This window comes from Lampris incognitus, chromosome 6, assembly GCF_029633865.1.
Source record: "Lampris incognitus isolate fLamInc1 chromosome 6, fLamInc1.hap2, whole genome shotgun sequence".
NCBI classification, from domain to species: Eukaryota; Metazoa; Chordata; class Actinopteri; order Lampriformes; family Lampridae; genus Lampris; species Lampris incognitus.
Window position 1 is genome coordinate 43508022 of NC_079216.1, and position 72089 is coordinate 43580110.

Below are 72089 nucleotides of genomic sequence, written 5' to 3' on the forward strand. Positions count from 1 at the left end.
TATGTAACATAGCTGAAATCCAGTCTTTTCTCTCCATGGCTGATGCAGAGACTCTTATACATGCATTTGTTTCATCTAGACTTGATTGCTGTAATGTTCTGTTTTCAGGTCTGCCACATTCTAGTACTAAAAGTCTTCAGATGGTTAAGAATGCTGCTGCTAGAATTCTAACTAAATCTAGGAAATTTGACCATATTACACCAATTCTTGCCCCCCTTCATTGGCTTCCTATCCATGTTAGATCAGACTTCAAGGTGCTTCTGCTGACGCATAAAATCCTAAATGGGCTTGCCCCATCTTACCTATCTGATCTCCTTAAACCGTACACTCCATCTCGAGCTCTTTGCTCTCAAAATACAGGGCTCCAGTGTGTACCCAAAGTTAAAAAGAAGTCAGCTGGTGGCAGGGCCTTTTCCTATCTGGCTCCGTTCTTGTGGAATAACCTGCCTGCTGCCGTCAGACAATCAGAGTCTGTTGAGTTCTTTAAATCCAAACTTAAAACTCATCTTTTTGCCTTTGCTTACAATTAGTTGCCTTTAAGTTTAATGCTTCACAACCTGTACTGCATGCCGGGTCGGTTTTCTGTCTCAATGAATTTACCAACCACTGTTCTGCCGACGAGATTATAGAGTATAGATTATGTCTAATTGATGACTTAATTGATTATGACTAATGACTATTGCAAACTGTTCTCTTCTCTCACATGTTTTTTCTCTCTGTCTGAACGATGTCTTCTCCTTTCTCTTTTTCTGTGTGTGAATGGTGTCATTTGAGTCTCCCTTGTGTGCACGTGCAGTCGGTTCTCCTCCCAGGTCTCCGTGGTGATGGTGGTCGCCACTTGTACGCTGCCTGCCATTCCCCTCATCACATTTTTTTTTTAATCCATATAATTTTTTTTTTTTTTTTACATGATGATGCTGGCTTGGGTCCTGGACTGTTCCGATGGTGTCTGGACACTGCTTGGCACCCTGCACATCATATTCTTCATAAGTTTTATAAGTCCATTACAATTGTGTTATACTCTTTCAATGTTGTAATGTGTACATTGTGTAAACACAGCATCCATTGCACGTTATCCATCTTGGGAGAGAGATTCCTCCCCTGTTGCTCTCCCTGAGGTTTCTTCCTATTTTTTCTCCCTGTTAAAGGTTTTTTTTAGGGAGTTGTTCCTTATCTGATGAGAGTGTCTAAGGACAGGATGTTGTGTTGCTGTTAAGCCCACCGAGGCAAATTTGTAATTTGTGATATTGGGCTATACAAATAAAATTGATTTTGATTTGAATGATTAAAGAGGGTCCGGTTCTAACTGGGTGTTGATCATTTTAAACAGTATCTCATATTTCTATCCAGTAGGTCTGTATCTTTGGGCAAAGAGCAAAGCTGTGTAGCAGAGTACCTTCGGCTGAGACTGACATTTTTCACATAAGAGTGACACTTTGGGATAAATCTGGTGTAGCCTAACTCTGGAATAATGGAGTCAGTACAAAATTTTAAATAGGATAAGGCAGTGTCTAGCATTGTTTGAGCATGTATGTATGTGCTCCAGGCTTCCCTCCCAAATTTCATCAGATATCTGCAGACCCAACTCTTCCTCCCATTTTTTCTTAATACCTTCTGATGAGGATAAATCGGCCTGCTGTAAGGTGTCAAAGATAAAGGATACAAGTTTATCTGAGCTTGATGGTCTTTTAAGGCATACATCTATCATTGAACATTGCTTGAAGAAAGGGGACATTGTTTGATTGGTAAGAATTTTTGCAGAGGGTTTTTTTATAGAGAAGTTTGATTCATGATATAAAATCTTAGCCAAAATTAAATCTTTTGAGAACTTCGAATAAGTATGGCCATTTGACCTTGTCAAATGCTTTCCCCCCGTCTAATGGAAGATCCCCATTTGGCACTAGTGTTGCATGGTATACCGAAATATAGGTACTTTTTCAATAGTTCTGTTCATTCATTCTTAACGTGTATTTGATATAAGGAGAATTAAGTTGTCCTTCTGACATGGTCCATTGGCCGCCATATTGAGGTGCTGATGTTTGAAGCGTTGTACATGTTGGGCAGGGAGGTGGCCGAATTACTGTAGCTACTCCTGATGGTTTGAAGGACTGCGTTATGACGGTAACCCTCCAGCTCCTCCAGCTCAGTTTACAGGGTGTGACTAACACAAACCAATATGTTTCTTGTTTTGTTTTTTCTTCACTTAGATTTGAAAATCACTGCTGAGCTATTTGATGATTAGTAAGTTACAGGAGTTAACAGAGGTTAACAGTAGCTATTCAGGGAGGTTTTTATTTATTATTTTTGTGATGGCCTGGTGGCCTGTCCAGGGTGTCTCCCTGCCTGCCGCCCAATGAGTGCTGGAATAGGCTCCGGCATCCCCACGACCGTGAGAGCAGGATAAGCGGTTCAGCTAATGCATGGATGGATGGATTGCTTTTGCTTGTTTACCATTTATTATTTGATACTTCCCATAGTGAGGTCGCACCGTACCTTGTGGTATCGGTTAGACATGTGGCTTCTTGATAAATTAGGCTTTGGGGGGGGTCATAATGGGGGGAGGAATAAGCAGGGATAATGGAGAGAAGGGAAACTACTACTCTTGGGTCGTTTGAATTAAAGTATATATGTCACTAAATGCAAGATAATGTAATTATGATATTGAGAGGGAGGGATAATCTCACTTTTACTAGTTGGAATGTCAAGGGTTTAAACCTCCCTGTTAAGAGGGGGAAGGTTCTTACACATCTAAAATCTTTATCGTGAGACATAATATTCTTACAAGAAACTCATCTTAAAAAAAAGACTCTCATTGCAGACTTAGAGCTAGATGGATAGGCAATATTTACCATTCTAAGTTCTCAGCTAAGGCAAGAGGCACCGCCATTCTGATAAGGGGCATTCCCTTCGTACACAAGAAAACTATAGCTGATAAAGAGCGGCGCTATATATTTGTAATTGGAGAGTTATATTCTGTACCCATGGCACTGCTTAACATTCTAACTTGAGTGCAGAGAAACGTGGGGAAAAAAGGCAATGACATGACCCAGATATGAAAATGACATATACCACTCTCTCTGTAATATAACTACTACTACTACTTTCGGCTGCTTCTGTTAGGGGTCGCCACAGCGGATCATCCGTTTCCATTTCCTCCTGTCTTCTGCGTCTTCCTCTGTCACACCAGCCACCTGCATGTCTTCCCTCACCACATCCATAAACCTCCTCTTTGGCCTTCCTCTTTTCCTCTTTCCTGGCAGCTCTATATTCAGTATCCTTCTCCCAATATAACCAGCATCTCTCCTCCACACATGTTCAAGCCATCTCAATCTTGCCTCTCTTGCTTTGTCTCCAAACCGTCCAACCTGAGCGGTCCCTCTAGTATGATCTTTCCTAATCCTGTCCTTCTTTGTCACTCCCAGTGAAAATCTTAGCATCTTCAACTCTGCCCCCTCCAGCTCCGCCTCCTGTCTTTTCGTCAGTGCCACTGTCTCCAAACGATATAACATAGCTGGTCTCACAACCATCTTGTAAACCTTCCCTTTAACTCTTGCTGGTACCCTTCTGTCGCAAATCACTCCTGACATTCTTCTCCACCCACTCCACCCTGCCTGCACTCTCTTCTTCACCTCTCTACTGCACTCCCCGTTACTTTGGACAGTTAACCCCAAGTATTTAAACTCAAATGCCTTTGTCACCTCCACTCCTTGCATCCTGACCATTCCGCTGTCCTCCCTCTCATTCACACATAGGTATTCTGTCTTGCTCCTACTGACTTTCATTCCTCTTCTCTCCAGTGCATACCTCCACCTCTCCAGGCTCTCCTCAACCTGCACCCTACTCTTGCTACAGATCACAATGTCATCCCCGAACATCATTGTCCGTGGAGACTCCTGCCTGATTTTGTCCGTCAACCTGTCCATCACCATTGCCAACAAGAAAGGGCTCAGAGCCGATCCTTAATGTAATCCCACCTCCACCTTGAACCCATCTGTCATTCCAATCACACACCTCACCATTGTCACACTTCCTCATACATATCCCGCACCACTCCTACATACTTCTCTGCAAATCCCAACTTCCTCATACAATACCACACCTCCTCTCTCGGCACCCTGTCGTATGCTTTCTCTAAATCTACAAAGACACAATGTAACTCCTGGCCTTCTCTATACTTCTCAATCAACATTCTCAAAGCAAACATCGCATCTGTGGTGCTCTTTCGTGGCATGAAACCATACTGCTGCTCGCTGATCATCACCTCTCCTCTTAACCTAGCTTCTATTACTCTATAAATCTTCATGCTGTGGCTGATTGACTTTATACCTCTGTAGTTGCTACAGTTCTGCACATTGCCCTTGTTCTTGAAAATTGGTACCAGTATGCTTCTTCTCCACTTCTCAGGCATCCTCTAACTTTCCAAGATTGTGTTAAACAATCTAGTTAAAAACGCCACTGCCATCTCTCCTAAACATCTCCATGCCTCCACAGGTATGTCATCAGGACCAACTGCCTTTCCACTCTTCATCCTCTTCATAGCTGCCCTCACTTCCTCCTTGTTAATCCACTGAACTTCCTGATTCACTATCCCCACATCATCCACCCTTCTCTCTCTCATTTTCTTCATTCATCAGCCCCTCAAAGTACTCCTTCCACCTTCTTAGCACACTCTCCTCGCTTGTCAGGACATTTCCATCTCTATCCTATATCGCCCTAACTTGCTGCACATCCTTTGCAGCTTGGTCCCTCTGTCTAGCCAATCGGTACAAGTCCTTTTCTCCTTCCTTAGTGTGTAACCTGTCGTACAACTCACCATACGCCTTTTCCTTTGTCTTTGCCACCTCTCTTTGCTTAACGTTGCATCTCCTTGTACTCCTGCTTACTTTCTTCATCTCTTTGACTATCCCACTTCTTTTTTGCCAACCTTTTCCTCCGTATACTTTGCTGTACTTCCTCATTCCACCACCAAGTCTCCTTGTCTTCCTTCCTCTGTCCTGATGACACACCAAGTACCTTCCTAGCTGTCTCCCTCACTATTTCTGCAGTGGTTGCCCAGCCATCTGGCAAGTCTTCACTACCACCCAGTGCCTGTCTTAACTCCTGCCTGAATTCCACACAGCAGTCTTCCTTCTTCAACTTCCACGATTTGATCTTTGGCTGTGTCTTCACTCGCATCGTCATCTTGGTCTCCAAAGTCATCCTACAGACCACCATCCGATGCTGCTTAGCTACGTTCTCCCGTCACCACCTTGCAGTCTCCAATCTCTTTTAGATCACGCCTTATACATAAGGTATAGTCCACCTGTGTACACTTTCCTCCACTTTTGTACGTCACCCTGTGTTCCTCTCTCTTCTTGAAATATGTATTCACAACAGCCATTTCCATCCTTTTCGCAAAATTGACCACCATCTGTCCTTCCACATTTCTCTCCTTGACTCCATACCTTGCCATCACCTCCTCATCACCTCTGTTCCCTTCACCAACATGTCCATTGAAGTCCGCTCCAATCACCACTCTCTCCTCCTTGGGTACCCTCTCCACCACGTCATCCAACTCACTCCAGAATTCTTCTTTTTCGTCCATCTCACACCCAACTTGCAGGGCATATGCGCTGATAACACTCAGCAATACACCTTCGATTTCCAGCTTCATACTCATCACTCTGCCTGACACTCTCTTCACTTCCAGCACGCTCTTGACATACTCTTCCTTCAGAATTACTCCTACCCCATTTCTCCTCCCATTCGCACCATGGTAGAAGAGTTTGAACCCACCTCCGATACTCCTGGCCTTACTCCCCTTCCACCTGGTCTCTTGTACACACAGTATGCCTACCTTTCTTCTTTCCATCATGTCACCCAGCTCTCTCCCTTTACTAGTCATAGTGCCAACATTCAAAGTTCCGACTCTCACCTCCACACGCCTACCCTTCCTCCTCTCTAGCTGCCTCTGGACATGCCTTCCCCCTCTCCTTCTCCTTCGACCAACAGTAGCATAGTTTCCACCGGCACCCTGCTGGTTAACAGTACCGGTGGTGGTCGTTGGTAAACCGGACCTCGACCAATCCGGTATGGAAATCTTATTTATGATCCGCAAATTTGATTTGGCAAAGATTTTACGCCGGATGCCCTTCCTGACGCAACCCTCCCCATTTGTCCGGGCTTGGGACCGGCACTAAGAATGCATTGGCTTGTGCATCCTCAGTGGCTGGGTTCTCTCTCTGTAATATAACTAAGAATATTTAAACAGTACCATTCCCAGCCTTAATTTTGGTTATGTCCCAATGTAAAGTAAACAATAAGCATGGCGCGGCAGTTCAAAGAATGGAGAGCATACCAAAGCTGGAGGTAGTGAACTTGTGCGGCTGGTGATGTTAGCTGGTATAGAAGTTACCTAGCAACTTAGCATAGCCATCTGTAACACAAACATTGTTTCTCTGCAATTGGTTGTAAATGCGATCATGGCGTGGATCAGCCGAAGTGTTGTTCCGCGTAGGCATGGGCTTCTTTTGCGTTTGTGAAGGAAATGTGTGTGCCTGTGCTGTTGTGTGTGATCAGCAGCTTATCCGGGTAGAGTAGGCCGTATCTGACGCCGGGCTTGCCTCGGGAGTAACTCTCTGGTCTTAGTGAACGCGGCCCTTCGCTTTGCCACCGCTGGTGGGTAGTCAGGGAAGATTTGTATTTTGACACCCTGGTGTTGTAAATTCTTTAACGCAGCAGTTTTACGTAGAATGTTTTCCAGTGTGTAGTAGTAATGTAGTCTTAGAATTACCGGGCGGGATGGGTCTCCTTTTCGGGGGTTAACCGCAGGATATTGTGTGCGCACCGTCAATAAGAGGCTTCTCTTTGGAGGGAGGGAGGGAGAGAGAGAGAGAGAGAGAGATTGCTTGGACATGTGTGGAGGAGAGATGCTGGGTATATTGGGAGAAGGATGCTGAATATGGAGGTGCCAGGGAAGAGGAAAAGAAGAAGGCCAAAGAGGGGGTTTATGGAAGTGGTGAGGGAAGACATGCAGGTGGCTGGTGTGACAGAAGAAGATGCAGAAGACAGGGAGAAATGGAAACGGATGATCCGCTGTGGCGGCCCCTAACGGGAGCAGCCGAAAGTAGTAGTAGTAGTCTTCGAGAAAGAGTATATCATTTAGCAATTGAGCTATATATTCCCTTGGCCGCGGTCCTTTACCCTCGGGTATCCCAACGATGCGAATATTGTTCCGTCTTGAACGCCCCGCCAAGTCCTCACATGGTCGTTTTAGGTAGGAGTGAAACCCTGGTCGTTTCAATAACACACGATCTCGCGAAATGGGAAGCGCCACGAACCGTGAAGACCGTATCGATTTGGAATTTGATCCAGTTTCGTCCCATCGCTAGAGCGTAAGGCAGCTCGTCCTGCCTGTCAGTGAGCAACGTATTCTCATGAAACGGTTCGTGTGATATCGTAAGAAAAGTTATGCACAATTTTTCGTGGATAATCCTACGAATGTCCCACGACATGAGCGATTCAGAGCGCCTGCGCAATCCCCTGCAGCGCAGAACAGCCTCCCTCCGCTACAGGTAAGGCTGCGTGTTGAAATTGCGAATTCAAATAGCTAGTTTGCCATGAAACCAGTCGATTTTGTCAACAACAAAAACAATGTTTGACAAATGTGCCTGATCAACGATTTGCAGAGTAGCTTGTTACCAACTTCACTTGTTAAGATTCTATAAGATTTGATGATTTGTAACATAGCTAGGATAGCTAGGCTAATGATAATGCTTTTCTGTTTTACAGATAACGTTCACCAGTTCATACGGAAGGGTTAGGGTTATCAAACTGCATTTTAATGGCCAAACTATCTTAAAATGTTGCATTTTCCACTAAGAATAAAAGAAACGTCCGCCATTTTTTTGTTTTCACGACAGCCAGTGCCTAAATCACGTGGTCAAAGCGAGCACAATGGCACCGCTATCGCAGAAGCTAACGCCGAGACCGGTGCAGCCATGGACCGTGATACAGCTAAGCCCTCGAGGAGCGTCTCTCGGCAGCACCCAGAGGTAAACAACAGATCAATAGCCGCTAAAGCTAATGTCACATCATCAAAAAAGGCAGCATCACAGTAGAAAATGCACCAGACATTTGAAGAAGGAGTTAACCAAGCTAGACAAGACATCAAACCAAAGACAGCTCTGCTGGTAGGTGACCATAATAAGAGATGTCAAAAGCAAAGTTTTGAAAACTATCTGTCTACCCAACGCTATGGTTAGTGACATGGTCCAAATACTGCCACAAGTGTTATTCGACCAGCCAGGCACAGACACATTTATTGTAAATGTTGGAACAAGTGACATCTGTCCGGGAATGACACATGGCTCAGAATTGTTAAAAAGAGACTTCATACACCTAATGGACATTCTACAACAAGTCCCAACTCAGATATTTGTGTCAGCTGCAATCCTGACTATAGGGAAAGGAATTGAATGTTTCAGCCACTTTCTGGCATTAAATACCTGGCTTTCCTTCACATGCATTGCTCAAAAACGGAACTTCATTGACATCTTCAACCTATTTTGGCAGCAACGAAACCATTTCAGAATGGACGGGGTTAATCTAAATAGAGTGGGGGGTTCACATGCTTACTGCCAACCTAACCTACAGCCTCCCAACACCTCACTGCTAGTATTTGGAAAGGGTCAGGAAAATCTGGCAAAATTAAAGCAATTGCAAATTAAAAATCAAAAGCGGAACAAAAATGCAGTAAAAAGTCAGTTTAAAAGTGTTTCATAATCAGCAGGAGAAAATGAAAATAAGAAAAAATTAAGAACATATACACTGATAAAAGCATTGAGAATATGTTTACCGCACATCAAATTGAATTGTTGATGCCTGCTGCAGCCTGCAAGTGTCCACAAGAGGGCATCATACAACCATACAGACAAACTATTCATCAGTGTAAATAATGGACAGCATGGGGAGATATGTCTGCACCAGATAATATGTTTAACAGCCTTCACTGGTTGTTTGATTGCACTTACTAAAATGAAAAACAAAGTATTCACAAGGGTTAAATATTGTAGATGTGAAGCTAGGCTGACAATTCACTCAAAGTAAAACCTATATGTGGCAGCATGGCAAGCTGTTCAACAGTTAATCACTGGAGGGAACTAATTAAAAATGTTATTTCAACTCAAAATTATGTCTTACCGGTAAAAATGTACTGTAATTGAGACTATTCGGGATGATAAATTAAGATATTTATTTAAAAAAAGCTAGTCATGGCGGTAGCCCAAAAACATAAGAAGTATGTTCCTGAGTGGGAGGTTGCTGGTTTGAATCCCTGGATTCATTTTTGCAAACTATAGGTTGGGAACGCAAACAAAAATGCTTTCCACTCCCTATAACAGCTACTGCTGAGGTGCCCAATAGCCAGAAACTCAGCCCGACTCTTAAAGTTGTTACTGAATGAACATGATGCAGGTGACACTTAAAAAGTAGATATTCCCTGAGCGAACTGAGATTAAAAATAAAATAGCATACAATTATGAACTAAAGCAGGTGTTCGAAATAGTCTGATCTATTCCCTTTTTCACTTCCATATTTTCCATCAACAAAGCATTTCATGGTTGTTGTAATGATGATACTGTGCTTGTGTTTTGGTATCTCCAAAAAAAAATAATTAAAGGGTGTGTTTATGCTAGAGAATGATAAATCATCATCAGCCTGAAAGCCATGTTTCTATACAGCGTCTATTATAGAGGCAGTTCCAGCAGCATGACGTGATGGGAGTGAGCTGTAACAGGGCTGAGGCAGAAAGACAAGAGCTATCATTTACCTGCTCTGTCAGATGATGTTACTGGACCCAAGAGATGGCAAGAGAAAGAGATTTTCAGTATTTGTGACAGAGTGCTCTGGAATTGGGAAGTAGTAATGGCTTTAAGTCATTTCCTGTCAGCATCCTCAAATCGGGTGGATTTCCCTGCTGGTCCATGTCATGTCAGATGTAATTTTCATGACATTTTTCGGGAGATCCATTCCAGACAGCCTTTTACACATCTCAACTATTAAGAAATAAGGTGTTTCAATAACTTGACCAGTGTTTGCCAAAGGGGCAGAAAGACTTCAAAATAACTAAAGCGAGGCATTTGATCTTCATCATCTATGGTTAAATGGGATAATAATCTACATTTGGATCCAAATGGCATGAACATTTTTCTCCAAATCCAAATGTGATTAAGATGATAACAAGTTCAAGGGGTAATAAATATGTTTGTATTCAATTTTGAAGTGAAAACAGGTTGATGAGGGCCGAGAACGGAAGAACTGATGAATTCAGCAAAATAAAAAAATAAAAAAATAAAAAATGCATCATGCGGTCACTTTAAGGGAGAAAATCTATGCTTTTTATTACTTACACGAAAAACACACATTATGACCAACCCCCACTATATAGCCTTATAAGAAGATAATTGTCATAATCTAACTATTCATGCGAATGAATGGTTGAAAGTGAAGAGATAGCCATCTTGGAAGGTTAGTTTTTAAGCATCATGGACGATTAACTACTTAGAGGTTGCTTGTGTAAATGCTTTGACGTCATGTTGAATCCATACACATTGGGTAAGACTTAAAAACACTGGGGTCTCAAGCTATTAGGTCCGCCATTTTTTATTTTTTTGCACCATTGTCTTGCATTTAAGATTACCATTAGTCTAGTTCCTACTCGCCTCTTTCCGAGTTACTTTACACCATCTTGTCTGCGGGTGTTAATTTCAGTTTATACATTTTGCCCCATCTGTAGAGGTTCTCAGCATTTAGCCCATGTGACAGCACACCTCAACAGACTACATGGCAGCCTCCTAATGGCAGATGAACAGCGATAGAAAAATGCTCACAACCATCTATTAAAAGTCAAACATGCCTGAAAATTCTTACAGGTTCTAATCATTACAAGCTACTAATCCATGCATGCATTTACGTAACATATTCTGTCCCTTTAAAGAGTAACTAAACACCAGACCATTTTAGTGAGTTTGCTGACATCTACAGGTTAAAAAACATGCGAAGGCCCGGCTGGTCTTTGTACTCTGACGTAAGCAGAGCGGGATAAACATAACATTAATAATGGCTCTGTGTGATGTAGGTGTGCCGAAGAACCAGCATTGACAGTATTAGTAATAATTGTTAGGTGCTGGCACTGTCTGTATGTCAATACTGATAGGTGTGCCGGTACACGTAAATCCAGCCAGCCATTCCTAATTAATGCCAGCAAATATAACACAAAACTTGTTTTTATAATGTTACTTATTCAGAAACAGTCTTCTATCAGCTGCTTCCCATTTATAGCTCAGGACTTGATAGATTTTTTGCTAGACTGCAATTGAGTTCATTAAAAATGAAATTAGTAAACTCTCAACCAAAACCCTTCAATGGCAATGCAATGCAAAGGCAGTTTCTCTCGGAGGCCAAAGGAAGCCTGGCCTCCCCATAAATATATTCTCATAAACAAAACTACTACTACTACTATTGGCTGCTCCCGTTAGGGGTCGCCACAGCGGATCATCTGTTTCCATTTCTTCCTGTCTTTGCGTCTTCCTCTGTCACACCAGCCACCTGCATGTCCTCCCTCACCATATCCATAAACCTCCTCTTTGGCCTCCCTCTTTTCCTCTTTCCTGGCAGCTCCATATTCAGCATCCTTCTCCCAATATACCCAGCATCTCTCCTCCACACATGTCCAGACCATCTCAGTCTTGCCTCTCTTGCTTTGTCTCCAAACTGTCCAACTTGAGCAGTCGCTCTAATATAATAATTCCTAATCCTGTCCTTCTTCGTCACTCCCAGTGAAAATCTTAGCATCTTCAACTCTGCCACCTCCAGCTCCGCCTCCTGTCTTTTCGTCATTCTCATAAACAAAACAAAATGTATTATTCCCATGACTGTGTCTTTATTGAGTTTTGCCATTTCCCTTGTTTTCTTCTTTAGCTGGTGTAATGAGTGAAACAGTGCATTACAACTGCTACATTTTCATGGAGCCTAATATTCAGATTATAATCAGTTTAAAAGCGCAAACATAATAAAAATGCTCCATATAAACACCTCATGCAGAATAAACAGGCCCAAACCGATTAAAATTTCAGTTGGTTGCAGAGGGGTAGTTTAAACCTTTTCATAAACTGATCGAAAGAAAAATTGTATACCACTTAAACCGATTACTTTCTGGCTATGTTCATTCTGTGCATGCGTAAACCCTGCTGTGTCATTTCCAGTTGTCAGCTGACGGTTTGTTTGCTTCTTTGCTTTTCAACTTTCAATTGATTTTATGGTTGGCCTGTACTATTTTATGGATTTTATCCGATCATCGATTGTTGCATAGACTTGATTGCATGGAAGAGTTCATAACGCTGGCACTGGAAGTGGCAAGAACAGTGTGGACTCAACCCTTGGCCATAATTGACGATTTTGTTTATACGTCCTCGCTGAGCTTTTTGTCCAATTTCTGGAAACACAGCCTATTACTGTTTAATTCATGAACAGATTCTGCTGTTGCTCAATTGTGGCAACCCAACACTCTAGCGCTGGCTTTTTTTCCCCCTTTTTCTTTTTCTTTTTTAGCCAAAGTAGCTAGTTAGAGGTCCAAGACAGAGACTTTCGCCGGGTCGTACTTCTCCAAATTCTCTTGCCTGTGTCAGTCTTGGTCTGCCACATCCTTTTCCTTCACCAAAGTTGGATTGTATCTTGACTAGATACAATGCCCTGTGAAGACTGCCAGCTGCTCCAGAAGGACAACAGAAAGACTTAAAGAACTGAACGTTATTGGATGTCTAGATGGTCGGAAGATAAGAAATAACGACCTGTTCAAACAAGTCCATGAAAAAATGTCACGCAGTGCATGTCACACAGCTGTTCCGATTAAATGTGTCAGTGCATATAAACACCAGACCAAATTAGCTCACATGCCATCTTCATTCGGTGTGATTTCCACCAGAATGAATAAAAGTGCGTGTAACCGCAGCTACTGTGTAGTTGATATCCTTTGTACTGTCTGTCCATCCGTCCATCCATTATCCAAGCCACTTATCCCAATCGGGGTCGCGGGATGCTAGAGCCTATCCCAGCAGTCATTGAGTGGCAGGCGGGGAGAAACCCTGGACAGGCTGTCAGGCCATCACATGCTGACACATTCACATCTAGGGACAATTTAGTAAGGTCGATTCACCTGACATACATGTATTTGGACTGTGGGAGGAAACCGGAGCACCCGGAGGAAACCCACGCAGACTGTCTAGTGCTGGGGTCGGCAACCTATGGCACGCTTGTCACCATTGGCACGTGGCAGCGTAATCATTGGCACGTGGGCAAGAGAATTTTTTTTTTTTAAGAAATGTTTAAGTGCCCTCACAGCTGCATTGGCTGCGCAGCCTGTCAGTTTGATTGACGTCACGGCCTTTCGCTCACGGCCTGATGTCTCCCGCTTGAACATCAGCGTGACCACGTTTCAGCGGCCAATCAGGTAGCACTTCTCTCATGAATATTAATGAACCTTCCCCTGCCATCCTACACTTCGAAAATTCGCCTCTCGCTCATAGTGCAGTGCAGCGGTCCAAGATCGGTAATGGCACTATGGTAGCCCCGCTAGCTAAGAAAGCTAAAGGAGACGTTCGGCCTTTCCATCCCTCATGGACAGAGGAGTATGGTTATGTTCCTCAGGAGGACTGTGCTGTGTGTGCTTTTTGTTTTGAAAACATTGTTTGCTGAATGTCAAGTGTTAAACGCCATTTCGAGACAAACCATGAGAAAACTTTCAAAGATCAGACAGACAAGGCAGAATCCATCAGACATGCAGTGTCCGGTTACGGAAAGCAAGCTAACCACCTCAAACTCTTTGCCGCTAGAACAGCTAAAAACCACGAGACCGAAGCGAGCTATCGCATTGCTCACTGTATCGCTAAACGCGGAAAGCCGTTCACTGCTGATGATTATATCAAGGAGGCTTTTCTGTGTACCTCAGATGTTCTGTTTGACTGCCTACCAAACAAAGAAGCAATCAAGGCAAGAATACAGGACATTCCCATGTCAGCTAGAACCGCAGAGTGGTGCATCGAGGAGATGGCATGTAATGTCAACGAGCAGCAACAGCTGGGCTGAAAGATGCGGTGGTGTTTAGCATAGCCCTTGACGAGAGCACCGACGTAAATGACATGCCGCGTTTGGCAGTCATGGCAAGATATTGTGATGATTCAGCTGTAAGAGAGGAGTTCTGCTGCTTAAAGCCAACGTGTGACACAACAAAAGGTGAGGACATAGCCAATGTGTTAATGGAACATTTTGAGGAGCGAGGAATTGACACCAGGAAGATCTTTGCAGTGACAACAGATGGTGCTCCTGCCATGGTCAGAAAACAGAGGGGAGCTGTCAGATTAATCGAGGAAGAGTTGGTCACCCCATCATGGAACTCCACTGCATAATTCACCAAGGAAACCTCTGTGCAAAGATGTCAAAATCAGATCTTCCTGAGGTTATGTTTATGGTGGTAAAGGTTGTTAACTTCATAGTTAAGAGATCTGCGCTAACACACCGACAGTTCCAGTCCCTGCTCGAGGAAATGGACTGCGCTTACAAAGATATCCCTCTCCACGCAGCGGTTAGGTGGCTAGACTGCGGAAAGGTTTTGGTGCGGGCTGTCGGCTGCTTTGATGCCATCAAGGCCTTCCTGGCCGAAAAGGCCAAGACTACCCCGAACTAGAGGACGGGAAGTGGGTTGTGAAACTCATGTTTCTCACGGATATTACGGGACACATCAACAAGCTCTGCAAGGTGCAGGGCAAACTGTTTTGGACATGTTCGAAACATGGACGGCTTTTGTCTGCAAGCTAGCACTCTTTTCAAGCAGTGTTGCTACCTCCACTTTCCACTACCTCAGACACGTAAGGGAGCTGTCCTCACAGCGCAACATCAGCAGCAGTACCACTGAACTAGGCGAATACATGCGCAAGCTTGAGTCGGAGTTCACAACACGATTTCAGGACTTTCAGGAGTATGGACCCATGTTCTCTTTCTTGATCAAGCCCGGCAGCTTTGATGGACATGAGTGGGACGTATCTCTGATATACTGGTTGGATACACAGGAAATGGAAATGCAGCTGATTGAGCTGAAGAGTTCAACACTGTGGGTGACCAAGTTTGCAGAGCTATGGAAACAACTAGAAACCATAACAGTGTGACATCACGGAACCTGCATCCTCACATGCTGGGCATCTGTACCAGAGAAGTTCGTCTGTCTCTGGAACGCTGCAGTGGCTTTGCTGACAGTCTTCGGATCAACGTACCTCTGTGAGCAGATATTCTCACACATGAAGTACACGCTCAGCTCCTCCAGCAGTCGTCTGAAAACCGACCACTCCGAAGCATGTGTGCATCTTAAAGTGACCAACTACAATCCCGAGATAAAGGACCTCAGCAAAGCAAAGCAGGGCCAGGGATCACACTGACTGGTAGGCATGTTTATTTGTAGTAGCCTACACTTGGGTTTGCATGTAGGCTAGCTGATCATCTCTTTTTTTCCCCAACTTAGATATGGATGTTCTCATGAGGATGACAGCATTCTTGTATAGTAGCCTACTGGTATTTCTGTTTGATACACATGAATCTCCCTTTTTGCTCTCAATGCACTTGGTAAATTAGTGAATGGAAAGCAGCGTTTTGAAACGCTAGGTTGCCGTGATAATAGCTGCTGTTTTTTGGGGGGGATGTGCGCATGCATTGTGAGTGAGTGGCAGACTTAAGTAAACAGTGAAACTTGCTCCTGTGTCAAACCTCTTCCTTACTTTCTGAAATGTATACGTTTTTTGCTGATGAACAAGATTAGTACAAATGGTCATTACAATGTCCTGACTGAGATCTTTAAAAAAAAATGTTGATATGGCACACTAATTCACTGAACATTTCAAATTGGCACTTCATGTCAAAAAGGTTGCTGACCCCTGGTCTAGTGATTAGTGAAATGCTACCATCGCTCAGAGGCCAGCTTTTTTTTCCCTCCTTTTTCTTTTTTGTTCTTCATCTTCGTTATTGGCCGTTGCATCCGAAATGTTGCATTATCGCCACCCACGGAAATGTAAAAACTTGACAGTATTAATTATTTACACTGTCCACCCTGGAACCGAAGTTCGACAATCGGTCGGAGCCTCCTTTCCAGCACCCTAGAGTAGACTTTGATATCTACGATAAGAAGATACTCCTCTTTCCTTACGCCAACTACCATCTTACAGGTTATACAAACCTTGGTTTTGTCACACCTTGACTACTGCCCAGCAATCTGGTCAAGTGCAGCAAAGCAGAAGCTAAAAAAGCTTCAGATAGTGCAGAATAGAGCAGCACGTCTTGCACTCAGGTGTTCAATGAGAAAAGGTATAGACCAAATGCACCATGATCTTGCCAGGTTGAAAGTAGCAGACAGATTAACATGCAGTCTTCTAATGTTATTCAGGAATATAGTTGTGTCAAAACAACCCTACTGCCTGTACTCAAGAATAACTTTGTCCCAGGACAGACATGAACATGGAACAAGACAAGATAGCAGAGGTCATGTTACAATTCCTCAGCCCAGAACAAATGCAATTAAAAGAACTGCTATGTATAGGGCCATTTCACAGTGGAATAGGTTGCCATACGTTATTACTCAAGCAACTAGTAAAGAAAGTTTTAAAAGCAACTTAAGAGGTTGTTTTTTGGTACAGGCATACACAATGTCTAATACATAACTTTTTATATTTTTATTCTGAAATATGTAGCTCAAAGCTTTTGGTAGGAGTCATCTGTGATAGATGCTACTGTAAGTGTGTGTGTGTGGGGGGGGTGTATGAGTTTGGGTTCTCTGATAATGCTGGTTTAATTGAGGTGGATGGGATGGGGTGGGGGATGAATTGAATTTAATTATGTAGTTGTGTTTATTTATGTATGCATGCATGTGAAAGTATGTATATACATCGATGTTTTTAATGTAGACCCCAGGAAGAGTAGCTGTTGCCTTGGGTAATAGTTAATGGGGATCTAAATAAACTTAAACATAAACTTTACCAGGGAGGCTGAGCAATGTGATGCCCTGATAATTGGAGTACACCCTCCGGTCCCCCTTTTTAAATATGGGAACCCCGTCTGCCACTCCACAGGTAGTCTCTGACCTTCACGTGACACTGAAGAGGCGTGTCAACCAAGACAGCCCCTTCAGCATCTCAGGGCGAATCTCATCCACACCCGGCGCCTTGCCACCGAGGAGCTTTTTAACTACCTCAGAGACCTCTGCCAGAGATATGGGTGGGGCTTCCCCTGAGTCTTCAGACTCTACGTCCTCCACTGAGGATGTGTTAGCCGGGTTCAGGAGCTCCTCAAAGTGTTCTTTCCACGGCTCGACAACATCCCCAGTCCGGGTCAACAGTTCCCCTCCCCGGCTGAAGACAGCCTGAGTCAAGCCCTGCTTCCCCTTCCTGAGTCACCAGATGGTTTGCCAGAACTTCCTTGAGGCCAACTGAAAGTCCTCCTCCATAGCCTGCCGGTCTCCTCCCACACCCGAGTTTTTGCATCCGTGACCACCAAAGCAGCAGCCCTTCTGGTACCTGTCTGCTGCTTCAGGAGACCCCTGGGCCAACCAAGTCCAAAAGGCCTCCTTCTTCAGCCTGACGGCTTCCCTCACCGCCGGTGTCCCCCAGTGGGTTCTTAGGTTGCCGCCTCAACAGGCACCAATGATCTTATGACCACAGCTCCTGCCTGCCACATCTGCAATAGAGGCTTTGAACATGGCCCACTCAGACTCCGTGTCCCCAGCCTCCCTCGGGATACATGAGAACTTCTTCCGGAGGTGGGAGTTGAAGACCTCACGGACAGGAGCCTCTGCCAGATGTTCCCAGTTCACCCTCACTACACGTTTGGGTTTGCCAGGTCTGTCAGGGCTCTACACTAACTTTTTGCATTGGTTGCACTGGTGCGCCTAACTTTTTTTTTTATTTGCACCAGCACAAAATGTAGGTGCACCCACATTTTTCATTGCGTCGCCTTTAACACCAAAAGGTCTCCTTTTTATCGCTCTTCTGTCATATAATGTGAATGATTTTTTAAAACAATAAGCTGTAGAAAAAGCCTGTCTTTATTTTAAACACAATATATAAAGAATATATATATGAAGAATATATAAAAACAAAGTGTTTAAAGTGCTACGCTGAGCTTAAATTGAACATTTAAAACATTTAAACATTTCCAAATAAAAGTGTTGGTGCTTTTAATGAAAAAATTTTCAATGGCTCTACCTCTCTTCATTTTCACTCGTTTTGTCGTGTAGACCTATAGGCTATTATTTTCCCGTTCAAGTTCTCTGGCGCTCAGCCTGCTCAGGTCGCTCGCATTTTTTGAACTGACACTACTTAGAGCAGTGAAAAGGACCACAGCCAATCAGAGGCAAGGACCCGCCCGAGCTCTGTCTCTTATTGGTTTAGACCACGATACCATCAGGAGAACACAGAGATGCTGCGCTTGCGAAAGAGATTTCAGTGTTCACCCGAGCAGCATCGGGTGCACCAGTGCGACCTATAATTTTTTTCACTCGCACTCTTAAAAATTTTGGTCGCACTCTTGAGCCCATAATATGGGCTGTACGGTGTATACTGGGTGTAATAATGAACAGTACCCATCAGTTGGTTCAGAAAATAAGCCATGAAATGACACATGCTGCCATTTTTAAATTCTGGGTGTAGCTTAAGGAAAGTCTTACACCTGTTTAAATGATGATGTGAACTTCATGATTCTTCTCCAAATTGTGATGGGTTGTGTTTTAGAACAGGGCTCTTCATATTTGGTTGGCTCCCACTGGGATGTTTAGTGTTTTCAGGGGGTACATTGCCCCTCCTGAGTCAACCGTGCACGTGCGCAACTCACATCTATGTTTGAGTCAGATCGGGCAGCGATAGTGTCAAAACCAAAACATTAGGTCCAGGTCAAGCATATCTTCATCATCCCTGAGGGACAGTTTGTTGCACAGCCAGCAGTAACGCAGAACCATTTAATTTCATTTGCTTTATTTTGAACATGTAAAAAAACAACACAAAAAACACAAAAAGGATATAAACAAAATAATATTAAAGTGAAATGAATAAACCTATGCAACAAAATCAATAAATAAATTATCATAAACAACACAAATTAAATATAACATGTTCACAAAGGAGTAGGAGGAAGTATAAACTTATTTAAGCCTACCCTTTCTGCACTACTCATCAATTAATTCATCATATTTATCTTATATACAGTTTATAAAAAATTGTCCATCAGACAAATAACAGTAAATAAAAGGCTAATTCTAGCTGGGACAAATGAGTTCTTGAGTCTATTGGTCCTGCGTGTTGGCAGGTTGTATCTGTGGCCAGACGGAAGCAACTTGAAGTCCTTGGACGTGGTGGCCAGGATGAGCCAGGACTGACTGGACATTCTTACATACAGCTTCCTGCGTCCAGCTGTCTCAGTGCAGGTATGTCAGAGGATGTCCTCACAGGAAGAAGACTCAGGAGCTCTGATGAGAGTGCTGACACCGAGCACATCTAGCTTCAACATTCACATGACTATTTAACATTTATATGTAGGCTCAATATTTACATTTAACATTTATACATTTATGTTACATGTCTATTGGGTTAGAGGAGTGTGCAGCATAGAGGACAGGCCAAGGGGCGAAGGAGGGGATGAAAGTGAGGAGGGGGAAGGAGGAGTAAGAATATTAGTTTTTGTTGGTGGGGATATCAATGTGCTCTGTTTCATCTTGTCCTCTTTGTTTTGCTCCTTCCCCTTTTCCTCATCTTTTCCTTTCCTCTTCCTACTTCTCCAACTCTTTCTCCATCTTCCTCTCCCTCCTCTTCCTCCTTTTCTTTTACTTTCTCTTTTCAACCCTTCATCTTTTTCCCCACCAATTTTGTCTCTACATTCTGCTCCTTCACCTCTCTTCTGCTCACCTCCACCATTTTCTCTTCTGTCTCCCTTCTTTTCAACTTATTCTCTTTGGATGAGCCCCTCTTTGTCACTGTCCCCAGTGTATCCCTTATCTTCATAATTTTCTCTTTCGATGTTCCCTTCCTCTACACCATCTTCTCTTTTGATGTCACCCTCCTCTTTATCATCTCCTCCTTCGATGTCACCCTCTTTAACATCTCCTCCTTCAATGTCACCCTCCAAGTTATCATCAACTCCTTCGATGTCACCCTCCTCTTTATCATCTCCTCCTTCAATGTCACCCTCCTCTTTATCATCTCCTCCTTTGATGTCACCGCCCTCTTTATCATCTCCTCCTTCGATATCACCCGCCTCTTTATCATCTCCTTTGATGTCACCCTCCTCTTTATCATCTCCTCCTTCGATATCACCCTCCTCTTTATTATCTCCTCCTTCGATGTCACCCTCCAATTTATCATCTCCTCCTTCGATGTCACCCTCCAATTTATCATCAACTCCTTCGATGTCACCCTCCTCTTTATCATCTCCTCCTTCGATGTCACTCTCCTCTTTATCATCTCCTCCTTCGATGTCACCCTCCTCTTTATCATCTCCTCCTTTGATGTCACCCTCCAATTTATCATCAACTCTTTTGATGTCACCGTCCTCTTTATCATCTCCTCCTTCGATATCACCCGCCTCTTTATCATCTCCTTTGATGTCACCCTCCTCTTTATTATCTCCTCCTTCGATATCATCCTCCTCTTTATTATCTCCTCCTTCGATGTCACCCTCCAATTTATCATCAGTTCCTTCGATGTCACCCTCCTCTTTATCATCTCCTCCTCCATTAGCATCTGTGAGGGAGGTCATGGGGTTCTGGTCTTGCTGGCTGCAGGTTTCATTGATCTCAGACCCCCAAGACAACTCCGAGAGTGGGCAGATGGACATGATGTCAAAGGAGTCCATCACGCTGGATACAAAACAAATAATGTATCAATCAATGAATGAATCAACTGGTGAATAAATCAGTGAATGAATCAATGAATCCACATCAATATGTCTTTATGAATTAAACACCTTAAAGGATCAATCCTTTCTGGTCTTACTTTTATAGTTTTTGCCATTGTGCATATCAGTTATGATATTTTAATCACCGGCTTCATTTTTGTGATTTTGGACACGGGACCACAGCGAGACGCAGCTTTAAAACAGCCACTTATGATACAACTGAACACAAGCTTGAACCCGTCCTTTAAGCTAAAAAACAAAAAACAAAAGAAAACCTTTGCACTGGCAGCGTAGTTAGTTGATGGTTACTGCTACCTAGGGTATTTAAATAGGCTGGTCATTCCTGAAAGCCCAGAGACTGGCGACACTCAAGGAACACGTCGTAGGAGATGTCGGATGAGGCAGGAACATAAAATTAATTCTGACATGCTAGACTTTATGTCGGGGTGTCGTGGAGTGTCCAGATGCCACATCGCTGTTCTCCCATCATGTCACACTACACGGGGTCAAGACCCCCGTTCGTCGTTCCCAATGTTCATAATCAGGCCTGATGCTGAAAACTTGCTGGCAACGACAGAGTCGTGTCAAAATCGGGCTGAATTCGTGTAGTCTGATCCCGGCATCAGATGAGTGGTGACACGTTTCTCCTACTAACTTTGTGTCCAGAATAACTGACACAACTTTCTGGGATCTCGTGGTAGTTTTAACTTCTGAATATGTGGTGAGATAACTGGGTTCAACTGGACTTATTAAAACATGTCTGGCGCTCATATTCACTTGCCCCATAAGACGCTGTTGTAAAGCTGAGGCCAGTGGTGGCTCCGTGTTCAAAACCTTGACAATGTGACAATGAAGTTGGTGAGAAAAATATCACAACTGATATGCACGATGGAAAACTAGAGAAATAAGACCCATGTTATAAAAGAAATAGAATTAGCATTTAAAATGGACATGTATTCACACACACACACACACACACACACACACACACACACACACACACACACACACACACACACACACAGTCACTCACTAGGAGCTGTGGTGGTAGCCCATAGCGAGGTGGGTCATGCTGAGGAAGCGATGTCTCAGAGCTTGGCTGGGGGTGATTCTCTGGGCAGCATCCAGGTTGAGTATTCTTTTGAGCAGATCAACAAATGCCTGGATGTCTTCCTCCTTGTGCTCGTCTGCCCCCTCAGGTTTGCACTGGATTTAGAGACCACACAAACCACAAGTCAGTCAAGTCAAAAGAAAATGCCTGGCTCATGTTAAAGGAGCAAAGTGACGGTTCTCAACTGAGTCATCACTTGTAGAATAAACCGGTACCAGCGGTACCACTTGCCTTCAACAGGACATCAAGGGAGCCCAACCTAAACCTGCTGGGGCACCTGGGCGATTTTCCTGTGTCCCGGAAGGACTCCCATGGCAGCTAAAAGAAATAACAAACATGCGACAAGTCTTTGAAACCTTTTCAACAATTTCACTTGTTACTTATCTAATGTGTTTTTTGACCGGCTGAAGCAGGAAGTTGTTATGATACACTACCTTGAGCCTCCAGGTTTGATGTTTTGAGTCCCTGGTGAATAAACACCTCGTCCTCAAACCAGCATCCAACAAGTGATCTGCTGGCATGCCTTGTGTCGCCACAATGGCTCTCATCTGGAGAGACAACACAACATCACATTAACCCACCTTCAGCTTCAACAATGGGTTGTGAGATTCTGTCTGTGTGATGAAGCAGCTGGTGAGGGACATCAGGTGACTTACCATGTCAAATTCTTTCCAAGAAGGGTAGAGGTTTCTTCCCAAGAACATCGCTGCCATTACACAGCCAAGGGACCACATGTCTATTGCCTCTGAGATGGGGAGGCCCAAGACAACTTCTGGTGCCCTAAAGGTGGGGAGACAAGGACCAAAGACAGCAAACATTACCAAGGACCCACAAAACAAATTCACACATTTGTAGATGAATTCACCCATCACTCACACCAGTAATAAAAGACGGTGTAGGGAAGAGTGAAATTGCTTTTCCTAAGCTTGATATAGTTCTATTTTCTCCATTTGTGTATCCGCTGTATGTTTTAACATGATTTTGTGATTGTGGTGTGCTGTCTTGGCCAGGTATCCCTCAAAAAAATAGATTTTCAGTCTCGAGAGACCTTCCTGGTCAAATAAGGTTAAATAAATAAATGAACAAAAATCAGTACTAAATGTCCTCACCAGCTGAGAATGCTCAGATCTAACATTTATCCTCATCAGTATGGAAGAATAGCACAACTGTAGCTTCTGGTTTCCAGCAGAACTGCAGACACACTGCTGGACACTTCAGGTCTCAGTACTACTCACCTGTAACCAAGAGGCTGAAGGATGCTGCCACGCTGAACCTCAGAGGAGGGAACAGCCAGACCAAAATCAACACACATGCACCCGGAGTGGTAGTTCAGATCATACTGAAAGTGACTGCTTCTACAAAGATCAGATCTGCCACCGCCCTGATAAGAAAGGCCACGTTTCACGCACATGCAAAGAGAGAAGCAGGGAAATAAAGCAGCAAACACAGTGAGGGAGAAAAAGGAAAAGGAAGGAAAATTCAAACACAGGTTAATAAGCTGGACACTAGTGCTGAGCCAAGTGACACTGATACGACACTCAGACGCTGAATTAGCCCTGAACATGGTAGATGTAGCTAATGATGGGATGTGGAGAAGAAATATCATACAGCGGGACAATCCAGCCTCTTCTGCAATCTGGGTCAGACCAGAAATAGAGGGGCAAACAGCAGAGATGGATCTAGACACTGGGGCAGCAGTCTCCCTTATTTCAGAGAAGCTGAAAGTGCCTACAACAACTCTTGGTGATTTCCCCAGTTTAGTGAATGGGCCACCCCCATTGTACCAATCACAAAGAAAAAGGGGGTGTGTGCATCTGCAGGGATTTTAAAGTAGCCATCAACCCCGTCCTCTGTGCTGAACATTATCCCATCCCCCAGATGGGGGCCTTGTTTGCTTCTTTAGCGGGGCACTAGGATTTCAGCAAACTTGATCTCTCAGGTGCCAGTCCAGGAGAGCTCCCACAAATACCTCACCATCACAACATACAAGGGAATGTTCCGTTACAACCGGCTGCCTTTGGGAATAACGTCAGCGCCCTCTGTCTTCCAGCGAGTCATGACCAAGTTGTTCAGGGGATCCTCAATGTGCACTCTTTTCTGGATCACGCCCTAGTAACTGAATGTGATGACACTGATCACCTGAAAAACAGTGCTGAGTCGCTTGCAGAAACTTGACCTCTGGGTGCAGCATGAAAAGTGTGAGTTTTTAAAAAGCTCACTGGAATACCTGGGACATATCGATGCCACAGGCCTCCACAAATCCCCAGAGGCCCCTGCCCCAATGAATGTAAGCCAGTGCCGCTCTTTTCTGGGATTAATAAACTATTATGGCAGATTTGTTCCAAACATGGCAACAAAACTCAGCCCCTTGCAAGCAATGCTACACAAGGGAGCACAATGGAAATGGTCTCTGGAATGCGAAAAAGTGTTCTGTATGGCAAAAGAACAGCTCCTCTCAGAGAGAGTACTGACTCATTATGATCCCCAACTGCAGATCAGACTAGCATGTGATGCCTCGCCTTATGGCATGGGCATGGTGTTTTCTCATATGATGTCTGATGGTCAAGAGAGATGCATGGCGTTCGCCTCCAGAACCTTGAGCAAAGCAGAGCAAAACTATGCTCAAATCGAAGGGGAAGCCCTTGAAATATTTGGCGTATGCAAATTTCCTGCATATCTGTATGGGTGTCATTTCACCCTACTTACTGGCCACCGGCCACTGACAACAATATTAAGCCCCAGCAAAGCTATTCCGTCTGTCTATGGCAGCTGCTAGGCTTCAACGATGGGCCCTTGTATTAACAGCTCACAACTACACGATTCAGTACAGGAATGATCATGGCATGTGATCATGGCAGTGCGGATGGCCTGTCATGCCTGCTGCTGCAGGTAGCACACAAGGACAAACCAGGTTCAGTGGATACAGTGGTGATACAGCACCTGGACTCCCTGCCTGTATTCATCACAGACATTCACAAAGAAACAAGGTATGACCCAGTGCTCTCTCAAGTGGTGGACATGATTTTGTCAGGGCAGTTTCCTGTGGTGAAAGGGCAGGACACTGTCTTGACACCCTTTTACTTAAGGAAAGATAAGTTCACAGTGGTCCAGGAGTACCTTCTGTGGAGCAACCGGGTAAATGTGCCCCCAAAATTGAGACAATTACTGAAAGAGCTGCATCTGGGGCACCCGGGAGTGGTTAAAATGAAAGCCATTGGTCGTAGTTACGTCTGGTGGCCGGGAATTGACGCTCAGATTGAACAGCAGGCCAAAGTGTTTCATTCATTTCAATGCAGCCAGAAGTCTCCCAGTCTCTCCCCGCTGCATTCCTGGCCATTGCTGGGGAAGCCATGGCAGAGAATCCATGTGGATTTTGCTGGTCCTTTGGAGGGACGTATGTTTCTGGTTGTGGTGGAGACCCACTCTTAAGCAGCTGGAAGTGCGGCTGATGGAATCCGCCACAACCTCTAAGACTGTCCCGCAGCCTTCCCCTGCCATCTGATCCAACTCATCACCACGTGGTGATCAGTTGACAGCTCTGCTCCTTTCTTCACCCGAGTGTCCAAAACATATGGCTGCAGATCTGATGATACGACCACAAAGTCTATCATCGATCTTCGGCCTAAGGTGTTCTGTTACCAAATACACTTATGAACTACCTTATGTTTGAACATGGTGTTTGTTATGGCCAATCTATGACTCACACAGAAGTCAAATAACAAGGCACCACTCGGGTTCAGATTGGGGATGCCGTTCCTCCCAATCATGCCCCTCCAGGTTTCTCCATCGTTGCCCACATGAGCGTTGAAGCCCCTCAGCAGAACTATAGAGTCCCAAGGCAGAGCCCTGTCCAGGACCCCACCCAGTGACTCAAAGAAGGCTGGATACTCCAAACTGCTATTCGGTGCATAAGCACACACAACAGTCAGAGCCTTCCCCCCAGCGACTCGCAGTCGTATAGAGGCAACCCTCTCATTCCCCAGGGAGAACTCCAACATGGCGGTGTTCAACCGGGGACTTGTGAGTATCCCCACACCCGCCCGGCGCCTGTCAGCTTGGCCAACTCCGGAAAAGTAATGAGTCCAGCCCTCTCCAGGAGTTTGGTACCAGAGCCCATGCTATGTGTGGAGGTGAACCCAACTATATCTAGTTGGTATTGCTCCACCTCCCGCAGCAACTCAGGCTCCTTCCCTGCCAGAGAGATGACATTCCACATCCCGAGGACCAATCTGCGATGCCCGAAGTTGGCGTACCCTGGTCCCCGCCTTTGCCTGCCATCCAGCCTGCATTGCACCCTACCCCAGTGGTGATCCCCATATGTGGTGGGTCCACGGGGTGGTGGCTCCATGTTGTTTTTTCAGGCTGGGCCCAACCAGGCCCCACGGGCCAAGGCCCCACGGGCCAAGGCCCCACGGGCCAAGGCCCCACGGGCCAAGGCCCCACGGGCCAAGGCCCGGCCACCAGACGCCCCCCGGCGAGCTCCCTTCCCAGATCAGGCTCCAGGAGGGGGCCCCAGTTTCCTTTTCCAGGCGAGGTGCTGTGACTCTGCTGGTGTAAATTCACTGGGTTTTTTGGGAATCGCTCTTAGTCTGGCCCCTCCCCTGGGACCAATTTGCTTTGGGAGACCCTACCAGGGGCTATTGCCCCTGACAACACAGCTCCCAGGATCACGGGGACATACAAACTGCTCCACCACGTTAAAGTGACGATTCTCCTAGGGGCATTGAAGTTCATGCTCGCTTCAGATGGAACTCTGGGATTTGCGGTATGAAAATGAACTATTGCAGCTGCTTTATATCTCCAAAACTGAAGAAATTGTGGATGACCACTTATATGTGTGTTATTTCGAAAACTTTTACCTCATTTTCTACCTTGCCCACTCAGCAACTACATATATACTAGTGCATAACTATCCATCCTGAAAGAAGGATCCCTCTTCTGATGTTCCTCCTGAGGTTTCTGGAAATTTTTTATTTTTCTGTGCATTCTTTCCTCATCCAAATTAAAGGTCTAAGGATAGAGGGTGTTGTCCATTGTCTTATACTGTAACTACCTGTTTTTAACTGAATGCAAGGCTCTCCGATGTAACTGGGATTTAGGGCTATGTAAATTGACTTGACTTGACATTTGAAAGGATGTGACAGCCCTTGGGTCCCTCGGGATATGATCATGGCAACAAGGCTTTGTGCCTGTCACAGAGCGACATTTACCAGTAGGATCTGTACTCACAGAAGAAATCAAATGTGATTGTGTAGCATTTAGGAGGAGCCAGGGTTTTAGAAGCTGGAACACTGTAACTAATTTCTTTGGAAATTTTATGTGGTAGCAGTGTTATTGAAAAGAAAACTGAGGCTAAATCCACATTGAAGCCCATTTTTGCATTCATTAGATATCACCTTTGTGTAATGCTGATTTTTTTTGTTTCGCTTTCCCCCTCTAGATTTAAGCAGAGACAACCAAAATAAATTTAAACCAGGTTTTGAAAGTCTTTGGACATTTTGCAACCCTCCTAATGAGCTCACTCTTTTTAGGAAACCACGTTATTGTGAAGACAATGGTAGCACCTGCAATGCTTGCACAAAACAGCACTTTGCAACTTCAGCCAATCCCCAAGTCCCCAACTCATGTATCAAACTCCCGTCGCTTCATTTTGCCCTTACTGGGTGGGCAGAGACTTACACCAGGCTGTTCAAACCCTGTGTATGAATCTATTGTTATTTGCCTTGCCAAAAACAATGGTGAGTCCTGTTTAGAAGGCTAGCCAACGTATATAATTATGTGTGTCTGTTTGTTTGTGTGCACATAATTTGGTTGTGTGAGTAATAGACATGTATGCTCTGCACATGTGGTAACTGAAGATAAAACCTCCCATCTATCCTACTGTAACACAACATACATACATTTCTCTAATTTGTTCTTCTTCTGTCTCTACCCAGAGTCCTGCAAAAACAGGTACGTACATTTAAGCAGGTGCATTTAAACAGAACTTTCTTTCTGTGCTAAATTGCATGTGTGTGTTAGTTCATTACACACAGACACACACAGACACACACACACACACACGCGCGCGCGGTCATCAAACTGAAAGTGATTACCTCAATGGCCTCTTTCCACTCCACTTTGATTGAGCACATAGCAGCAGCCTCCAACCAAGTCTGCCTCATCCCACTGTGATATTGGTTTTGTGAGTGGACTGGCCAAACTCCCAGGTGGCAGTATTGACATGGCCACGAGGACAGGGCTGTGTTTACCGGGTAGCCTGCCCCTGCATCCTTTTACTTCCATTAGACCCCTCTCTCCGTAACACACGAGAAATGAGCTATCCGTACACCATAATCAGACAGACAGACACACACATACACACGCACACAGAGGCTATAAAAGGCCATCAGATTAGACCCATAAACAAACAACACGCACATAAACATAGCTTGTGGCCACATGTCACAGCTGCTGTCATTGTTCACGGGAGGAGGTTTTGGGTGGAGGGGAGACTGATGGAAACAGATGAGCGGAACTACTATGCCTTCTCAGAGGTGTCTGCATCATAAGGTGCTGTAAGCGCAACAAATTCAGCGGTGACATCGATCCAGCGTATGGCTAGCAGAATTCTCTGGGCACGCTTTATGCAATTTGTGCACAATTTACTTGCAGCTGCCCCAATAAGCAATTTCAGTCATGTCTTGTCTTGTTTGTCGATATTTTTGTACGTCTGTTTGTTGTCCCCTGTTCGCGCCTTCATACCATTCTACTATGACAGCTGAACCTTTTAGCCATCACTGAAAACAACCCACAACACCTACAATGCGATGATGGATTTTTTTTTGTCACGAATCATGACGGAATGTAAATGACAAGCCCAAACGTTATTTCTTCAAATGTCCAAATCAGTGAAAGACAACAAAACATGTATCTAGATCACTCCACCTCTGACAGCTAGGGATATCCTATAAAGGACAGCTTGTTCCGTCTTGGGAGAGAGATCCTTCCTCTTGCTCTCTCTGAGGTTTCTTCCTATTTTTTCTCCCTGTTATAGGGTTGTTTTTTTTTTTAGGGAGTTGTTCCTTATCCGATGCGATTGTGTAAGGACCTAAGGACAGGATGTTGTGTTGCTGTAAAGCCCCTTGAGGCAAATTTGTAATTTGTGATGTTGGGCTGTACAAATAAAATTGACTTGACTTGTTTTTTTAAAATTCATTCTTTTTTTATATATATCTCATTAATTATTGACAGAACTGCTAAACAACCCACTGTATCTTTTCTAGGTAGACTGGCTTGTGTTGCAGTATTGACACATGTTGGCTTGTATGTCATGTTTCCTTTCCATTACGCTCTGTAGTCTGTCGGGACAGTGCACCAAGAACATTTAGTCACGCTTATTCAGAAAAACCCCCCCATAATTTACAAAAATTTCAGCAGGATATTAATTTGAAAAATTTGCCAAATATTTAGCAATTGCTAAAATGTAGCTGCAATTGAATATGTCATCCTAAAGTCACTGGATGAGATCAGTTCTTGGGATTAAATCTACAGTACACTAAAAACAAAACCATCACCAACATGGGGGCAGATGTGGAGATAAAATTACCCCAAATCACTACATCGGTATCACATATTGCAGGGTACCTGCAAGGACATGGGACACTTTAAGACTGGTCGCTTTTATCAATAATATCAATATAATGTAAATGCATGCATGGGCTGGTAGTGTAAATGACCCATATAATTTTGTCATAATATTTTTTATTATTATTGATTTGTATGGTGCTCATTATTGATTTGTATTTGGTGCCTAAAGTACAGTCCTGATTGATATTAACAGCGAATTACACTTCCTTTTGTTATGTGACCTTTATTTGAAAAACTCTGGTCTCCCATGATGCTGTGCGCTGCTGCGAGAAAACGGCAGAACAAAACTGAAAGTTGCACACGATGGTCATGTTCGCTATGCACAGAACGAATTCACAACTTACAATTCATTGATCATCATCATTTATTTAGCACCTAGCTGGAAGGCGAACAGCTCTTACGGTGGTTCTATGGTGTGTCTACGGTGTGACTAGTAAAATGCTGCAATAAATGGTCTGATACCGCACCATGGACCCATCAGTCGTTATTGGAGTGCATCGTCTGAATAAAGTCCGGCTGGAATGCTACAGGTAGCTTGCAACATTGAGAGCCTGTAAGAAGATTTTCAGGCATGTTTGACCATTATTTTTATTCCCCCCCCCCTTTTTTTCTCCCCAATTGTATCCAGCCAATTACCCCACTTTTCCGAGCTGTCCCGGTCGCTGCTCCACCCCCTCTGCCGATCCGGGGAGGGCTGCAAACTACCACATGCCTCCTCCGATACATGTGGAGTCGTCAGCCTCTTCTTTTCACCTGACAGTGAGGAGTTTTGCCAGGGGGACGTAGCGCGTGGGATGATCATACTATTCCCGAGTGCCCCCCAAGTGTCCTTTAGTGCAGAACAGTTGCGCAAAAAATGTTTAAAGCAATGACCTGCGATCCCAAGTCTTATTTGTTTTGTGCAGCATGCACATGAAATTAGAGCCTTTACCCAAGTGATCTGGCAGAGCTTTCTGAGTGATTAAACAAGTTTGAGATATGGTGCTCGTGAAAAATGTTCCATGATGCAGGAATTCCATCCATCCATCCATTATCCAAGCCGCTTATCCGAATTCGGGTCGAGGGGTGCTGGAGCCTATCCCAGCAGTCATTGGGTGGCAGACGGGGAGACACCCTGGACAGGCCGCTAGTCCATCACACACACACACCTAGGGACAATTTAGTAAGGCCGATTTACCTACATGTCTTTGGAAGGAAACCGGGGCACCCGGAGGAAACCCACACAGTCATGGGGATAACATGCAAACTCCACACAGAGGACGAGCTGGGATGACCCCCAAGGTTGGACAACCCCGGGGTTCGAACCCAGGACCTTCTTGCTGTGAAGCGACCGCGCTAACCACTGTGCCACCGTGCCGCCTGATGCAGGAATTCTGCTTCAAGAACGACTCTTGAGACACGCATATGCCTTAGATGTGTGAGCTCTTTATTTTGAACCATTCGCATCAATTGTTCATTTATATCATTATTGCTGAGTTTACTTTTCCTTTAGTTAAACTTTGTTGCCACCTATGTCCTACCGGACTTGAACCTGGCTACATCCTTGCTTGTGTTGTGTTAACTCTCAGATGTTAAGATGGATAAAAGCGTCTGCTTTGTAACATTGTAACTTTAACAACTGAATGAAAAACTTTAAACGCTGAAATTCAGTCGGTCTCCAGTTTCATGGCAAGTATATATGTATCTATATATCATATAGTTTCCAACTTCCCATATGTTTTAATTATTTTGTCTCCAGTCAGAAAATTCGGCCGTAAATAATAAAAGAATAACCTCCCGAATTGTGTCCGTCTGTTATGTTTCTCTTGAAACGGCAAAGTGAAATAAAATAGATAGAGACTTCAGGGCAAGTGCCAAACGATAAAACCAAATTGGTAAACTCTGTGGGCCTGTCTGAGTCAATGAATGACTGTAAGGGCAGCGGTAACGGAGGAGGTGGTGGGGTTTAACTGAGTCCCCGACGGCTTGATTCTGGTCACGTGGCTGCCGCATGGCCGCCCCGAGGCAGGTGGCTGACAGGGGCCCATTAAGGAAAGGTAAATCTAATCAGGAGTCCCTCCAATTCGCAGAACTGCGTGTCACCGCTGGAGGGGAAATGGACGCTGTTATACTACGTCATGAGGCTGCTCCTCTGACCCCGGCACAGGGCAAACGGTCGGGTAAAGCTATAGCACGGCGCTCCCTTATATAAAAACAGGTTGGTATTTCTGAATGGCAATTCGGGTCGGAAGGGTGCAGAGTCGTAAGAGGTGGATTTAAAAAAAACTGGTGCAAGTTTTTGTTGACGTGTACGTGCGTGCGTGCGTGTGTGGAAATTTATCTCGAGGAAATTAATTAGTTGTGAGGGAAAACATGAACACCGCTCTGAAAACAAACATGCAAATTACTGTTTTGATGGCCGTGTCAATCTAATCCATATGTTGGCAGGAAGCTGAAACGAGGCGGCTGAGTTCAATGGAAATCGGTGTTGAGTGATTTATCGTTGTGCGCATAAATTTGTCCCCTGCTGGGGTAGATTGAACATTACGCACAGGTTTCTAGTTATATCCTGACCACGTTCAAATACATTAGAGATGACATTTTGGAAAAGTGTGGGGGTGGGATGGGGGGGGGCACACACATTGACTAACACATGAAAAGTAGCATGAAAGAGTAGCCTAGAAATGTGGAACCAGTGGAGGAAATACAGCAGCTTTGTACAGTGAACGATCGTGAGATGTATTTCACACGCAACGCTGCGTTTTGACGCTTACTATTCACACTTGTGTAACCGGTTATTGTTTTGCCCGGTGCGGGATTCGATACGAGGTGTATTGCACCACAAAGCGACATCAGTAACCGCTCCGCTAAAGGGTCAGACCCGTTAGCTATGGACTAACGTGTCTTATTAGTAGTTTACACTTGTATTCTCTTTTTCCGATTTGATGGCTCCGCTTTTCTCTATTCCACTGTGGTGTATATTGGGTATACTGTTAAAGGAACCCACTGTTCCTTTTCCAAATGGCCAATTGCTCTACTTACTCAACACAAGCTACAAAACTCTGTATGCAAAAGCAAATGAAGGCATCAGTCTAGTTATTCCAGTCAAATTGGAAATGTTTGACAGCCCACTCTGATCAACAACCATAATTGGATCGTATTAAAACGACATCTCACGCACACTTGCGCGCGCGTGTAAGGTGGGGGGCGTGCGTGCATGACTGCCTATATTGTCATAGGATTCTTTCGGGATGAGTCTCGTGTTCACCTCCATGGACCGTATGGCTTGATGCCTAGCACTCTTCTAAGAGTAAAGAAAGGAGAAGCTATAATTGGGCCGGGTAGACATTAGCGTCACAGCCGTAACACGAGTCTTGGGCCGCGGCGGCTGAAATGTGGAAAAATGTGACGACAGCTGCCGTGGCCCATTGAGCATCCTCCTCTCGCCGCTCGCCCACCCCGCCATCGCTGTCGAATTACACATGTAGACGGAAGCGATGGAAGAGCACTCTGTGTGATTAGCCAGTCCACTCGGCAGCTGTATCTTGACGTGTGTGAAAGCAATCACAGCCCTCGTCATCCACGGCGCCGCTGTTATAAAAAGAGAGAGATGGGGGGATTTAGTGAATATAATGACGGTGCGTCTGTCCATTCACGAGAGCACCAGCCTTGCATGAAGTAATGTTACGCCATTACATCGGAGATGTATGAATTTGGAGGACTTCCGTGACTTTTCCAGTCTGCACTGAAACACGTAATACGTTATGTGACGCGCGCGTGTGTGCGCGTGAGTGTGTGCGTGAGATCGTGCTCATCTGCAGCAAGTGCAAGCTCAGATTCAAATCCGGGAGAGCTCAAAACAAGTTGCTAAAGCAAGGATCAGCAAAAATGCCGTTTTCCTCACCATATGCTCCTCCTCTAAAGGCCATTTTCCCCCATCATCGTTTGGATATCAAATTTCACAAAAAAATAAACAGCTCGAGGGGTGCTGCTTGCAGTGGGGTGGACATATGGAAGATAAGAGTAGTCTAGTTTCAGGGAACTGCCAGTGACGGTCTCCATGCCTGCATCCACATCATCTCATTATCATCATGATCTTGTCCCTCTTACAGAAACACACACGCTTTACTGTAATTTCAGACAAACGTGAACGTACACACACACACGCACACACACACACACACAGCTCACCGTTCACATAGCCACAACCAGCTGCAATTAAAGTACAAGGTGACATACCTATTAGGATGCTGTTTATCCAAAATTGTTTGGATTAATAAACCATGTATTTGTATTTCCCTCTCTCCTCATCTAATGGATGACTAATGACCCCCCACAAAGACATCCGACAGCATTCGGCAGAGAAAGAGAAAAAGAAACGTGGGGCACGAGAGAGAAACGATCGCCCAGCTGGGCACATTACCCGCAATTATCCCGTCTGAAGTCCCACAATTATGCGGGAGAAAGGCTGACCCACACAATGCCATTGCTGAATCACTCCATACATAACTGTCACAATTATAATCCTGGTGCTTTTTGTGGACACCTCCGAGACTTCCAGAGAAGGGAAGACAAGTTGAATAAACAGGGAGGCCGGAGTGTCGGAGGGGATGCTCTCCGTTCAAGCGCACAATTTCGCACAAAAGGTATAGGCTTCGATACCTGGCGTGAGGAATAATGGATGCCGGTGTCATCATGATGTTGACTCACACTGGGGCTCCAGATTGGGGGAGGGGGGGGTCTATATCTTTCCTGGGCAACCTACGTCCTTCTCCCCGGTACTGCAGAACATCCCAAGCAACTGAGCTCCCAAGATGTGACTGGTAGAGCGTCCGGTGTGTCATCACCCCAATGTACCGTAGTCCTCTTGGTCACAAACCCCGGAGGTGTACATCTGTGAGCACTAATTACTCTAAAGACGTTTGAATTTGCATGCCAACTTGGAGTCAGCTACCTGAAGGTTGCGAGAATAGGGCAGAGCAGGAAGTCGGGAAATCTTCCCATACGAGATGTTTCAAACGTTCACTAATAGACCTGTTTCATGAAAGATGGAAGGATGTGGCGGAGGGATATCCGTTTATCTTGATGGTCCAGACTGGAGCCTGGAGCTCCGCTGCTCCTCCTGAGACCGGCACAATGTGGTTGAACTTGGATAAACCCCAGCAGGACGTCTCTCGTGACTGCAGAATGACATTAGATTGTGTTTTTATTTTGGGGTTTGTTTTTTTTCCAAGGACCCATTTAAAACGATAAGAGAGTTGGTGGTAAATGTGGTTCTGGAGGTAAATACATCCTGCACACATGACGCAACACAAATCTCACCGGTATCATCATGTCTAACTAGGAGGCAGCAGGTCGCCCAAACACCGATGCGGACTCGCAGAATCGGTTTATAACATGTTCGTCAAGTCACAAGGATAAATAAAAAGAAGGAGACAAAAAATCTGCAAAGTTTGTTAGTCTTCCGTGTATCGCCGAATAAATGTCAAGCTCCTCCTGCCTTGTGCTCGACCTTTTCTGTCACACCACTTTCCAGAAAGAGCAACAAGGGTTGGGGGTGGGGGGGGGTCGCCACTGAGTTTAATTTCTGAAGATATACCAATTGAGTCCGTTTCCATGCAGAAAATGGGCTTAAATAGGGTGGAAAATCTCTGTGCTTTATGTCTTAATGTCAGTTGGCTTTATCTTCCTTCCTTCCTACATTGTCTTCCCCCTCCCCCCCCCACCCCCCAACAAAGTAGAGGCCTGCCTATTGTCTGCGCCCCGGGCTACATCAGTGCTCTTTCAAATTTTCAGCCTGTGTGTGTGTGCATGTGTGAGTGTGCGTGTGTGCGTGTGTGCGTGTGTGTGTTGGGACAGGGGAATAAATCACACTGGAGCCCTGTTGCCTCATCCGCACTGCTGCAAGGCTGCTGCTGGCTGCGGCAGCATGCGCTAAGGCTCCACGCGTAATCCCTTTACCCTCGCCTCGCCTCTGGGCACTGTACATCACCTCACAACCTTGTTACCCGTCAGACCCCCCTTATTAGACGTGAGGGGTACAAATTCACTCGATGCTGTTTCTGCCGAGGTACAACAGTCTGGCTCAAACATGAAAACAACCTGTAGGCCTCTCTTTCTGTTTTTTTTTCTCCTCCCCTTCCAGAATCGGAATCTAATTTGTGAGGAGGAGCTGTGGAGATTGGATTGAGCTGATAAAGTGACTTAATTTTCCACAGTTGACTTTTCTGTGCTCTAACCTTTACGTGTAGCCCCTGGGGGGGGGGGGCTCTCATGTACTAACATGACTACAGAGTGTCGCCCGTCTCCTTCTCTGGCATCACCGCAGGCCAGTGACTACATAGTGGGCTACCAAACCACTCATCCCAAAAAAAAAGATGTGTGTGTGTGTGTGTGTGTGTGTGTATATATATACATATATGTTATAGTACACATGGTTTCATATGCAAATTGCAGTGGGCACTGCAATTTGCATATGAAACCAATCGTTGGTTTCGGTGGTTATGCCACTGTATTGTGTATAAGGGTGGGGGTACCTGCAGTCACTGTATTGTTTATAAGGGTGGGGATACCTGCAGTCAGTTGAGACTGAAGAGGTTACTTAGATGAGTGATGAAACGTTTCTCTCAGTAAAGGTTGTGTCCAGATGAACTGACTCACCTGTCTGTGGGGAGCCTTGCTTATAGTGGAAGAGTGATTACTTGCATGAGGATGCAGGATGCAGGAGGCCCGCCATTAAAACGACGCTGTTTGTTTTGCAAAATAACAAAATGACCATTTGATAGTGAAGTAACTGACGTCTTGGTGGTGGTTTGAAGTGAGTTACCCCCTTCAATGTGAACCGCTTTGGCTGTCTATAAAAAGCGCTATATAAATGTTGATTATTATTATTTATTGTAAATTATGAAAAAAAAAACGTAAATGTGGTGTCATTCAGCGACATCGTGTGTTTGCATAAGAGCATTTTCCTACCAGCTTGGAAATATAACATTGTTGAAAATCACACTTTTAGTGATTCTGTAGTCAAATAGCAATATAGTCCAATAACAATGTGCAAACATGTGCATATTGGCTGTGCAGACAAAGCTTGCAAATTGTTGGATTAGGCCCAGTACGGGTGTACATTCAGCCAGTTGCCTGCACCAGACACCATAATGTCTCTCATTTCTTGCAGGTCTGACACTTGCACAGAGATTGATTATCGGAAATCAGTCATTTCCCTTGATAATTTGCCACATTAGGCAGCGACACGGAACTACGCGAAAATGGGTCTTTATAATGCCACGCGCTTCTTTAAATCAAAGTTAAGTCTGACAGGACTGCGTGTGCTGGACGCTGCGCCTCGGTTGATGAGCAGAATGAGAAGAGTTTGACGTCAGAAACCACCAAATGACCCCCCCCATAAATTAGACTGGGGTCCAGGCGTCTGCGCGAGAAGCTCCGCGCGCACGGGCAGTGACGGGCGAAAGCTAAAGAGACATACACGCTCTCTCCGGCACTGCACACTTTCCCCACCACACGACTTGGTTAAACATGCCCATTTCAAGCAGCTCCACGTCCTCCACAAAGACCATCCGCAGGGCAGCGTCCGAGCTGGAGCGGTCTGACTCTGTGACGGTAAGCAACATTGAAACATGAAACTTTCGGATTAGTTTAAACGTGTGTTTTGTACTCTGTCGACTGGAAAACATCCCTCCTCCGTGGTCTTACGTGTAGCCTACCACATCCAGAACGTGTTACGGGGACCGTTTCCTAGTTGTTCGCGCGGAGCGCATGGTGGAGTCACCATTACGCGCCAGCGATGCCAATTACGCACCACTTATTATAGATGTAGTTTAAAAAAAACTTCAAGGTAAAATTTTGTTAAATCAAAATATTGTAATAGATAAACATCCAGCTGTGTCTTAACTATGCCTTAGATTTATTTAGACTGCGTTGCCGTTCTCATGCGCATCTGGAGATGTAAAGCACTCCCATCTGATATCCAAAAGGTAAGAGAGGCTCACGCAGCCCCTTTGGTATTTGTTACGCTATTTAGAGGGGTAACCCCGAACCATTTTAGTGACTCAGGAGTTTGTGATTTTTTTTGTGTCCTTTTGGCACAGTCTCCAAGATTCATCGGCAGACGGCAGAGCTTGATCGAGGACGCGCGTAAAGAGAGGGAAGCGGCCGCGGCGGCCGCCGAGGCTGCCGAGGCGACTGAGCAGATAGTGTTTGAGGAAGAGGATGGAAAGGCTCTCGTCAATCTCTTCTTCACGCTGAGGGGCTCCAAGACACCGGCTCTGTCGCGTGTCCTCAAAGTTTTTGAGGTACGTCCTTTACATCTTTATTTTATGTAAAGGATACAACTGAACACCTAGTTTGAAACTACACGAAATGTTAGTTTGTATCAAGGTGCGGTTAGACAAAAACAAAAGATGGGTTTGGCGGGGATGTGTTTGAAAAACAAGTAATAATTTATCTAAGAGACCTTGTCCAGTACAGCTTTTACATTCAGAGGTAAGTTCATACATCTGTTCACGTCCACTGAGTCAGATATAAAATGTCCATCCATTATCCAAGCTGCTTATCCTACCCTCAGGTGGGCGGGATGCCGGAGCCCCCCTGTATCAAAATATCTGCGTCAAAATATAAAAACACAACATATAAAATGAATAGACTCAAGTTTTCAGCAGACTCAATTGGACAGAATGCGTTCAAAATCAACAGATAGACCACATTGTAGTGTAACTCACCAGCAGCTTGGTTTCTTTATTTCTATTTATTTGTTTATTCGTTTTTTTAAAGTTTTTTTTAACCTTAGTCATTTGGAGGCATGTAAAATTTTCAGTCTCAGATTCTGTTCACGAACATATCTACTCATATAGTTTCGTAATGTGTGTGTGTGTGTGGTGTTAGTGTGTGTGTTAGTTAGTGTAGATAGCGGGACCGAAAACTAAAGCACTTATGATCCTAATTCTTTTTGGAGGTGGTAGGTATTGTCTCAGAGAGTAAGGGGAAATCCCAGAAAATTAAAATTATTTATATTTCTGCATAAATATGCAAAATATGCATTTTTCTAAAAATGGCTAAAAAACACTTTTCTCGGCATTTCAGATGATTCTGAGCATCTTTGATTTTTTCACTTATATAACATTTTTTTCTGGGACTTAGAAATGTTTTGGCATTATGCAAAATATGCATTTTTGCAAAAATGCACTTATGATCCTAATTCTTTTGAGAGGTGGTAGGTATTGTTCCAGAGAGGACCAGAAAAATAGCAGGAAAATAAAATATAATTATAGTAATTATGCAAAATATGCATTTTCTAAAAATGGCTAAAAACCACTTTTCTCAGCATTTCAGATGATTCTGAGCATTTGGGGGGAGGGAGGTTTAGCGGCAGAGGAGGGAGATTTAGACGGGTGGATAACCAAACCGCTACATTGTAGCGGGGTTCTTCTAGTATATATATATATATATTAGCGAATTCGGGGGCAGTCGGGGAACCGACGCAGCTGGGGCGTGAACCCGTGTCTTCCGCACCGCAGGCGACAACGTTAACCAGTCGAGTGAAGGGTCCGACCCGTTATTCAAGGACCAACGTGTCTACTTATCCATGCACGTTACACTATACACACACACACACACACACACACACACACACACACACACACACACACACACACACACACACACACACACACACACACACACACACACACACACATCATTATTATTGACATTATTGGCTGTGTGTTCTTTGTTGAATCACATTGGCAGCTGATGAGTGCACAATGCACAGAACAAGCTTGTACTGCTATGTACTAAAGATTTTTCCTCTATATCTAGCTTGACATATATATATATATATATATATACATACATACATACACACACACACACACACGTACACACACACACACACACACACACACACACACACACACACACACACGTACACACACACACACACACACACACTCCACTCCATTGGCTATTACATGATGTTCTCCAACCTGTTACATCATTCCAACCCACTCTCTCCATTCTGGACTTTGAATCCCATCTTAACTGGAGTTATAGGGTGTCTGTGCGCGTGCGCGTGCACGCGTGTTTCAGACATTTGAAGCCGAGATACGCCATTTGGAGACACGGCCCTGCAAGAAGCCCAAGGAGAGCCTGGAGGGCCTGGAGTACTTTGTCCGCTGTGAGGTGCATCTCTCCAACGTCAGCACGCTGGTCAGCTCAATCAAGAGGATTGCAGAAGATGTCAAAACCACCAAAGAAGTCAAATGTAAGGCTCCTGCTGTACTGAGTAAATATTATGAAGTGGAAATCGTTTCCAGCAGTAGTACCTGTGTATGCCTGTTACGTTTTGTTACTCCAGGTGGAGAGTTATTTAAATGTACTAAGTTCAAGGCATAATTTTCCCATTTTTTTTCCTTTCTGTTTTTCCACTAGTTCACTGGTTCCCGAAGAAAATAGTTGAGCTGGACAAATGCCATCATCTGGTCACAAAGTTTGATCCAGATTTAGATCAGGACCATCCCGTAAGTAGCTGTTTGGACATTTTCATTACATGAGTGATATGTTTTTTGGAAAGACATTAAATATATGAGATTATATATCATATTATATGTAAGTTTCTTCTTCGCAGGGCTACTCAGACCTTGTTTACCGACAGAGAAGGAAGATGATCGGAGACATTGCCTTCAGATATAGATAGTGAGTTCCTTTCCCCTCACATTTAAGTTCAGATCTTTGTCAGATGTAAAGTCCTGATAATTCTGAAATGGGGGAAAAAACTCTTTAGTCAAGATTGTGACAGCCTGAAGATTAAAAACTCTTGAGGTTTCATGTAGTTCTTCATAGTGGACTCTTAACTTTCTCCAGTGGGGATCCCATACCTAAAGTGGAGTACACAGAGGAGGAGATCGGCACATGGTAAGGGCTGCTGGAATCTACCATTCTTCTCATTTATGAAATGCCCGCATGGTCATTATGACGCCTTTAGTGCATGTAAAGATTCCTCTTTGCACAAAAAAAAAATCCTTTTAAGTGTTTGGTATAGCAAATTGTTATCTATATGTATATATAACAGCCATCAGAGGTACTGTACTGCACTCCACTGAGTAAATGTAATACATACTTAATTGAAAAGCATTTGGTTATCTTTTGCCTGTCATACTTAATAGGAAAAACAGATTCTGGTGGTGAAGGGGGAGGTTGATGTGTTAGCAAAACGATCTAGGTATCAGGTGTATGCACATTTCTGCAAAACGTTGACGTACGCTGAGAAAAATTGATTTGATGCAAAATAAACGCCAACAAACCTGCAAGTAATTCGATTTCTACTGACACTGAATTAGTAACATTCGTTTTGCTTTGACATCAGCCTGACAGCATGGGCCATTAGCTAACCAAGCTAAAGCTTTCAGGGGCTTCACCAAAGATGACGCCATTAGGCAGCCATTACTAAAGCTAGGGAGTTTTACACTGTAGTATTTCACTGTGGCAACGTTTATACTCGCCAACATCTACTCAGACTTTTCCCTCAAAAAAACACTTTTTAAAGACCCCAACCAGCAAAAGTGAAGTAAGTAACGTTCAAAGGTTCATGTTCCTACATTAAGTATGATAAAATATAGCAAACGTGCTTTAAAATTTCACACGTTGTATAAAATGTGCTATCTTGGTAGAAATCATTACTTTTCCAGATTCAGACGGTAAGTGACGTATCTGGGTCATCATCAGGCACTTGAGGCGTGACTGCTCCGATTCCACCTGAGGGGGAAGTCTCCATGGACATTTTCTCAGAAACCATGTGATTAAACGAAGGCAGCCGAACCGTTGTAGTCTCGCTAACTAAACTTGGGGACTTTTATATATAAATGAAATCCCTTGCCAAACGAGTTCACACCAAGATGATTAAACCTATCATCGCCAGGTAAATTTCTCTGTATTTCGCATAGCAGTTTTACAATCTGGTGTCTGGGGCGACATTCCCGCGCTGGGGCACCGGAAGTGATGCATAGTGGTGCGTTTTACGTCAACCAGCAATGATTCTTCTTCTTTTTTTAATTGAAACGTTTAAATTCTACATACAGCAAACACATAAAACAAAAGAAAGGGGGGAAATAAAAGTAAAGAAACGAAGAAAATTAAATAAAATTGAATACATAAATGAATGGGAGGGGAGTCTTTGGTGTTCTCCACAAGTTCAAGTTCTTCTACCAAGTCAGATAACGTTCTTCGCCATTAACCTCAGACGAAAGCGTTTGCGTACCTCTGCTTGCCTTCAGGCCTTTCTGCCAGAAAGCTTCCGGGCCGCGGAGCTATGGCGAAAAATCTTAAGAAGCGTCCAAGAAAGGTTTCTGACAGAGAAAAGAAACATTCAGATGAAGGATTAGAGAGTAAAGAAAAAAAAGTGTTGGACGGCGAGGAAAAACATTGTTAATCACCATGAGAGCAGGATAAGCGGTTTGGATAATGGATGGATGGATAGCGTAGCTTTTCCTAGTTGGAGATCGCTGAAAGAAGAGAAGTAATTACTCTCGACGCCAGAAGAGGGAGACAAACTTCCGCACTAACCTAAATTTATCCGCTGTAATCAATCAATCAATCAATCAATCAATCAATCAATCAATCAATCAATCAATCAAACAATCAATCAATCAATCAATCACCCAATCAACCAATCAATCAAGTTGCATCTGTGCTATTTCCCGAAAATTGACTTTTGCATATGCATTACGGGACATTTTCACACACACACACACACACACACACACACACACACACACACACACACACACACACACACACACACACACACACACACACAAAGCCATTTGTGGCTGAAAAGGGGCTGGAACAAGGGTCTTTAACGTTTGTTTAATAGAAGATGAAAAAAATGAAAACTACTATGCGGTGACACGAGTCTGATCCCCAGGAGGGAAGTATACTCAACTCTGCGAGACCTGTATAACACCCATGCCTGCAGTGAGCATCTTGAGGCTTTCCGTCTGCTGGAAAAGCATTGTGGGTACAATCCGGACAACATCCCACAGCAGGAGGACGTGTCACGTTTCCTCAAAGGTAATGAAAAGTGACGAGAAACACTGCCGTTAAAGATAAGATATGCCCAGATATCTGGTTGTTTCGTCTTCTGACTCTCACTCTCACTCTCTCTCTCTCTCTCTCTCTCTCTCTCTCTCTCTCTCTCTCTCTCTCTCTCTCTCTCTCTCTCATCTGCACATGTACGTATGCACACACACACACACACACACACACACACACACACACACACACACACAGAACGTACAGGGTTCCAGTTGCGTCCTGTGGCAGGTTTACTCTCAGCCAGAGATTTTCTGGCCAGTTTGGCCTTCCGGGTGTTCCAGTGTACCCAGTACATCCGCCATGCCTCCTCTCCTATGCACTCCCCGGAGCCGTGAGTACACTCTATCGCTCTTCCTTCCATCATTACCCTTGCTTCTGTTCAGTCCAGCTTTTTTCCAAGTTCCTGTGCTTACTGTTTCCCTGCTTGGGAGTTTGTAAAGGCTTAACCATCTCCAAATCTTCCAGAAGCTTCTCTCCAAGCCAAAGCACACAATTTTTATCCTCTGTCTGTCTCTGGCCTCCGTCCTTTTAGCTGGGATTGTTGTCTTTTTTATTTTGCCATACCCAGTTAATGTCTCTCTCTCTCTCTCTCTCTCTCTCTCTCTCTCTCTCTCTCTCTCTCTCTCTCTCTCTCTCTCTCTCTCTCTCTCTCTCTCTCTCTCTCTCTCTCTCTCTCTCTCTCTCTCCATTTGTTTTCAGGGACTGTGTCCATGAGCTTTTGGGTCATGTCCCCATGCTGGCTGACAAGACTTTTGCCCAGTTTTCACAGGTGAGGATCAAATATATTTTAACATCTTTTATTTGAAATAAGATGGGTGTTAGTTCCATGAAGAGTCTACACTTTTTATTCTCCCCTTTTCATCTCAATTTGGCATGTCCAAATTCCCTGTTCTCCTATGGTCCTATCGTTGCACATCTCCTATGGTGGTTGGGGAAATGTAGACTTCCATGACGTCTGCTACACATGGAGCTGGCTGACCACATCTGTTCACCTGTAAGAATACAAACTTGAGCTGAAGCCTACGGCTGTATTCTGTAGCCATCACCCCCCCCCCATCCCTAACAACAAAATAAACATGCAAAGTCAAATCAAGAAGACAAAAGCAGAATATTTATTAAGAACTGGGAGGAGAAGTGGTTGTGTTGCCAATTTACAAATAGAATAAACCAAAAAAACATGACTACGTGACTTTAATCAATGCCGCAGTGTATATTCACAACCCCCAGTTTGGCCTGGAAATGTGATAAACTTCAGACCACCAGCTTACAATAATGTACCGTGTGAAATTGAATATCAGAAGCATTTAAAACCATATAACTTTTTCTCATAGGTACAAAAAAATCTGACACGTTGGCCGAAAGATTTGGTGTGTGGAAAGGTCATCTATTTCGTGACAGTAGTTAAGGATTTTTGTGAGGGAGAAAATGGGGAAAGTACAAGTTGTGTGAGCTTTTATTCTGTTTGTCCTTTTTGGTAATTTTCACAAGTTGCCACCTATGAATGTAACATGTGCTTTGGCGCCGGCTGAGCATCCCTGATGCTTGTACACTTCTGTCTGAATCTGTAAGTTGTGCTGTTATGCAGTGAAAACAGTTTCTAAATATTTGTCTCAGAATATTGGCCTGGCCTCATTGGGAGCCTCAGACGAAGATATTGAGAAACTATCAACGGTAAGTATCTACGTATTTCTCCAGGTGTGGCGGTATTTCTGAAAAGTGTTAAAGCTGCTGTGAGGAGTTCTTCATTCTCAATTTAATTGTGATGCCCCTATAACAGGCATTATAACGAACTTTTTTTGCACAGCAGACTGGTTTAATATTGACAATATTCTTGTGGGGGGGGGGGGTCACAACCGGAATATAACTTGGGTTTATAAGTCAATAGCATCATAATATGTAAGTAAAGTTTGGATAGTAAACACACACATTGCATATTTTCCTCGTATGAACACATTAAAAACATTGCAGGGGGCGTCCAGGTAGCGTAGTGGTCTATTCCATTACCTACCAACACGGAGATCGCCAGTTCGAATCCCCGTGTTACCTCTGGCTCGTTCGGGTGTCCCTACTGACACAATTGGCCGTGTCTGCAGGTGGGGAGCCAGATGTGGGTATGTGTCCCGGTCGCTGCACTAGTTCCTCCTCTGCTCGGTCAAGGCGCCTGTTCAGTGGGGAGGGGGAACTGGGGGGGGGTAGCGTGATCCTCCCTCGTGCTATGTCCCCCTGGCGAAACTCTTCACTGTCAGGTGAAAAGAAGTGGCTGGCAACTCCACATGTATCGGAGGAGGCATGTGGTAGTCTGCAGCTCTCCTTGGATCGGCAGAGGGGGTGGAGCAGTGACCGGGACGGCTTGAAAGAGTGGAATAATTGGCCAAGTACAATTGTGGAGAAAAAAAAGGGGGGGGGGGCAGTCTCGGCCTCTGCTGTCTTTGCGTTATCATTGTTAGACCTTTTATCTCCCCTACCTCTTCCGAAGAAACTCAGGTGATGTTTGCTTTTTACTCATGGTAGCTAGCTAGTTAGCTAGCTGCAACACACACATCATGTAGGCAAGTGTGCAGTGACCGACTGATGACCTCGCATGCGTTGCATTACTCAAGTTCAACAACAGCATCCTCGTCCTGTTGCGAGCGTGACAGGGAACGGTGCAGCACAGAGAGACCTAATGTTTCTATGACCTAACTGGTAATGTTTATATGTTTATTATTCCGGTTTATTTATTTGTCAAATTATTTCGTTTCCTCGCAGCCTGGTAGCAAATGCTTTGCTGCCCAGTGCCGGCCCGTGGCCCGGTGGTTGGGGACCGCTGCTCTGTAAGACCGACTTAAACAAATGAAATCAGTGAAAATATTAGATAGTGCTAAGTAATGATGCCAAGCCACTGTAAAACACCAACGCTTTTGTCCACAGGAGCACGCAAAGTCAACAGAAATCCAAAACTACTTGAGACAGTTTGAAGTACACTTTATCAAACAATCAAACAATTACGGTCGGCTGTGTATCTGTCTGTCTCTCACACATATCCTGTCCTTTCTTTTTTCTTTTTTCTTTTTCCTTGCCAGCTCTACTGGTTCACTGTGGAGTTTGGCTTATGTAAACAGAGTGGGGAGGTGAAGGCTTATGGAGCTGGACTGTTGTCCTCATATGGGGAACTTGTGGTGCGTACCAGTATATTTTCTTCCTTCCTCTCTGCCAACTCCTTTTCCCCCTCCTCCGTAACATATTGAAGTATGCTGGAGTCGAGTCACAGCAGATTGAGCGGTCCACTTAGCCCTTCCCCTCTCCCATCATTTTCTCTCCCCCGGGTCCAGCACTCACTTTCAGACGAGCCGGAGAGGAGAGACTTTGAGCCGGATGCTGCGGCCATACAGCCCTATCAAGACCAGACATACCAGCCTGTTTACTTTGTTTCCGATAGCTTTTCAGATGCCAAGGAGAAACTCAGGTACTGCACCACCAGCAAGTCCATGTACGTGTACAGAAAACATGCATGAGAGCACACAAATACAGAGCGAGAGGGTTATGTAAGAACAAGGTCAGAGGATAGCCAGCCAAGCCCCTGAGGCCACAGACTTTTGTAGGTCAGTCATAGCAGCCAGAGGACAGCTGTTACCAATGTATTCTCTCTGACCATGGCAAAATGCTGTTGTTTCACTTGGCGTTTGGATCAAATGTTTGCCCTGCAAAACAAGTAGCTTTACTGAGTGTTTTCCAGTATTATTCTCCATTAGGGGGGCTTGCCACAAGATATTTCTGCTGTATTGAATGAGACAGTATCAGCGTGGGAATGTTTACAGAGAGACAGTAAATACCAGGTAGAGTTCACCATGAGCGCCACTATATAGGAGGGCCACGTTGTTTTCCAAGGTGCTGATGAAAGCAGGAAATTTGAGTGTCCGTAAAGTACAGAGTGTGCATGTGTGACTGCACAGATTCAAACCCGGGGTTACAACGGGGGGAAATGAAACATCCACCCGTTAGTTAAATGTGAATTTTCCTGGGCCAAGTGAAATATATGGGTTTACAAAAGGCCTCAGACGGGGGCACCTCCGGTTCTCACATTCAAGGAGAACTCCATGACTGACCTCCTTCTAGTAGTTTTAGGGGGAAAAAAAAGAAACAACACGCTCAACTCACGATAAGACTTGCAAGACCGGGTGCTGGATCCTGCATATGGTAAAGCATAGAAAGAAAAGACTAGGACAGCACTCCGATTTGGAGTTTTAATATTGCCACGTGGACATTTTGGGCAAGACGACCTTCTTTAGCGTGTATTCTGGCACAGTTTCAATATTTATACTTGTTTTTTTCCCCCTGTCTTTGTCTGTCTCACATCCTACACACTTACCACCTGACCCCAAACAGGGCCTATGTGGCTGGTATCAAAAGGCCGTTCTCCGTCAGGTATGACCCGTATACCTGCGGTGTGGAGGTCCTGGACAACCCCTTGAAGATCCGCGGGGGGCTGGAGTGTGTCAAAGACGAGCTGAAGATGCTGACAGATGCCCTAAACGTTTTGTCATGATGACGCCCCGGCTCTGTGACCACCTCGCTGCTCGGTGCCACTGCTCCACTCCGCTCTGTGACCTCCGACATGTGACAAGACCATAAGCTCCACGTTTCTGTGCTACACATCCACTCTGCTACTATTTATTACGAGTTGTTGCTTGAAACGGCCGACTGTTAAAACCTCAATACATCATTTACAAAGATGTTAAATGCCCCACTGACTGTGGATTCATTTAAACTGGTGTTATAATTTAAGCCATATGAAGAGATATTAAGGATATATATATATATATATATATATATATATATATATATATATATATATATATATATATATATATATATATATATATAAAGATAGATGTAGGAAAAAAAACTTTAATTCATAGCAGTACAAGCCTGTTTCGTGTGTCACGCACTCATCAGCTGCCAAGTTGGCTTTTTATATATACACACACACACACACACACACACACACACACACACACACACACACACACACACACACACACACACACACACACACACATATATATACACACATATATATATATGTGTGTGTGTGTGTGTGTGTGTGTGTGTGATGGGCTGCCGGCCTATCCAGGGTGTCTCCCTGCCTGCCGCCCAATGACAGCTGGGATATGCTCCAGCATCCCTGCGACCCTGAGGGCAGGATACGCGGTTTGGATAATGGAATGGGGGGGAAAAATTATATATATACACACACACACACACACACACACACACACACACACACACATCGGGCTCTCCATGGTTTTAAGACAAGCTTTGTTGCATTAAGTATCTGTCAAAATCTGTAACAAATAAAAGGGAACCGTGCAAACAAAAGAAGAATAAATCAATATGGAGTTGTGCTTTCAAAATCCAACATATGTTACATTGGAGAATAAGTCATATTTTTAAGTTATATAATACAAATTATTTTATCTAGAGAAGGACAATATCTCCCCTGTGTGCAAAAGAGTTTATTTTCCAGATGTGTAAATTTGGTATTTGGGTATTATATTTTGTTTGCTGTTGTGTTTATGCAGTTTACCTCTTGCAAATGTAAATAAATAAAAAGAAGGGAAAAAAATGTATTAATCAGCCGGTTGCATTGCTTCACTAAAAAACGGATCCATCCTATAATAAAATATAAGTACTTGGCATGACTTTCTGTAACGCTGTTTTCATTGTCATGGCTTGGTGATCTCTTTATTGTAATCGTATTAATTCATATCTTCTGTGATAATTACTGGCCACACTAAATGATAGAAATGTACAATTTATGCTGTTATCGTATAAAACAGTGGTTTTCTAGGTGGGGCCCACGGTGCTGGGGGGGGGGGGTTCAGCAAATTGGAGGGAAGATGAGTGAAAATGCTAAAAAAAATAATTAAAAGAATAAATCAAATTATTATTATTATTTAAAATATAACTTATAATATGTAATTATTAATATTTATAATAAATGTTGCTGAATGTTGTTAAACTAACCTGACAAACTATTACTAATAATGGACAATAGAAATATTGAATTTAATGGAATGACGAAAGATTTGAAATACAAGCGTAATTATTATTGCATTAATAAAAGTAAGGAAATGTAGTACACTATTAAATACACTACACTATATTATTACTTTTAAAAGTGTGAGCAGTTGTTACCTTGCATGCCTCGCATAGTTGACATGCCATTAGTGTGTGTGTGTGTGTGTGTGTGTGTGTGAATGTGAATTAATTGTAAAGCGCTCTGAGTGGCTGTTGCAGCTAGAAAAGCGAAGCAAAAGCGCTATATAAAATGAAACTTGACTGATTGATTGAGATTTGCTTTGTTTTTTTTAATTGTTTTAACATTTGCTGTAGTATTGTCAATGGGCTCGTAAAGGCATCTTGCAAAAAAGGGGGGCCCCGGCCAGAAGCTAATGCTATTTGGGGGTCTTGGCATGGAAAAGTTTGGGAACCCCTGGAAAATCCCCCAGATCAGGATTTGAAATGCCTTATATGAATCTGCCACAAGGAGGTGCAGTACGATAAGGCCTGCCATCGAGCCCATTATGATACGCCTCATAACGCTGCCTCCAACCACAATGAGATGTTTTGCGATATTGAGATGTTTTAAAACAAAAAACAAAAAAAGGACAAAATAATAATAATTTAAAAAAATCTAGCCAAAAAAAAAAAAGAATCGAAAAATGAATGTATGAAAGATTGGGACACCGAGAAAAATGTGTCAGATTAAAAGAAAATTGTAGCGCCAACTAATGAATTAAACTAATCAAAACATCTTCATATCCCCTCCATCCCTACAATGAGTCTATTTGCATGGGTCCCTGGCAGTGTTGTTAAATCAAAGGGTTGTCTTTTGGGGGGGGAGGTCTTGTGTTGAAGAACAAGTCCGGACATTACTCCTAGTGGACTTCAACTGGTGCAACAGGTGTAAATGACTGACGACCGAGTGGAGGAGGCCCCTCTCCACAGACGTTTGACCAACAGTGGCGTCCATTGTCCTCCACAATCCGGGAAGCCTTGGCACAAACAAATGAAACATGGTTCACAGGAAGGCCACTAGGTGTCAGGCTCCAGACGCGCACAACCCCTATTATCACTCGCCGAAAGGGAATCCTCAGACAAGGTCGCTACACAAAAGTAAACATCTTTGCCTGGGTCTTACCTCGGATTTTCCACCTGGGTTTCTTCAGTTTTGCAAACCTGTAGTTTACCGTGGCGCCACCTCTGGATGGGACGCCACTGGGGGACGTTTTAGAGAACAGGATGCAATACTGGGATAACCTGCACACGCTCCATGGTGAAGTCAAACATGTAAGGCCAAAGCTATTTCAAGGAGTGAGCCATAACTGACATATGCCCATCTTCATACTTTTAGCACCACATGCAAGGTCTGTTTCTTATCATCCATCCATCCATCCATCCATCCATCCATCCATCCATCCATCCATCCATCCATCCATCCATCCATCCATCCATCCATTCATTCCCTTTCTCTGATCTTTTGACGTTGCTTAATGATGATCTCAAAGACGATACATTTTGAGATTATGAAATCTTTGAACACCTTTGTTACTGGGTATCTTTGTAACGTGAGCAGTCAATCAGCCACTTGGTCGCACAGTCCGTCAGCCAGTGAATCAGCTCGCCCATCTTCTACGTCCGAGCAAATTTAGTTTAAAGACGCCCCAATTTGAATGGCCATGCTCCTCCCAAGACTTCGGCTCCTTCCCCTAAGTGGTCACCTCGGTTTTAGACTGACGCAGCTCACCCTCCTATGACAGGGATGATATCAAACATCTTCATACTTCACTCCGGCGTTATGAAGCCAAGCGCGTTTGACCCCATTCCTCCAATTGGTCCCATTCTGCCTCGACAAATGCCAAGTCTGAGTGGAGAGCGAGGGGGAACATTCGTTCCACTCCAAATGTTAATGTTATTTACAATATGAGGTAGGAGACAATGACATTTTGTCTTGGGGGCTCTGAGGAAATACTTCCATCCCTGTTCAGCCTGTGTGTGTATAACAACTGTGTAGCAGTTGCCTTTTTTTTCTTTCCTTTTTTTTTTGGTTTGCAGTGCGTAAACGTGGAAAATGCTTATGGAACTGTTCCATATTTTCTCACTCCAACACTATTTCTCTTCACTTTCTCTCCCTTTACGCACTTTCCATGAAGCGTCTCTGGACTAACCATTCGTGAGGAGGAGGAGCGAGGGTGTGAGGAGGGGGGAGGGGGGGGCGGCAAGGGGCGTGTTTTGCTATATAAGAGTTCTCCCTGAGAAGTTTTGCCTGTCGCCTGGTCTTTGGGACAGCCTCTCACAACATCATCCTTATAGCCTTCACCAACTGGGAAACTAACTCACCTGCAATCTCTCCAACCAAATAACATTCAACGCTTGACTACTGCCCAACCCCGACATGGAGACCCAGCAAGGACACGGACACCACTCACTTTGCCACACCTGCCGAAGAACGGAAAACAGCAGGATGAAGGTAACCAACGGGGACCCGTACTCATATATGCTATCCAGATGTGTTTTTTTGTTGTTGCGCGAACTAGAAAGGCATCTGGCCGGCCAACACCAAGTCCCTCCTTGGCTCGACTGACAAGAAAGCCGGTTTTGGGGTTATGAAGGCATGGTGTGATGTTGGTTCTCGCTCGCGTAATTCTGGTTTATTCTTGGGGAGAGAGAGAACTCCTTGTTTGCATGCCGCAGAACAATTCGCATGACACGTAGATAGCGCGGAGGACAAGTACAGGGTCTGCGGGCGGAGATGCAACAGGTTACCGGTCGGGATTGAGAGGCTTGAGTTTTCATGAGAAATTAATTTGTGGGGGTTTTGTTGTTTCTTTTGGTGGGTTTTTCCCCCCTCCTCGTCTCAGTTGTGCGCCCCTCGCTGAACTCGCGAAGCCTTCTCGGCGCGCGGCAGATAGGGGGCGGTAGATCTGCGGGTCAGCGAGCTCGCGGCAGGGTTGAGCGAGGGGGAAATATATGCTGAGTCTGGGGTTTGGCATGGTTCACTATTGAGCAGCCGGTCTTGTAACTTGTTGGGGAGTTGTGTAAGAGTGTGCAAAACAAGAGATAGCCCATTTTATAGCCCTGTTTTTTTTCTTTTCCCGAGCAAGCGATTCTTCCAGATGCAGTTGAAAAAAAAACACAGGGATCACAACCGTGGAAAAAAATATGTCAACTTGGCCCTCACATGCCTATTTTTAGTAGGCTAACGGATAGGCTAAAACACATGTGCGAAAGGCATAATAGATCTATTCGACGTCGTGCACACTTTTGCACAAGGCCCCGAGAGCCATTAAAAAGAATGGCGTCCCACACGAAAGCTTTGACAGATAAAACTACATGTGAAGTTACAGCTGCGACTGAAGGAGTGGCGAAGGCGAGAGGGTCCGGCTGCTTTTAAACCCCCCCCCCGCGCGCGCGTCTTCCTTTTAAAAACCAGATATGTTGGGGACATTAAAATCAACGTGTTACTTGTGTGACGTCCATAACGTGACTTTCCCCCCTCTCCCGCAGGTCCTGAAGATGTCTTCGTCGAGTCGCACGCTGGTGTTCGTACTGGCGCTGACGCTGTACCTTGTGGAAATGGCCTCGGCGGAAACGCTTTGTGGGGGAGAGCTGGTGGATGCGCTGCAGTTTGTCTGTGAAGACAGGGGATTCTATTTCAGTAGGTTTCCAAACGACGACTTTGCCCAAACATCATATTTGCATTATTGTTGCTACCGGCAGCCGAGTCTTGCAGCACCCTCGCATTACGCCCCTCCACCACACAGTCTTGTGAATATTCTCTTGCGTGATTGTGAATACTGAGTGTGTGCGGGATTCTTCAGTCTTGCATGCACGCCTGCATATACATGCGCACGGAGAGAGAGAGAGGGAGAGGGAGAGGAGCCAGCTGTGCGGCTGTGTCTCAAGATGTAGGCTAGTGTTGGCTGCTGTACTGAGCGGGTGCGTTCTGCCGCTATGGCCCTTACCTCTGATTGCATATGAAAGGGCGGTGAGCTGTGAAGACACACACGACTCAATGCGACACAATGGGACGCTTGTTTACCAGTGCATTCCGCAGGGGAAAGTACTAGCACCCCAAGAGGCAAACCAGTCACCTCAGCACCAGTGTTCCCAGGCTAGGCGACCACGTCTTCTTCTTCTTCTTTTTCTTTTTCTTTTTTTTGGGGGGGATTCAGACGAAAATGCTTTTGATAATTGATAGAAACAAAAATGGTCCAGGATTGGTTACTATAAGTGGGGGAATTATGTGAAGAATGGAAGTTGTAAGCCAGTGGTGTCCTCATCTAAGGGCATTTTTAATGGCTGTTAGACCATAAATACTAGAAATTCTTCAACAGTCTCTGCTCACGCAGTATTTTGGGGAAATCAGGTTAACAACACATAACTCGCCCTTTCCCACTGCTGGTTCCTGCCCTGGCAGCCTGACTTTTCTGAATATCTGTCATGTCCTATACCCAGACAGCCAGCGCCTTTGTGCGCCGTTTGCCACGGAAGCTTCTCTCCAATCAGACAGATCTTTATCCAATTTGGGCCAACGTAGATGTGCTCCCCTCCTCCTCCTCCTTTTCCTTCTCCCCACCTCACCCGGTTTTTCTCTCATGTTCCTCTTCCTGCAATCAAATCTGCCCGGCCTCTCTTGAGATTTCTTCGACATTGTGTGGGGTGAAGCACTTCAAACAAGGGCTTTATTGATTGTGGATAGTGTTCCCCTGTGCAATATCTTAACCCTCCACCGCTGCCACTCCATTCTCCCATACCTCTTTCTCTCATGTCTCACTCTCTTCCTTTTTTTTGTTTTGCATTCCTTTCCCCTGTTTAAACCGCCACACACCCTTTCTCTCCCTGGATCTTTTTTTCATCTCTATTTCTGCCTCATTATCTATGCTGCCCCTCCCCTCTCCTTTCTTTCTCCCACCCTGCTCATCCCCCCTTTATCTCTGCTGAGTTAGCAAAGGACAAGGTCAGAGAAGAGTGTCCACTTTATGTATTTACCCACCCAAAGGGTGAGCAGCTCACATCTGTGTGTGTGTGTGTGTGCATACATGTGTGTGTGTGTCAGAGCTTAGCTGTCTGTGTCTGCAACTCCCCTTTTCCTCCTGCTGTCGACAGGACAGGGTGTTTACTTGTGTATTCATTCATTTAAGGACTTCCAGATATCCTTAATCAGATTACCCTTAACAAACAAAAAGATTTGTTGCAGTTGGCCGCAGATTTCCTTTTATCCTCTTTGTTTAATGGACTACTACGATTGTCCCAAGTAATCCAGAAAAAAACAACATAGATGCATGATTCATCATTGCTGCAGAACTGCTCGCTATTTTGCTTTTCACCAGTTGAACTGTTGCTATTGGCTCCGTTTCCTCCATACTAAATGCTTCTCTCCATCTCTTCCCGTGTCTCTCTGAAGGTAGTCCGACTAGCAGAGCTAGCAATCGGCGTCCCCAGAACCGTGGGATAGTGGAAGAGTGTTGTTTCCGGAGCTGTGACCTCAACCTGCTGGAGCAGTATTGCGCCAAACCTGCCAAGTCCGAAAGGGACGTGTCGGCCACATCTCTACAGGTCATACCCATGATGCCCGCACTAAAAGCGGTACGTCTAAACAACAACACACCTGTATGGGAAACTCTACCTGTCCTTGGCTTTATCTCTCCTCCCATCTTCCGTGTCTGCGTTCATCCCTGCGCTTTGCCCCTATGCCCTTGTCTTTGAGAACAGACTAAAACCCACGCAAGGGCAGGTTTACCTTGTTAAATGGTCAATGGTAAGCATTAACTTGCGTCAAAAGAGCTGACCGTTGTGGAAAACGTCGACACAGTCACGGCAAAATATATTCAGGTAATATCAGTGTGGCAGCAGGGACACACCCACAGATGTGTCTGTGTCTGTGTGTGTGCATGCAGTTCAAATGTTGAAGTTTGTCTAAGTGCGTGTGCACGAGTGTGTGAGAATGTGGGGACTGCTTGTCCATCGTAAAGTGTGTCCTGAGAGTGTGATTATTAGTCATGGAACACTAAGCACTCCCAAACTGCCATGTATTTTTCATTCTGTGGTTAAGAAAAAAGAAAAAAAAAGAACTGACCCGGCCACAAATATTAAAAACCTCTCTGAATTATGTCGCTAACTTGCATAAAATTGTCAAGAGTATTGGAGATCTTTCTCTCTCAGCCACAAGACTCGGCTGTGACTGTGTACCAGGCTTCCTAATTAGATTCTTGCCTCTTTTCCCCCACCCTATCTTTTTCTTACCTCACATGCAAAAGATGTTCACAATAATAATTCACTCTTCAAACCCGGCGAACGAACAAATTGCATGGAAAGGGATTTCTACTGACGTAAACCCAGAAAAAAAAATATTGCAAATGTCAGCAGCTAAGAAGTGGATCTTTGTTCTCGTATGCAGAAATAGTGTGCCGGGGAATCAGTTGGGACATGTTAGTCTGGGCAGGGAGAGAGTTGATGGGTACAGCCTGCTCCCAGGGCCAGCTGTTCCTGGGCTATTGAGCAGGCCTGGAGTGAATGAAGGGGGATAAACACTCCTCAAGTGGCAGGACCAAAACAAGCCATTCAGTTGGAGCACTGGCCACTCACGCATAAATTCTTGCTCGGCCACTACCATTTGCGCTTAGCTTTTGTCCCTCCCTGGCATCCATACAGCACAACACCTAGTGCGGTTTAAAAGCGGTCGTTGTTTAAGAATAGAATTTAAAAAAAAAAAAAAAACGAGACTGTGATGATGTGTTATTTTGCTTCAATTTGTGGGGGTTTATTCACTAAGTGGATCATTGTGTGAACAATGACCCGTTCCTCATATGTATATGAGGGGAGTGACCGACCTTCCTTTTGACAGTATGTTAAAGAGGTCTAGCTAAGCACTTGTTGACAGCTTCTTTCAGTCAAGGAAATCAAAACAAGGACAAGTAGGAGGCGAGTGGAGTCTGTTATGACGCTGTGGATACTTTGGCGGTTTTAGAATTGACATTTGATTTCCATTTAAGTGACCCAACAATGACCCAGTATTTACACAACATAAACATGGTTTTCCTCCCTTGTTGAAACTCTTGTACGTTATCTCAATATCCCGTATGTACTGACTCCTTATTTTCTTTGTTTTGCTTCCCCCCCTCTCCATTTTCCCCCTGCACCACACAATAGGATGGCCCAAGGAAGCAGCATGTGACCGTGAAGTATTCCAAATACGAGGTATGGCAGAGGAAGGCAGCCCAGAGGCTCCGGAGGGGTGTCCCCGCCATCCTGAGAGCCAGAAAGTTTCGGAGGCAGGCAGAGAAAATCAAGGCCCAGGAGCAAGCGTTGTTCCACAGGCCCCTGATCAGCCTGCCCAGCAAGCTGCCCCCTGTCCTCCTCCCCACGGACAACTATGTCAACCACAAATGAGCCCGCCGCCAGCCCTTTGCACAGACAAGAGTTTGGAGGGAGAAAAAAGACTAGGGGATTATAGCTTTGTCTCTGACGTCATTTCTGTGGCAGTCCTCTTTGACCTCCCCTGTCCTGTCCGAGCCCACCAATCCCCCCTGCTCTCATCTACTACTTCTTGACCCTCTGCCCCTCTCTAATGCCCCCCACCCCTTCAACACACAAACATGCCTTCACGTCTCAACTCTTTCGCTCCCTCTCTTTCATTCACTGACACAAAAGACACAAACACAAGTGATGAACAAAAAGTTAACAATTTGGCTGAAAGCAATTCAGGTGGATCCTTAAGTAAAAGAGAGTAAAAAGGAAAGGAAGAAAAGAAGATGAAAGAGATCTATGGCTTGCAAGTGTCAAGAGGACACCCAGCGGAATGTTTTTTTGTCCAAGTGGAAGACAGCAGAAAGTGAAGAACAGCTTGCATGAACGAATCCATTCCACAACACTTTCCTGAGGCAAAAAGAAAATCTCTGTTAGTTCTTTTTCTTATTAGTTTGCACCTCTGACTATAAAGGGACTTCCACACTGTAAGGAATTATTTTGTAAAATTAGATTCCTGTTCCAGCACCTTTTAATCACAAACAAAAAGCAGAAAAAAGTCTGCAAAATTGCACATTGCCACGGATTACGTCAAAGTAAAGAAAAAAAGGCACTATTTTTTTATGAACAATGAACGTGTAGCTTAAAAAAATGTCATGGTGCTAGCTTTGGGAATGGACTCAAAGAAGAAGAGGTTGAAAAGCACGTTTTTTTTTCTTTGAATGAATATTAAAAACTTTCCGTTTTAAGGAAAGTGTGACTTTTAATAAGGAAAATTAAGGATATGGGGGAGCTCCTGGCAGTGGCAATGTAAAGGGGGAAGTGTCACTGAGAGAAGATATGGGCTGTGTTAGCATGTAGGCTAACAGCGTGCGCTAGTGGCTGCCTATCACTAGCTTGCCAACAAGACTGGCAAGGGGGAACCTGAGACCCACTCCCCACTACTCCCCGCACCTCTGAGATCTATGGAGATGGGGAGCAGCTTGGGGATATTAATGGGACACCGTGGACCGCCTGGATTGGGACAGTACTACAGTTCCAGGACAGTACTTCCTGTTTGCCATGGCTCTGCAGACTGCTCTGACAGGAAGTGACATGATATGAACACAGAGCGAGTGGGATAATGATGATTATATTTTATTTTGTCTTTTTTTCTGTTTTCTTTTCATATCAATGTTTCAAGGAAAAAAGGAAAACCCTGTCAGTTTCTGGTACCGTGACATTCCTGTTTTTGCAAGTTAGGCATTTTTTTGTCTCCATGGTTATTGTTATAATGTTATTTTACAGTTCTAAAGAATGGCACAAAACTTCAATTCAAAGGGAAAAAACAGCAATAATGTCAACTAACATTTTATTTTTATTGTATATCAGTAGTATTCACATGCTTTGCCTGAAAACAAATACTTGAATATATATATATAAATATATAGATATATAATTAGTTTCCAGGGACATTGTGTCATTTTCCTTTAGTCTGAGCTGTATCTTGCGTAATGAGCCGCCAAGCTTTTTTGTTTGTTTGTTGAAATACAAATAAGGGCACTGTATAAAGGCATTATTTATTTTGTTATAAAAATATATTTGAACAAATTGGTCCAAATAATATACGTAGCACTGATGCTCATCTGACGGATTTATTTTGTATGATCTCTTTTTTCCAATTGGAGTTGTAATGCTTTTTTGTAGATGCTTTGTACCAAAAATTTTCCTTTTTTTCCTTTTCATTTGCCACAGTTACTTTAAATTAATATTTTAACAGCAGCATAGCCTGGATTGCTTAGGCATGTTATGTCACAGAAATAGGCACATACTCTGAATACGCTGGTCTGCATGGATTTTCATAACCCTGTCTGGGTTACTTGTTAAAAGGAAAGCATCCATGAGTGACTTTTTAATATCAGCAATTAACTGTTCAACATTACATTGATTGTACTCAACCCACTATGTTTTGAAGCCACTTTAGTAGTGATGGCAGGGGAATGATCATCCTTTTATTAAATCATGTCTTTTTAAGTGTGCATGGTGTCCAATCATCTTCTGAGGAGCCTTTCTGTTAATCTGCCAGTGATTCTGTAGTGTTGGGTTTTGTGGCCATAACTGTCTGGTCAGATATGGATTCTGGCAAAAAATGCACCTGACTTACATTAGTCGTCGTGTGGGTAACCTAATTGGAAGTAATGATGTTAATGATGTCACTGTGACGTGAATACCCACCAAAGGTCATTTAAAGGTCACAGTCCATTACGGAGAACATATTATTGCTCAACTTCTCTCTGTCCTCTCTCTGTCTGTCTGTCTGTCTATCTGTCTGTCTGTCTTATCTCCATTTTCCTAACTCGCATTCATTCTCTCTCTTGAACCTGTTTGGAAATTGACAATGCCCCAGAGGTTATATAGTATCTGTCTATATCTGTTTGGGATGTGGGAAGAGGGGGAGTTGTCAGACTTACGGTGACCCCCCCGCCCCCGCCCTCTGCAATTACATCCATATGTATCTAAATGAAGGGCTACCACCGTGAACCATTTTGGAGCAAAATCGATGCTCTCTGAGCGTGATGCGGTGTAGCTGAATGTAAGCAATGAACCTATAATGGTGGAGCAGCCGAGCTTGTTGCCCACAGTGATATATTATGGCTCTCCAATGTGAGGAATGGCTTGAAGCTCATGTTGGAAGCGCGGTCATTTTGTGTCACGTTCTAGTGTCTTCTGTTGTGTGATGCATAGCCCCATGGAATGCAGATTTGATAGATACTCATCTTTCTGTGGTGAAGAGTGGAGTCAATAGTATTTTCAATCCTATACCCTCAGTGGGATCTCGCTTGGAAATCCTACGTCTGGTCTCTGATTATATTCCACTTCAGTTGTGTAACAAAGCAGTGCAATTATTATTATTATTATTATTATTATTATTATTATGAAATGAGATTTCCCCAGGGAGGATATCTTGTCTCCAGACAGTGACAATACAAGTTTTATACTATATTTTATTCTATGTTCTCCTGCTAGGACTGCATTCATTCACTATTTTAATGTTCAAACAGGCTACTCTAGTGTTCTTTTGAATGGCGTGAAAGACAACCACTTCTTTTCGCTGAATATGAAGGGATATCTTGCCAAGCAGTGGCAACTATTTCTGTGTCAGTAGCCCACTCAGCCTGTGTGTATTTTATTGATTTAACCTCTGCACGCTAGAACGTCCGAAATGCACAATTCATGTACTTTCATTTTTAATATCAATAAAAAAAACATTTTATCAAACATCCTCTGTCATAGAGATTTATTTTACCAGCCTTCCATGTGTGTACCTGCCTGCCTTGGGTGTGTGTGTGTGTGTGTGTGTATGTGTGTGTGTGTGTGTGTGTGTGTGTGTGTGTGTGTGTGTGTGTGTGTGTGTGTGTGTGTGTGTGTGTGTGTGTGTGTGTGTGTGTGTGTGTGTGTGTGTGTACATGCCAACTGCATGTGCGGTTATGCGTGTCTGTGTACGAGTGGAAGTGAGAACGAACTAAGGGAAAAGTGTTGAGTTCAGGAGCCGTTTCTGAAATCTTTTCACATCCTTTAAATGTTATGTGCCATGTAAATGATTTAGTATACCTCTAGGCCTTAAAAAGAATCTCCCAGCTGCTTTTAGCACCCTCTCTCATCCGCCCGCCCCTCACACATCAATCCACATACCCATCGCCTCCATCCTCCAGTGGCTTGCTAACTACTGGAGCAAACTCTATCTCAGAGGCTAAGTTTAACATCCAGTGTGTCTCAAATTATCGCATGCATATTCTTGAAATGGCACGACCTTTCATTGTTGACGTATGTACACACCCACACAGCTCTGTTACCGGGCAGACTGTAGTATGGTATCTTTGTTCCCAGAATGGAATACATTTTTGGCACTGGGGTCATCTTTGTGCAGCAAAGTTAACTGAATTCTCTCTACTTATGCTTTTACATTGGTATTGAAGATGTTTGCCTCAGCAAAACGTGGGTCTTATTTTAATTGGCTTTAATCAAAAATAATCTGCCTTTTGATATGTATACATGTTTTCCTGCTAAGGGAAGGGGAAAGACTGGTTGGCAGCCATTGTACTGGGGTTATACCTAACTGTGCCCTTGTGTTTTTAGGCCATAAACTGCTCAATTACATAAAGCCTTTCACCCCACTAATGAGTGTATCCCTCTATAAGAGGAAAACGCCTAAGTTGGAAGTGTATAGTGTCCAAAATAGCTCATTTATGAAGCATGTCTGGTGGCAGCCTTACACAAGTTCACACGGACAAATATGCGCGTATGTACAGACTCACATACACACCAGTCTACTACTCATCCTCATTGGCGTCTGCAATTAAATTCTGCTAACTACTTCCTTGCCTTGATGGACAAGTGAGCTATGAACGTCTCCTATTGGTTTGGTCCACATCTGTTTAATCAGTCTAATGTTGTATAGATACCTGATCAGAAAAACATCCCTTGGCTGATTAACAGCAGCCTTGAGATGCCCCCAACATTTTCTTTTGTACCATTTTGTTTGTGTTTGGTGTATCTGTACTTGCCTGCATGTGTGTGTTTCAGTCAGGTCTGGGAGTGTGCATGTTCCCTTCAAATGTTTCTATATGCACCCTGGGAGATTGATAATGAGATAAACTTCAGATCAGGGACTCTCTGGTCCTCAGGGCCTCTCACATCATCACTGTGCCTGACAGGGCATGATTTGGCACAACATAAGTCAACCAAAACAAGTCAAACCCAGTCACAATAGTGTGCCAGGTTTTTTTTATTTCTTTCGATTCCAGGAATAGTTTAGATAATTAGGTAGGTTAGCTCTTGTAAGTTGTTGGCGAATATTGCAATGCTATGCAGCAAACCCAGAAATGCTAGTTATATGTCCCAGAGGTGTGAACTTGAGTCACATGACTTGGACTTGCATCACACTCAAGTCGCAAATTTCATGACTTTAGACTTGATCTAACAAAATTGAAAAAGACTTGGAACTTGACTTTGACTTTAACACCAGTGATTTATGACTTCACTTGGACTTGAGCCTTTTGACTTGAAAGACTTGACACCTTCTCCAAATCCAAAGATAAAAGGATTTTAAAAAGTGTACGGCCAATCAGCTCATCTTTTCCATAGTTACAGATCCACTTTGAATAAATCCAAAATAAGTATAAATTTAAAAAAAAAACATTCATGATTCGTGCAAATTTAGTACATCAACTGTAACTCTGCTGTTAAAACGTTGACATGGCGTTACATTTGAGTGCATAATGACTTGTTTAGGACTAGAAGTTCAAAGTTGAACTGAGAATTTTCAGACTTGACTTTGAGACTTGAGCACCAAGACTTGAGACTTACTTGACTTGGAAAACAATGTCTCGATCCCACCTCTGCAGGTAAGTATTGATATGCTACCAGACATCTATTTATAAAGACATCAGTTAACTGAAAAATAAAAATTGTGTGTTTATATATTACAATAAAAACATTTTTTTTCAGTTAATTGATGTCTTTATGAATAGATGTCTAGTAGCATATTGCCTTACATTACATTACAGTCATTTAGCCAATGCTTTTATCCAAAGCGACTTACAATAAGTGCATTTAATGTAGGAATCAGGTAGCATATCAATACTTAACTGCAGAGGTGGGATCAAGTCATTGTTTTCCAAGTCTCAAGTAAATCTTGGCGATCAAGTCTCAAAGTCAAGTCCCAAGTCAAGACTGACAATTCTCAATTCAACTTTGAACTTCAAGCCCTAAACAAGTTATTTTTGATTTATTCAAAGTGTGTGTGTGTATATATATATATATATATATACACACACACACATGGTTTGTATAAATAAGTGCATTTTTTCACAATTTCTTTTAACAATCTGTTTTTTTCCTAACTTAAATAAATCATTTTTTTCTAAAAAATTCAATTTTGTTATGTTAGCGACCAAAATAATAGAGAAAGCACAGAAATGTCACCTCAACCTTAACTGGCATGGCTAAATAAACCGATGGCTCCAAAGCCCACCCACCCATCCCCATCAGAGGGGCCTCCTGAACTGTGGAGGAGAGTGTAGATGTGGGTGGCACAGCTCTCCCAGGCCTGACATTGGAAACTGCCAAAGAGCACACTAGAGTTAGTTGTGGTTGGCCGGATGCACGGGATGCACAGAAGACTGGGCCAACTATTGAGGCACAGGGTTTGGCAGGTCCAGACCATCACAGCCCAGCCTGGCCACACAGGCCAATTAAGACTCCTGTTCTCTCCTCTCCTCTTCTCATCTCTCCTCTCCTCCTCTCATCTCTCGTATCCTCTCCTCTCCTCTCCTCATCTCATCTCATCCCTGTTTCAACCAGGCTTGCTCTCTCCCCCTCTCTCAATCCTGAGAAAGCCTACTCACACATTCCCATTTTCCCTCTTTGCGTCTCTAATTGCTCCGGACTCAAAAGGGAGATGGAGAGAAGGGGACGAGCGAGAGGAAGAAAAAAAAAGAGATTGAAGGAGAGAAAGACAGAGGAGAGAGAGCGAGAGATTGGGGGGGGGGCAGGGTTGGGGGAAAGGGGGTCATATCACCAAATGTCTGTGGCCAGGACAAACTGTACCAGCCCCCTAGAATAGCCGACTCTCCTGTTTGCTGCACGTCTGTGTGATGTGCACTCAGCCTCCTCTCTCTTATTACTCACAAAACCTGCAATACTCCAACCTACTTAAACCCGAAGGGCAGAACGATTTCATAATGTAAACTACACTTCAATCCACATGCTTGTATAGACTGTGAGTTAGTTTCTGCTGGGCTAAAGCATAAAGAGGGGATTGTGTTTCCTCAGTGCCCCACAAAACTATCTAATTGTCAATTCCTAATCACCCAGGAGCTGGGAGGGCTTCCTAATTATGTAACCATAGTTTCTACCATGTAAACAATGGAATGGAGCTTTTTGAAGTCTCTTTGCTAAGTAAAACTGTATGAGGTGCAAAAGGGACAGATGAGAAGGCGGGACATTGAATTTTCTGCTAATCTCCGTTTATTTTACTTATGTTGGGATTTGCTTAGGAGTGGATATGTGTAATCATAAGTATATTTCATTTATCAACCTTAAATTATATTTACCTTATGCAAAAAAAGGGACCACATTGCAGAGGTACCACGCCAGTCTTTCTAGAAGGAAAAGAAAAGAATCTGGGGCATACAAAAATGGCTAGACTATGTCTCTTGTAGTTTTTTTTTGGGTCTATATTTTACCCTTTCCTAAAAACAATAACAAGCATACAAGCAATCCATTCAGACACTAAACACAGAGGACACTGGATGCTACATCTGTTAAGTTTTGCAATTTTGCGGCTTTCGGTGTCTCCGTGAAACGCATCCATCACTGAAAGGTCAGAAATGAACGAAATGGAGCAATGTGACAAAGTGTGTGGGGTAGATTGTATTTTGGATGACCAGAAATTTGAAATAACCTTGTTAAGCCACACAAAATCATAACATAGAGAGAAGTGGTTTCCCGTGTGGTCGCTGGGTCACTGCAAGACAATTTCCTCTTACTGGAAAACAAGGGGGTCACAGCTTTACCATGAAGTACACTCTGTGTGTGTCTCTGGGACCGCCTGGGCTATACTTATTTACAGAGGTCAAATGCCATCCTACATGCCCCTTGGAGGATTTAATCCATTTTTACAAGATAATGACAACCAAAAACTTCAATTAACTCCCTCCATGTGTGCTAGCTATCATGACTCAGATGAGTATTGGCATCCATTAAATATCCACGGACGCTTTTGAAGCTAATTTTAATGAATGTTTTACAGGAAAAGTGGAGCTGATGTGGGTGGCAGGAAACATTTCAAAACACAACACTGCACTTAATTAAACAAGCGGTTCGCCATCTTGTAATGTTTAAGGTTTCCAAGTTTATAACTCTTGACGCTGTCCAGGTGGGCCTTTAGCACACTCACTCAGGGCATCCATCATTATGGCACATCAGTGTCACCAAGTTTAGGTCACCAGGGCAATACCTGGAAACACCAAAACATGACCCCCCCCCCCACACACACACACGCGCGCAAAGTCACATGAATGGGCACACGCATAAGCATCCACTTCAGCACAACCTGTGATGGCTGCCCTCCCGCCATGCTCCATCAGGCACCTAAAAGGCGAGACAGCGAAGGGCACAAGACTGTGGCAAATATGCACACTCAGCTGGATACAGACACTTTATTATTAACTAAAATGATGCAAAAAAAAAGAAAAAAAGAAGCTCATCCAAAAGACGAGCTACAACAGTAGGATGTTGGCAGCTATAGAGGTGGGTGAGGCCAGTGTAAACAGATGGCTGAGGGTAGTCTCAAAAAGCTACATTGTAGTTTAGAGAGCGAGTATAAAAGGCTCGTAGAGGCTGTAATAATAAGTTGGTAGAGAGTAGCCGAGAAGGCCGGTAAAGAGGGATTTAGAAAGAAGGTAAGAGGTTGTTTGAAAGCGCTAGTATGACATAGTTAAAAAGTAAGTGGTGCATAGTTGAGGAGCTGGTTGAGGGTAGTTTAAAGGCCGGTAGATAGTAGTTTAGAAAGCAAGCAGATAGTAGTTTTAAGAGCTGGTAGGGGTTGTTATGAATCAGAGGGCAAAAGAACCAGACACTCCCCTCTGTGTTTCAACAACATGTAATTACAGATCAGGATAGCAGTCCGCATTCTGACAGGAAAATAGCAATCTCTCTTAATTACAAGGCAGTCCTTGATCCATACCTATCCGTCTATTCAAATTACTTGGCTGGACGACCGTGTTAGTGGTTGGCAATGTTATTTCAGCTCAGGTAGACATGCAGAGCTAAGCAGCGTAGCTGCAAAAAAAGAAGCGATTAGAAATAGAGAAATAAATCAACGTCGCGAGCCACCGGTTCTGTCCAAGGCTAACAAGAATTAGCTGTCTATTCTTGTAATGTTTTTAACACCGTAACAGCTCGGTTTATTTGATATTTACGTAACTGGTATTTTCAAAAATACCAGATAACTGGTAACAAGATCCTCTGCTCTGAGATTATACAGTTCCCTATGGATATATTATTGCACTCGCATGACAAGAGTTGAATTGGACTGTTGTTCAACACCTAATCCAGTGCCAGGGTGTAAGTCCAGCTGTCATGCTCACACGTGCAGGCATGCACACATCCTTACACACACACAACACACAAAACACACACACACACACACACACACACACACACACACACACACACACACACACACACACACACACACACACACACACACACAAACACACGGATGCCAGAGTGTACAGTCCGTAGAGTGTCAGTGTGCAGCCATGGTGGAGGCTCCTCTTTTTTCCAGCCAGATGAGCATGCTAGTTATCTCCCCCCACATAAACAAGATAAGCCCTGTTTATTTGGCCCTCACCAGGGCCCAGAGGTTAAAGAGTTCTTTCCTTATATTGCTTGCTTGTCTCTCTCTCTCTCTCTCTCTCTCTCTCTCTCTCTCTCTCTCTCTCTCTCTCTCTCTCTCTCTCTCTCTCTCTCTCTCTCTCTCTCTCTCTCTCTCTCTCTCTCTCTCTCTCTCTCTCTCTCTCTCTCTCTCTCTCTCTCGCTCTGCTTGACCTTTTCTTCCTTTTTTTCCAAAACTCCTGTTTTCTATATCGAGAAGCTGTCTGGAGCGAGATAGAAAAAAAAAGTGCAACAGCTACGAAACTAGCAGGATTTACCTTCTGACTCACAATGAAATGACCGCAAGACAGTAGATTTGTATGATTTAGTTTAGTTTATTTACACTATAATGAGGATACAAACATTCAATAGAAAAGACAGTAATTACAGTGCAGTGCAGGAAAGGAAGGAAGCCTAGGAGGCTTATTCAGAGTCCTCCCCTTTTTTAAACAAATAAAAAAGACGACATTGTTACTCATCAAAAACGAAACATACAAACAAACAAACAAACAACACATAGCACAAACAATATCTATGTACACAAAACATACAAGCAAGCATAAACAGCAAACAATAATAAAAGAAAAGAAAGAAAGAAAGAAAGAAGAAACAAAACAAAAGAAAAATCTCTGGTCACACCATCGGTGTAGGTTTGGGCATGGCAGCGACATATCCCTACAAATACTTCTAGCAAACTTGAACAACTTTTGTCATTTTAACGCCACATTCTAACTTCACAACTTGCCCCCATCCGTCAGTATTAGGTCTACGTAGAGTCACCAGGTTTGTCAGCTTCCCTCCAATTTGGGCTGTTTTGAAACAGAGAGAGACAGCGAGAGGGAGAGAGGGGGGTTAGGGGAGGTGGGTGGGGGGGTGATACATGACCTGGCACCCCTTGGTCTGTGGTCTATGCATTGTCGCAGATAGTGAGAGAAGGCAGTACACAGCTTCTGTCAAGTGTACGGTGGGGAATTTGAAGCGGTTGGTTATTTGCCGTAGTTCAAAAGAGTGACATTAAAAGATTCCATCGCCCCACCATTAAATAAGGTGTCTGCTGCACAGAACTAATGTTAGTTGATTAATCTGCCAACAACGACTTCAGAAACCCTCTGACACATACATCCATGCTCAGGAAGTCTCTTCCCCAAGGTGGTCACACTATTGAGCAATTCTATCTATTTCATTACTTCAGCACTTTAATGCCTCTTTCTTAACCAGCCAACGTTTTACTGTCGGTAACATTGTGACGAATTGCTTCCTAAATTGAGGAAAGTTGACATCGGATCCATTTCTTAAGAGCAGTAGGAGTGCAAGTAAGAGGGCTAACGTGATGACAATGCTTGGTAGCGCTAGCTCAGCTACTGACTATGAGTAACAGTTGAGTTCTGCCTGCTGGGTTGTTTAATACGCTATAGCACTCGTTTTATACGTTCATGGTACATTTCAGCCGAGCCTTTTATATCATAAACCATAGGACCTCGTTCATCAACCGTTGTCAGCACTCGTTTGCTCTTCCATCACTCTTAGTGGTAAAATTAAAAGAACGTGAACGGTTATAAATCATTGTTTTATCTCAGATTTGTCCCAAAATACATGTATACGTTTCACATGTAAATTCAACACTTTCTTTTTGTTTGTTTTTGTATGATGTGAACTTATTTTTGCTGGTAACATCTAATGAATGTTGCCCATTGTGTTTACATGAATGTGGTACTGGTAAGATTCAGGACACTTACAGTTAGTTGTAGCGATGCCTATTGGTTATTCATTCATTCATTTATCCGTTTTTGTTTGTTTTATTGTTAAATGTTTTGAAAAACTGATTTAATAACTTATGTCTCAGGTTTATACTACTAAAATATGATGTCAAATGTAATTATTCTAAATCAGAGTGGGAAAAAATCCCATACAAGTTCTGTTTTGGGCAAATTATATAAGCAAGTCTATACTGAATAAAGCAAACGTGTTACAGATTCAAACTATGTGTGCGTGCGTGTGTGTGTGTGCCTCTGTGTTAGGGGTGGGATGATATGAAAATTTCATGTCATGATTATCCTGGCCAAAATAATTGCGATTCACGATATTATACCAATAATCATCAACATATACTTAATATTCTAAAAATTGCACTAAAACATACTGAAAAGAGTGAAAAATGAAATAAATAAAATGGTGAAAATCTAGCAATGCAACATTATAGCAAAGTGCAGCAGAACAGACATGCAACGATCACAGAGAGAGCAGAATTCACAGAGCAGCCAAGTGGAAAATCCTGTGGTCATTTTACATGCATACAGCCTATTAAATGATCCAGGTAAGAACATCAAAGAAAGGTGAATCAGTTCACCTGGATACAACGTTTATTGACAGATACGTTTCATCACTCAACTTAGTGACATCTTCAGTCTAAACTGACTGCAGGTATCACCCCTTATAAACAATACAGTTGCATAAAGACCGAAAACAATGATCAGTTTCATATGCAAATATGGGCGTCGCCATCATACAGTGCTTTGATTGCAAACGTTACCAAATCTTCGGTGAATCGTACACATGGCCATTGTAACGCTGGTTAATGGCCACGCCCATAATTGCATATGAAACTAATCGCTGGTTTGTCTTGATGCATGCTCAATAATCCAGGTAAGAAAATCAAAGGTTGAATCAGTTCATCTGGACACAACGTTTATTGACAGATACGTTTTATCACTCAACGAAGTGACCTCTTCCGTTTAAATTGACTGCGGGTATCCCCAGCCCTTATGAACAATACAGTTGCATAACAACCGAAACCGACGACCAGTTTCATATGCAAATGAGTGTGATCATTAACTAGAGTTAGAAGGGCCATGTGTACTATTCACAGAGGATTTGGGAATGTTTGCAATCACACACTTATCCCCCCCCTCCCCGGTTCAGTGATGGTCGTTCCCTCTTAAGCACGTTATACTTTCCGCGTCCCGAGTGCACGAGGGTCCGCGTGACGTAAATTTCGTCATCAGAGGGTGTACGCGTAGGGTCCGCGCGGACATCCGCGTACCCCCAATTTTTTGCGCGGACAAGGGCGCAACTGCGCATGCGCTGATAAACAAAAATGGACGCCGACTTTGAAGAGAGGTTGTGTGAAGAGGTCCGTCGTTACCCTCATCTTTATAATTCGCCATTAAAACACTACAAAGATACCCAGATGTGCACAGACCACACACACACACACCATTTTCTTGCTTGCCGCTTTTTTTCTCCAATTGTGCTAAATACAACAAAGCAGCTCTTCTTCTTCTTCTTCTTCTTCTTCTTCTTCTTGCGCATTTCACCATTTTGCCCGGAAATACGCAACGCCGATCTACTGCGCATGTGCGAAACGCGTACTCCAAGCGTACTCCAGTAAGTAGTGTTGTAAGTGTTACAATGAGTTGAACAGGGCTAGTTTTATTCTTCGTCTTCTTCTTCTATGGGCTCCCCGGACCCTTTAGGACGTCACACAAGAAGTAAATGTGTCCTGTCCGTCAGTCTATTGTGTATGTGCCATGTTAATGCTCGCGGACGGTTAGTGCACTGCAGTTCGGCTATGTATCGGTACCATTCAGTTAAGTAAAGCTTTCTTATTATAAAGTATGTGTTACTACATTTTTGGCGACGAGGATAAAACGGGAGATAGAAGGCTGAAGTTTCGGCGAATAAAACTACATCTGATCGTTGTTTGCTAGCTAATTGAGCTAACGTTACGTTCATGAGTTCGAGTGAGAACGCCGACAGAGGAATCGGCACCATGGCCACGTTTGGGATTATCAGTGAGTTTGTGGAGGAGAACGGGGACTGGATGGAATATATGGAAAGATTGGGACACCTTTTCTCTGCTAACGAATGAGAGCATTCACAGACTCTGCTAACGGAATTACCGATGAGGATAAACAGCGCTCAATTCTACTGAGTGTGTGTCGTGCGAAGACGTACAAATTGATGAGGAATTTGGCGACACTACAGAAACCGGAACCCTTTCATTTGATGAGCTAGTCAAGCTCGTTCAGGGCAGGATCACCACAATCTCAGGCCATCAGTGATCGTCCAGAGGTTTAAATTCAACACTCTGGTCCGGAAGTCAGGTCAGTCCGTAGCCCAGTTTGTGGCAGAGTTACGTCAGTTTTCAGAGCATTGTGAGTACGGGCTGATGTTAGAGGACATGCTCCGTGACAGATTTGTAGTTGGCATTAATGACGACAGGATTCAGCGTTGTTTACTAAGGGAGACGGGGCCGTGCCTATATTCCCCGGGTCCTATGTTCCCCTTTCGAAAAAAAAGGGTCCCATATTCCCCGTTTTCCCCTAAAAAGGTCCTATAATCCCCGTTGCAATAGACACCGGGGAACATAGGACCCTCTTTTGGAAAAAGGGTCCTATATTCCCCGCTGTTTCCAGGGGAACATAGGACCTTTTTCCAAATAAAGGGTCCTATATTCCCCGCTATTGCCAATCGAGGAACAAACCGGGGAACTTAGAACCCTTTTTGCAAATTATTCCCTTAACGGGTCCAAAATAATAAAAACCTGGGTCATGGCTGAGTTGTAGGCTACGACAATCTATTCCTCCGCTGATTAAATTAGGCCGTATTACCATTGTTGGCTGTTGTATATCGCAGGCCACCTTGAGTGCGTATCCAAATTCGGCCTATAGAGGAGGCTGTAATTTGCTTTATTGTTATTTCTTACCAATATTTACTGCAGTAGGCCTAGTTAGTTGGCTCTCCGGCTCAGCATGGACAGTCGGCAATCATCGCAAGTTTGTCTTGCAGTAGGCCCGCCTACCAGTATAACCTAGCCATTTCCACCTTCGCTCAAAATTCAGTTTGCACAGCACTGGACACTTCAGCCACTTTCTTGTTACTTTGCAGTTCGTTTTCCATATTAAATCACTTGGCAGACTTTCTTTCAAAAAGACTTTAATGATGAACTTTTTAGGCAGAGAACTTAGACCAGGACTTGAAATTTAGGACCAGCACAAAGTATCCATCAACGGGGGCCGCCTACCTTACACAATAGGCTAATTGCCTAATAATAATAATAATATGTGCTTCTCAAAAAACTAAAGGCTTGTGGAGGTGCGCGCATTTTCCTCGATAAGTGACACATTTCGCGCATAAATATCAGAGAACTACCGGGGTGGGTTATGCGCCCAAATGTAAGCTATAGCCTAATAAATTGAAATTGGTGTAGTGTCGAAAGTTTCCACATACTTTAGCCAACCTGGACTTTGTGAATTCGTTTTTGTGATATAAAAATAGAAATCGTATGATTCATTGTCTTCTTAATAATCTGCCCTAAATAATGCATTATTGAAAATGCACTTTTTGCGCCAAACAGCGTCAAACCTGCTGACCGGGGAACATAGGACCTTTCTTTATAAAAAGGGTCCTATGTTCCCCTAGGGCACCCGGGGAACATAGGACCCTTTTTATAAAGAAAGGTCCTATGTTCCCCTGCACATACAAAACGGGGAACATAGGACCCTTTTGGGGAAAAGTGGGGAATATAGGGCCCTCTGTATACAAAAAGGTCCGCTATTCCCCGGTCTCATACAAAGCAGGGAACATAGGACCCGGGGACTATAGGACCCGGGGACTATAGGGAGGACCCAAAGGGAGACCACGTTAACTTTCAAGAGGGCATTGGAATTGGCTCAAGGAATGGAAATGGCTGATAACAATGTAAAAGACATTCAGAGAGCGTGTGCTGGTGCGCAGGCGGGAGAAGTGCACCAGGTTAGGAGGGAGGCAGATAGGTCTCGAGCAGTGGTGTGTTTCAGGTATGGAGGGGCACATTATGCAAACAACTGCAAGTTCAAGGAGGCAGTGTGTCACAACTGCAATCTAAAAGGAACATTAGCTAAAAGGTGTAGGGGTGCTAAGGGTAAAACAAAGACTCGGCAGGGTAATGCTACCTTTAGGAAGCCACAGTCAGCTGCACACTATGTGGAGGACTCCGAGCAGGAGGAGGAGGAGGAATGCTCCTACACTGTGCTCAATGTGAATGAGCCACAGGCAGAGTCAAAAAAGTGCAGGGGTTCTAAGGGCAAAACAGAGACTGGGCGGGGAAACACTGCCTTTAGAAAGCCACAGTTAGTGGCACACTACCTGGATACAGAGCAGGAGGAGGAATGCTCTGTCAACATGTTCAAGGTGAGTGAGCCACATGCTGAGCCTATCTACACCACAGTGGTAGTCAATGGAAAAGAGATGCGGATGGAGGTTGACACAGGGGCCTCTGCCTTCATCAAGGGTGAGGAGATCTACAGAGAGACTTGGGGTGATACCAAGGCACCCACCATCACCCCAGCAAGTATTAATCTATGGACGTACACAGGACAGACCATACCATTAGTCGGTGCAC

The 72089-nt window shown here is 44.0% G+C and overlaps 2 protein-coding genes and 1 pseudogene across 3 annotated transcripts; all 3 read left to right on the plus strand.

Annotated features, from left to right (window-relative positions):
• The first annotated feature begins 37207 nt into the window (after positions 1 to 37207).
• th (tyrosine hydroxylase) lies at positions 37208 to 47303 on the plus strand. 2 transcript variants are annotated; one of them, XM_056281533.1, is made up of 14 exons: positions 37208 to 37291; positions 37594 to 37665; positions 37780 to 37983; positions 39776 to 39950; positions 40118 to 40206; positions 40314 to 40381; positions 40550 to 40600; positions 42609 to 42754; positions 42974 to 43109; positions 43478 to 43547; positions 44393 to 44449; positions 45841 to 45936; positions 46090 to 46223; positions 47144 to 47303. In XM_056281533.1, exons 1-14 carry the CDS (start codon positions 37208 to 37210, stop codon positions 47301 to 47303), a joined length of 1542 nt encoding a protein of 513 aa, XP_056137508.1. The 2 variants fall into 2 exon arrangements, with proteins under 2 accessions (XP_056137508.1, XP_056137509.1); XM_056281534.1 differs by lacking the exon at positions 37594 to 37665.
• Positions 47304 to 51104: 3801 nt separating this feature from the next.
• Positions 51105 to 59539, plus strand: igf2b (insulin-like growth factor 2b). The gene is made up of 4 exons (XM_056281199.1): positions 51105 to 51290; positions 52328 to 52478; positions 54228 to 54409; positions 55973 to 59539. Exons 1-4 carry the CDS (start codon positions 51216 to 51218, stop codon positions 56210 to 56212), a joined length of 648 nt encoding a protein of 215 aa, XP_056137174.1. The 5' UTR covers positions 51105 to 51215; the 3' UTR covers positions 56213 to 59539.
• Positions 59540 to 71392: 11853 nt separating this feature from the next.
• Positions 71393 to 72089, plus strand: part of LOC130114549 (uncharacterized protein K02A2.6-like) — a 3358-nt pseudogene continuing 2661 nt past the window's right edge.

Bases quoted from the DNA above. Each gene is read 5' to 3' on its own strand.
- th (XM_056281533.1), top strand. From the start codon at position 37,208: ATGCCCATTTCAAGCAGCTCCACGTCCTCCACAAAGACCATCCGCAGG. The intron at 37,292-37,593 runs GTAAGCAACATT...ACTATGCCTTAG, and splicing joins AGCGGTCTGACTCTGTGACG to ATTTATTTAGACTGCGTTGC. The intron at 40,382-40,549 runs GTGAGTTCCTTT...AACTTTCTCCAG, and splicing joins ATTGCCTTCAGATATAGATA to TGGGGATCCCATACCTAAAG.
- igf2b (XM_056281199.1), top strand. From the start codon at position 51,216: ATGGAGACCCAGCAAGGACACGGACACCACTCACTTTGCCACACCTGC. The intron at 51,291-52,327 runs GTAACCAACGGG...CCTCTCCCGCAG, and splicing joins CGGAAAACAGCAGGATGAAG to GTCCTGAAGATGTCTTCGTC. The intron at 54,410-55,972 runs GTACGTCTAAAC...ACCACACAATAG, and splicing joins TGATGCCCGCACTAAAAGCG to GATGGCCCAAGGAAGCAGCA.